Source organism: Arachis stenosperma, chromosome 2 (assembly GCF_014773155.1).
Source record: "Arachis stenosperma cultivar V10309 chromosome 2, arast.V10309.gnm1.PFL2, whole genome shotgun sequence".
In the NCBI taxonomy this organism is placed as follows: domain Eukaryota; kingdom Viridiplantae; phylum Streptophyta; class Magnoliopsida; order Fabales; family Fabaceae; genus Arachis; species Arachis stenosperma.
In genome coordinates this window covers 7,230,381-7,302,469 of record NC_080378.1, presented here as the reverse complement: position 1 = coordinate 7,302,469, position 72,089 = coordinate 7,230,381, and the positions used below count along the sequence as shown (strand labels likewise).

General features: G+C 29.8%; 1 protein-coding gene and 2 long non-coding RNA genes across 7 annotated transcripts in view; all 3 read right to left on the bottom strand.

Moving 5' to 3' along the window:
- Positions 1 to 1,562, bottom strand: part of LOC130961811 (uncharacterized) — a 2,628-nt gene extending 1,066 nt beyond the window's left edge. For 2 of the 3 annotated variants that reach the window (XR_009079622.1, XR_009079623.1), the window contains exons 1-3: positions 1,292 to 1,562; positions 885 to 1,158; positions 235 to 329 (exon numbers count right to left, since the gene is read on the bottom strand). This is a non-coding gene — a long non-coding RNA (uncharacterized LOC130961811). Of the gene's footprint in view, positions 1 to 234; positions 333 to 884; positions 1,159 to 1,291 lie in introns of all 3 variants that reach the window. The other variant, XR_009079624.1, reaches the window with a different exon arrangement.
- Positions 1,563 to 43,665: 42,103 nt separating this feature from the next.
- On the bottom strand, positions 43,666 to 52,766 carry LOC130961239 (uncharacterized). Its single transcript, XR_009079446.1, has 5 exons — positions 52,701 to 52,766; positions 52,373 to 52,445; positions 49,335 to 49,428; positions 48,853 to 48,904; positions 43,666 to 43,981 (listed from the first exon to the last, which is right to left on the bottom strand). It is a non-coding gene; the product is annotated as an uncharacterized LOC130961239 (long non-coding RNA).
- A 983-nt stretch (positions 52,767 to 53,749) lies between these two features.
- On the bottom strand, positions 53,750 to 56,570 carry LOC130961238 (B3 domain-containing transcription factor NGA3-like). Of its 3 annotated transcripts, none has more exons than XM_057886996.1 (4): positions 56,331 to 56,570; positions 56,093 to 56,176; positions 55,705 to 55,881; positions 53,750 to 55,561 (listed from the first exon to the last, which is right to left on the bottom strand). In XM_057886996.1, the coding sequence occupies exons 3-4, from the start codon at positions 55,802 to 55,804 to the stop codon at positions 54,201 to 54,203; spliced, it is 1,461 nt and encodes a 486-aa protein (XP_057742979.1). In that variant the 5' UTR covers positions 55,805 to 55,881; positions 56,093 to 56,176; positions 56,331 to 56,570; the 3' UTR covers positions 53,750 to 54,200. The 3 variants fall into 3 exon arrangements, with proteins under 3 accessions (XP_057742979.1, XP_057742980.1, XP_057742978.1); XM_057886997.1 differs by having other exon boundaries at positions 55,705 to 55,872; XM_057886995.1 differs by having other exon boundaries at positions 56,093 to 56,544.
- Between the last annotated feature and the right edge of the window lie 15,519 nt (positions 56,571 to 72,089).

Here is a 72,089-nt window from a genome sequence, read left to right as displayed (position 1 = left end):
TAGAGAACATTTTATTCAATATTTATCATGGCCAAAACTCTAAATATTCATGATACACGGGACTCCGAACCCCAGTCCATCACCAACACTCGAAAAAATAGATTCTTTAAAGAAAGACTGATAGGGTCATCACATTCCCAACAGACAATTGGTTACTCAAATTCTTCAAATGCGAAAAAAAATTCAATGGATGAATGATAACCTATATATATATATATATATATACACACACACCTGGAGATGGTGATTGATGCATTGAGAAATATCTTAACCATAAAGAAGAAAGTAAGAAGAAACATGAAGTTCCCAAAGACGACATCCATGAACACCTGCTAATGAAAACCATAAAACTTCCATAAAAAAATAGCATAAAAATTCAAAGCAACCAAGTTAAGTGAAAGGTTTGACATAATGAATATATATGTGTGAACCTTGCAACATGTTGATACTAATGAAGATGAGTTCCTTACTTCTACATACAAATGAATACATGCATCAAAAATAAAATAAATAATGGCCAATTCCCAGTGTAGCCCTTGCAAAAATTACCAAGTGACCAACTTCAGTACAATGATAGAAAATGTGAATCATAAAAGTAGTATGAAGCAACTTATTTATATACAAAATGCATTGTTATTAAACACAAATTAACACAGCCTTTAGATTATAAAAAGGCAGCTCAAACTTCAAAATGCTTAAGAATTCTTATTATCAAACATGATCTCCCAAGGGAAAATGAAAAATCATTATCCAAAGACCAATGCACATAATATTTGCTGCAAAAACAACCATAGGAAATTACTAAAGCAAGCATCAACAGAAGAAACCATAATAATAATAATAACTAGGGTTTATTATTATTACACAGCAACATAGTACAATACCTCAAACTTCAGTGTTTGTTGATTGAAGACATTGTACAGAAGATGTCTATAAGGCTTTTTGCTTGTGAAGCATCAAATCTATCATAGGAATCTGAAAAAAATAAATAAATAAATAGTGAAGGGGAAGAAAAACAGGACAATCCTTGCTCCTATCATATAAAAAACTAAAAAATAAGGAAAAAAGATTTAAACTTTGAAACCAGTAGTATAAAAGGATATCAGAAACCATGATTTCACACTCTAAACATTCATCTGCAATAGCCTTGCATTTCTCCTACATAGAAAAACCAAAAAAGGGGTAAATGAAAATTGACAAATTCAAATTCACTAATACTAAGTAATTGAAGTGAAAATGAAGAGAAAAAGGTAATTAACGTAAAAGGGTAATTGAAAAAGCAAAACTTTACGCATTTCATCAATCGAATGTTGTCGGGAGAATATTGAACATAGAATGATTTAATTGGGAAGCTACACCGAACGCATTGGTAACCCATTGGTGCTGCAAGAAAAGTTGCATCACTGATTCGATCAAAACTAAAGGTTGATTAAAAATGTTTTATTTTGTTTTATTTGGTTGAAATTTTCGGTGTTCTGACTTCTGAATCTGTGAAACCTGTGTGTTCTTTCTGCAGCTGAGCAGTGAAGTCGGAAACAGAGCCAAAAGGGTAACGGGTTTAGGGAAGACCCAAACGAATATATCCGATCCATTTGGAAAATAGGGTAACAATTTAAGATTTTGAAAACCGGACCCGTTATCGAATTGTTTTAGTTATTGGTTTAACTATGATTCGATTGAAAAAATTATTTTATAATAAAATAATAAATTAAAAATTAAAAAACATGATTCAATATGATTTTTGAAAAAAAAGTAAAAAATTGAAAAACTACAACAATGAAAAGAGCTCAAGTTAATCATTCAATATTTCAATATGATGTATGAAAAAAAAAAGATGAAGCACGACGAATGAGCAGTCATTACTTTCAAAGGATGAGAATGACAGACAATTCGACCCACGACGATGACAAGCACGATGAGGGATGATGAACAAAGCGCGACTAAGCAGTTAGAAGAACAAACGAGGAACAGAGGAATGAGGAAAGGGACTGGAGCACGACGAACAGATGAAGTTCTTAGGCATGACGGACGAGCGGCAGTGAGAAGAACGGACTGTGACGAAGGAGGCTAGAGTCTTTTTGGGGAAAGAAGAAGAGCTATGTTCTTTTTGAGGGGGAAGTGAAGAGAAAGTGAGAAACTGATAGCGATAATAGGACTTTTTTCTTTTTTTTTAACAAACGACGTCGTTTTTTAAAAACTGGATGGGTTCCGATTTGATTTGATAGGCCGTTTTTTGGCTGATTCAATGGTATTCAAGCAATTTCTAACTTTTTCGGTTTCGTTTGCTAAAGCAAACCGCAAAAGCTTTTAATTCCCAATTGAATCGATACGATCGTCAGATTCAGTCCGATTTGTAGAACCAACTAAAATTCTTTTTAAGAGTCTTTCTAAAGTCTAAACTTTATAAAAAAATCAAATTAAACTTCTAAATTTTGAATTTTTTATTCAATTAAAATAATTTTTTAAATCAACCAACTTGGTCGAATGGTTAATTCATTTATCTACTTATGCAATTATCTCATTTAAATTTCATCTTATGTAACAACTTATTGTCCACCAGTAAATCTTTAAGTAGAACTTAAATTTGTAGCAAATTAATTCTTAGTATTTTAGATTGAGGATATCGTTGGATTAGTAAATTAAATTAGACTTCTAAATTTTGGTTAACACAAATAATTAAAAATATGAAAAAGTCTTTACAAATGAGTGAAAATAATATAATATGGACAAAAAACAAATTTGATTAACCTCGAAAAAATTTAAAACTAATTTAGTTAGGTGAGAATTTAAGATTAACCAAGTTGATAAACAATTGAAATTTAAGGAACAATATATATTCATAATTTACAATTTATTATTTTTTATTATTAAAAGTTTAGATGAAATCAACCATGAACAGTTTATCAATATGTACTATTCAATTTTATCAAATTCACAATTTGTTGGAATATGTTTTGAGAAAAAAAATTCTAAAATAAAAAATTGGTAAGGTGGAAAGGTTAGGGTTTTAATCTTTTTAAAACTTTATCATGGATGAATCTATTCTCTATTTCACTATCTTAATAAAAAGATAACTAAGTAATTGCTTTCTTATTTTATTAATCTCCTTACTTCAGAAAACTTTTATTCGTGTTTTGAATATTTATGATCTTAGCAAATTCTCTTTTGGCCTATAAACTTTCACTTAATTATTTCTTAAAACTAAGAGTAAAATAATAAATAAATAAGATTTATATTTTAAACAGATTAATTTTTAATAAAATATATTAATAAAGTCTTTTATGATAACAATATGAACAAGTTAATTTAAATTAAGATATTTTATATCCTAATTATAACGATTAATTTTGAGGTAATATATCAATATCTACTTTTTTGAAGGACTTTATAAATATTTTTTTTTCATAAGCTACCAAATTGTAAATTTTTACTTTTTTAGAAATTTATTTGTTGCATTATTTTAAAAATAATTAAAAAAATATACTAGATTTTTTTTAAAATTTTTCAATAAATCAAATAATTGAAAAGAATTATATATTAATTCACAAAAGAGTGAGAACACTAGAAAATAGACATTTATTTTGTTGTTGTCTATATACATATATTGGAGTAAAAATCTTATATATCTTTTTGTCTCTGAAAAAAATAGAAACAATAAAAATAAAAATAAATAGTAATGTTAAAAAGACAAAAATATAGTCCAAATTTATTTTATTTAATATTTATTAATAATTAATAAATACTAAATAAAATAATTTTAACTGATTTTATTGTCTCCCAAATATTATTGAAAAATAAAATACTATTACCAAAAATTTGGTACCATCACAATATTAAAAATACTACTAACAAATAGAATTTTATTTCTGCTTCTATTAGTTATCTAGGAGTGTTCGTGGTGTTGTTTGGCTCGATTATTTAAAAAAAAGTCATCCAATTTAATGTTATATTAATACTTCGGTTTAGTTTAATTCGATTTTTTAGTCGAGACCAACAAAATCAAACCAAACTAATTGAAATTGGTTTGGTTTAATTTGGTTTGATTTTTTTATTTTTCAATTATTTTAAAAAAAATTATCCTACATACATCCGCTCCTGATAACTTGTCCTATGATATTTTCAAAAAAAAAATGCAACAAAATAACATGTTTAATTTTACAAAGACATAAAAATATCAGGTCCTATTGTTCTTTCTGTAAACTCCAAAAAATTAGTAAATAATTAATTAATAAATTAATTTTAATAAAGGAGATTAGAAATATAAATTTTATAATAGAATAAAATAGAACTAATTAAAATAAGAATTTTGACACCAATTTCAAAGAATATAGCTCAAAATTGGGCCGAACGGATTAAACTAGTCGAACTGGACCCAAATCGGGCCCGTAGGCCCAACTAATCCATTTTATTTAATGAGCTTTAGCTCACTCTTCTTCCCTTTGCATGCAAGCACGCTGAAACATTTCAGCAAAGGGGGAAGAGCACTTTTGCTTCACCAAAAACCCTTGGATTTGATTAAATCCATATAACTTTTTTGCTCCGAATTTCGATTGCCGCACCGTTTGCGGTCACGCAACTACTGCGTCGGGCTCTACAAATTTATTGAAACAATTTCATTGGTAAGCCACTCTATCTCTCTCAGCCTCTCCTTCTCCCATTTTTTCGAAATTATGTAAGTGGTGTTGAGTTTTTGCCTCATTGATGTATTAGGATCCGATTAGCTTGAGAAAAATATTCACTCTTACTTATACGACGCTTGAGTAAGGTGAGGATACTAGAACTCTAGCTAATCTCTTGAATTGGTGTGTTGGGTATTGAATTTGGGTATATATGTGTGATATATGTGAATTTAGGTGTATATATGTATATATTGGAGCTTGAATTGTGAGCTTTGGAACTTGACGGAGGTTGGGTACTTGTGCTTTGGTGATTTTGAACTTTTTAGGGCTGTGTTCGGTGCATTAGCGGGGGGCTGTGTTTGGTGCATTAGCGAGTTGTCTCAAGAAATACGTGGAAATCAGTTAAGGTATGGTTTAGGTTTCACGTATTTAATATATAATGTTTTGTGAAAACTTAGGTTAAATGACCATCAGATAAGAATGAATATATATGTATGTTGAATGGTTTAGTGCCTTGATGATAATTGTGAACTAGGTTGAGGGTTGACTATTATTGGATATTGGGTATGGAAAATGGAATGCTAAATGAAGCAATGATGATAATTGCCATGTTGATAATAATGAATTTTTATAGGCAATGATTTACTGATGTTCTTATTGATATAAGTGTGAAGTTCATGTACTAGAGTTGTTTAAATTGGAGTTTAATTGGGTGGAGGAAGGATGTGAAGTGACGTGCTGAATTTAGGCATGATAGGTTGATTTTTGAAGGATGACTTGATAAAAAAAATTTGAGGTTTTAGGTTTTTGTGAAAATTGGTTTTTAGACGAACTTCGACGAGTCATAACTTGGTTTTCGGACCCCCAAATGATTTCAAACTTATTTTATATGAAAATTGGGTCTGTGAAGTTTACGCAGTTTGAAGAACAAAAGAAAAATGATTTAAAACGAAAAAGCTATGTGCATCGGAAGTTTGGGTTTGAACTTTGAAGTTTGAAATTCTACAACTTTTTCAGACTTAGTGAAATTTTTGGAAAAACGTACGTCCATGCGTACGCGTGGCCCATGCGTACGCATGACCTGGGATTTGCATACGCGACCACCTTTTCATGACGCGTCCAACCCTTTTCGGGTTGGGATTCATGCCTACGTGATCAGGGAGCTTGCGTACACGAGTGAGGATTTTTCATGCCTACGCGTACGCGTGGCCCCTGTTTCAACAAACCTAGGTTTTTTATTTTTAAATCTAATTTCAAATTTCTAAATCTCTATTTCCGTGCGTTCAGTCGTAAATCATAGTAGTAAACATAGTAATTAGATGATGCTAGGAAATGGAGGTATCTTGGGGGCGAAGTAAGCTGAGAAAGTGATGAATTATATATGGAAACGTGTATACTTGAAGTGGATATGGTACCATGACTTTAATGATATGATTATGCGATGATTATGAATAAAGTAAAGAGGTTATAACGTTGAACTTGCGAATGAATGAGCATGACGATGATATTGTTTTGTGGGATGTGAGGAAGGTGGTAGGGCACTAATCCCCCGACCGGTATGACACGACCTCACTAGGAGAAGGTGGTAGGGCATTAATCCCCCGATCTTGTACCTCCTGGAGATGCGCAATCGAGAAACAGTATCCGGGTTAGCTACCGAGCGTGTCGGGTTCTGGCAGTTAACCGACGCATGAGCTCATGCCCAGTAGGAAATGCATACATCATGTGCATATTGTTTGTTTTGCTTGCTATGCATTAATTGGGAATGCCTAATTGATTACATTATGTTAATTGTTATATTTGCTACTTGCACTACTTGTCTCTTACCTGTGTTTACAATTGTCTGTTTGTCTGTCTTTGCAAACTCACCGATGATGGAGGAACAGAGAAAAGGTGGAAAGACTTAGTGCTAAGGTTAAGATTAAACTAGGCTTAGATATCCTTAGAAGACCACCTTTTATGATTTTTGTTTAGTAATTTAAGCTTTGTAACCTGAGTGTCGGCGTTCTATGATTGCCTCTGGCATTCCCAGGACCTTATATCTTATGTGTGTGGCACCTTTACCATGTTGAGAACCTCCGGTTCTCACCCCATAGTTTGTTGTTGTTTTTCATATGCAGGTCGAGCGGCACCTCGCTAGGCGCCTGGAGTTCTGCGGCAAAGTGGTTCATTTTGAGGCCCTACTTTTGTTATTTTGATATATATATATATATATATATATATATATATATATATATATATATATATGTATGTATGTATGTATTACACTCTCCTTATATGTATATGAACACTTTATCTTTGGTACCTCTTAGAGGTTTTATGGAGAACTAGGGCTTTTAAACGTGTTCTTTTGGGCTTTTATTATGTATCTACTGTATGTAAATATTCTCTGGCCAGCCTTAACTTCGCAGGCTGAGTTAGGAGCTTGGTGTATCATTTTTTTTGTCTCTATACTTCTACTTTCTATTTAGTTATGCTTTTAAACCTTAGATTTCTTCGCACACAAGTAATCCTGATTTCTAAGTGTTGCGCTTTTATTTTTTACGATTTTTGCTTTATCTGTTTTTCAAGGCTCCTTATATACTGTATCCTTTTCAATATTATTATATATATACTTTTATTTTAGAGGTCGTAATACCACACCACCTCTACTTTAAGACTCAAACGTAAAGATCTGTGTGGTAAGGTGTTACACTTTCTATGTTATCAATGTTCTCACTTAAACTAATATCAACTGCATAATTTGAAAATAAAATCATAAAAACAGAATCAAAAATCATAAACATAACATTTGCAACATAGAATCAACAAAATAGAATTAAAAAAATTTTAATCTTCATAAATAGAACAAAAAAAATACTAATAGCAGCCACTAGTAGTGAAGAACAACAACTAAAAATCACTACAATTAAAAAAATAGCTAAAGTAGAAACCAACAGTGAAAAAATAGAAGAAGAATAATCAACAACAATCAGAAATAGAACCAACTTGACACGGAGGCTCCATTTTTGGGGAGTTGATGATGCAGACAGGGGGTAGTTAATTATAGGGAGGTATTGTTGTGTGTGGAGGAGGACGACGTCTGGTGCGTTTAGTTGCTTTTCATGGAGGATGACGGCGGCTGTTCGTGTGTGGAGGACGATGGTGATGCTAGTGCGTAGCACTGTGGAGGAGGACGGAGATATAAGCACTATGAGAAAAGGAGAGGGAGACGAAGGGATGGCAGCGGCTATTGGTGCTGTTCGACGGCGTTGTTGATGGCAGAGAAGAGGAAGGAGTTTTGTCATTGTGAGATACTGAAAGAGTGAGAAGAAATTTGGCAGTGTAAGAAACTGAAGGAGGAAGATTTTCGACAATAAAATTGAGAGTAAAGTGAGTACTTAGTAGCGTTAGGTCATTAGGGCTGAGGGTGTTAATTTAAGATTTTTATTAAATATAAGTTCGGTTTGATTTGGTTAGGATTTATTTTTTAGCAAAATTTAAAATCGAATAGAATTGTAGAAAAAATTGCAAAAAGCTATTTTTTATTTTTGATTATTTTAGTTATCAATTTTTTTAGTTTAATTTGAATTGAATCGATTTTAAACACCTCTACTGGCCACTGCTATTTACTATAGTATCTTTGATTTGCAGTTATATTGGAGAGAGAAATTTTCAAATACTCCTCTCTTATCCATGTGGTTTTCTAAAGAAATATAAAAAATAAAAACTTGGTCCCCCTCACTATGTTTAATGAATTTTTTTTCTATATTTAATGAATTTTAAATTTAAATTATACAATACTATTTTTGGGTACAAAAGCCAAAATTTAACATTAACAACAATAGAATAAACAATGTGCATATGCAAAAGATTAAATACCCATATATAAAATTAGATAAAACTCTAACATTTTATTTGTAACTAACAGATTTAAAAAATTCTGAATTTTTTAGTGTCACAACTTTTGATTTTATAGTTATGACAGAACAAAACAAAATAATGCACTTAAGTCACAAGGCTGGTAGCTCAATGTAAAAAAAAAAAAGAATAAACAAAAAAGATAGAGACAATAATGCTATCAATACAAATTAAAGATAAAAAAATTTTAAAAACTACCACAGATTTCATACTGCAGAAATAGTTTCACATATGAAGGAAAAAAAAGAAAAATGACAACTTTTTCACATTAGAAATCATAGAACCCTAACCTATTTGTGTAAGGTTAGACTGAGAATGATTGCAGTACAATGTTAATAGTAACAGCAAGGTTGAAAAAGAAATACACTCTGATTTTGTGATGGAAATAGAACTTGAATGCTTTTATGCAGGGACGGACCCAGTAGCAAAGAAGAGGGGGCACTTGCCCCCACAGTGTTTTTAATTTTTTTTTTAAATATAGTTATATATAATATGCCCTTATTTCAAATTTTAAATGACCCCACTATAAATAAATTAAACTCAATTAGCTAAAGTTCCAAATTCACTTTTTTATTTCTCTATCATTTTGATTATTATTTAACCTAATCAAATTAAATTCTTGTGTCGTCACTTCTTTATTCCCTTAAACCCTCTTTTTATTTTTATATTTTCAACTTTTTTTTCTATTTCTTGTCTAGTGGTCATCTTCTCTTCATCAAAAAATAAATTTTAATTTTTTTATGTTTTGTATATAGTTCTCCATGACCCTATGTATCTTTCAATTTCATTGTTTCTCTTTTTGATATTTTCAATTGCAAATTTTAATTCAAATAATTGTAGTTTAGGTATTAATCTAATATTTTATTTTCTTCGTAACTTTATATATTTTATTTTATTTTTAATTTATTCATTTTTATTACTTATTTTTTATCTTTTATTCTATTATATGTACCTATGTTACATATAAAATTGTAAAATAAATTGATTAATTTACTAATTTAGAATATATTTTTTATTTTTAAAAATAGTAATAGAAAAATATTTTAATTACAATACATAATTAAACAGATGTATAAAATCTTTTATCTAACATTATATCAAAATTAAATTAAAAGATATATAACAAATTTAATTATTTTAAAAAGAAAGAAAGAAAAAATTGTGAATTATGTTTCTGTTATTTTATATAAACATACTTTTCGTATACAAATTTAATTTTTTTAGTAATTATATATAATTCTAGTTTCAAATTATAAATATTAGTGTATCATTAAGTGTTAATGTACCAATTAATTCAATCTTTTATTATTAAATGTGTATAAAAAATTAGTTAGGATAATAAGGTATTTATAATTTAATTAAAATATTTTAAGTTCAAGTTTTAGAAATAAAAAATATTTTTTATAAATTATATATAATGAATAGTATTTTAAGAATGAAAGTGTTCACTAACTCTTTAATTTTTATATCTCTATATAATTAATAATATTTAACAAAATTTATTTTAGTATATATATTTTTGCCCCCCACTCTTAAAATTTTTTGGGTCCGTCACTGTTTTTATGTGATACTCAATTTCGTCATTTTATGCAGAAGAATTTTTTTCTATTTTTTGTTCTTTTTTTTTTCTTTTATGAAAGAGCAAATGTGAAATAATGCTCTTAAATTTTGTTTTTCTCTCAATTTTTCATCCATAGTTGAGAAGAAAAATTTTAGGTGAAATGTAACACCCTAACTTTTAGCACCTCATGATCGTACTAAAAGTCTGAGTGCTACTTACCTCTAAACCTTTTTATTATATACTATCTTTATTTAATATTGAGCCTTCGTGAATACGAACCGGAACTTTAATTAAGAAAACGAAAAGAGACTTTATTTTACGCCACTAAATCACAAAAGTATATATATTCACATAGTATTAAATACATAAACTTATTTCAAGATTCCCAAAAACAAATCCTACCCCTCTAAAAACTCTAACTAACAGGGCGAGGGGAAAACAAATCCTAACAACTCAACTTATAAACATATTTCTCTGTGCTCCCGTAACTTGACAATGAGCCTTTGCACCTGTAGCTGAAAGGGGTGGAGATAGGGGGTAAGAACCGGAAAGTTCTTAGTAGGGTCGGGGTTAGAAGTTAAGTTCATTTTGCCATTATTAACCAACCGCAACTAACAACAAAACACTTATAAGCATGAATAATAAAAGAACTCAGAAGTCAATCAGTCACGCAGCACACACACACAATCACAGAGTTACACAGCACAGAGATATGCACAAACAAGCATGATGCATGTCTATTCCTATCGCAGGTCAGATAAGGCATTCCAGCGGCATAACCTCTGCAAGTTTCCACTTCTTGCAGGTGCTGATTCTCCAGCTGAAGTATGCCGAACATGACCTCTGCAAGTACTTGCAGGCGCTGATTCTCCAGCTGAAGCATGTGCCACTTTCTCCTGGAAGCCGTTCCATACACACGGGCGTCCCCGCACAGTCATTCAAAAAACAAAGCCCACGGCTTAACACTTTCACATCGGCACCATAACTATTTACTTTTCGTCACCCTCTCGTGACCTTTCAATCATTCTCATAAGTACACGTGCCGATTTATCTTCTCTTTTTCTTTTAAAACTAAAACCACATCTTTATGCCATTCTCCAAAATCTTTAAAATAATTAATAATCCAACCGACTCCAGCAGCAAAAATATTTCTTTAATAATTCAAAATCAGTTAATATATTTCTTAAAGTTTTTGAAAATTCCATTTCTTATTCCCAAAATAATCAAAGCATCCCAGCTAGTTGTTCATTAACTGAATCAAAATCTCAAGCAAACAACAATAATTCAACAATAATTTAACATAAACTCATTCAAATTCACGCAATAATCAGCTAAATCAACATTCACTTATCAAACTCACATTTAATTATTATAAAGTTACCAAACCCTACCTCCATACAAAATCAAACTAACGGGACCTCCGGAGAAGTTTTCTGACCGAACTGCTGAAGAAGAAAACGTTAAGAATCGTCTGTGCCTCCTAAAACTCCAATTGACTGAACTCAAGGGAAAGAGGAGTTATGTCACCGTCAACTTCCACCGATCAACAGTGACGCCAATACGTAGGGGAGGAGGATACGAACACTTTTATCGGATTAGATTTTTTATTGGAGTTACGAATCTCAAGAAATCGAAGTCGAAGGCTCAACAATGCCACGGTTTCTTCCTTCCCTCGCTCGCGGCTTTTACTCTCTTTCTCTGTGCTTTCTTTTCTTCTCTTCCAACTTCAGTTTGGTTATGAGATGAGCAAAGATATTAGGTGGTAATTTGTGTGGAGTTAAGCTTTGTTAGGTGTCATTGTTCTATATATACATATATGCATTCAAGGCCACATTTCCATTTATTTCTTTTTCTCCCTTAATGGTTTCGGCCAATTCTTTTCCCTTGTGCCCTTATGAAAACTGAGTAATTACTAATGCTAATCATAAAGTTCATTGGCAATTTAATTGTTAGGTATCAAGGATAATGAATAAATGAAAGCATGTGTCATTATTAATATATGCATATATGCACGTTCTCCTTAATGGTTTTGACTATAATAAATAAATAACAATTCTTTTATTTTATATTTTAAATATCTTATTACAATAATAAAAATAATTTAAAAATTTTAATAGATTTTAAACTCAAGATATCATAAAATTTAATTTAATTACTTTTAGAAAAATAATTTTTCTTTAAATACAATAATAAATTATGTATAACTAATTATATAATTTTTTAAAAATTCGGGGTGTTATATAAAACCACTCTCAATTTTAAACTATTTTAATTTTCTATTAAAAATTTTATTCCAAACAAACAAACAAAAATAAACTTTCCCTCTCACTTCTTTCCTTTTATTTTTTTTCCGTTAATTTTCAGTTCAAACAAACAAATACCTAAAGGCGAGGTACTTTAATTAAAACCGTGCATTGGCACCTTAATTTCACATTTGTTTGTCACATTTTTATTTTGGTGAGTATGTTGTAGCTTATTTCACACTATAATTATTACAATATATATATATATATAAAGATTAATCATTAAATTAGATATTTATATACATATAAAAATATATAATAATTAATTTTAATATACACATAATATTTTTATACTTATAGATATCATTTTAGACGCACATATTATTTATATTAACTATTGCGTTGTGACCAACCAATTCATGAAACGTGCTCCTTCTTTCCAGTCGCCACTACAATTTTCCATTTGTCGCTTTGTTATCCAACCCTAAGTTAGTGTGTGTTTGGATTAGAGTTGGTTAAACTGGAGTTTGAATAAAAGTGATTTTGTAAAATTGATTTTAGATAGAAGTGAGTTTGAACCAACATGATTTATGTTTGGCAATTCTATACTAAAATTGATTTTGATAATATTAAATTATTTAAATAATATTAGTTAAAATCATTTTTAGATAGATAATTAGCTGTTAGTTACTAAAAAACATAATATTAAATTATAATATTATTTTTTTGTACATAATCTTTTTTATATTTTTTTTAGTATATTTTTTTATATAGTATTTTTTATAAAACTCTATTTTAATTTGTTATAATTCTTTATTATTATAATAAAAATTAATATTTATTTATTAAATTAAAAATAATATATAAAATAACATATTTTAATATTCTTTATGAGTACTCACAATCATCTTATTTTGTTTACTGTTTTGGATTCTAATTTTTTACTGTGTTTTTATTATTATTTATAATTAATTTTTTATTTAATTTATCATTTTTAATAGGAACAATAATACATATTATAACAAATTAGAATAATAAACAGTGAACAAAAATTACAATAATAAATTTTACAATGTCAAACAAAAAATATTTTATAATTTTTTTTAGTAGTCTCAGTATTCTTTTATTTAGTATTATTTTGGACTGTAAAATTTTATTATTTATGATTCCATTATTATGTATGATCAATTTTTTATTTACTTTATCATTTTTAATAAGATCAATAATTTATATTATAATAGAATTACAATAACAAATTTAATAAAAAAAAATCAAAATATAAAAAGAAATACTAAAAATTGAAAAAAAATAAAATATTTGAAATGAGTTGAAACAAATTTAAAAATTCTTTTGCAAAAAATCAATAACGATTATCAAAGGCTAACGTAAACGCAGAAGCAACAATTTTTTGCTTCCAGTAAACGCGCTTTTAGATTGCAAAATCACTTCTGCGTTTAGAGGAAAAATATTGCCAAACATCAAAAAGCAGCGTTCAAAAAATTTCAATGCATTTTTACCCTCTTCAACATGGTTGCCAAACACACCCTTAAGTGGTTACCACAATTATTGAAGATGGAAAGTAAGGGCTTTGAAATTTTGCTTTTGTAGTCTTATCTGCCGTACTGTCTCATTCCAATAATTATTAGTATATATATATAATATTGACGTCACCACATCAACAATTAGAAAAACAAGAAAAATATATATTTATAACGGTTATAGGTATGGTTGTCAAAATTAATTATTTACATAAGAGTAAATAGTTATTTTATTATCCGAAAAATTTTGTTTTCGTTAAAATAGATCCTAACATTTATTTTGATAAAATAAATCTCAAAAAATATATACCGTTTGATAAAATAGTCTCAATGTTAATTCTTTACTTTGAACGTTAATAGAGATATCTAGATGGCACATTAAGTTTTTACCTAAAGAGTTAGAACGATACATGTGGAGTTGATTCATATATTAATCTAGAAAAAAATTTAAACCCCAAATTGAGTTATTAGTAGAGTAAAAATGAAAAAGAAATCTTCATTGACAGAGAATGGTACTTCTATCTGCGAGAACTATGAGGACTCCACCAAAAAAAGGAAAAAACCATTTGATGGAATCTACTTCTGCCGTTAGTAGGTGGTGGTGCTAAAATTGAATACTTAGACCAATCTTGATCATTGATTTTTTCGTTGTCCTTCTTGGCAAGTATGTTATTTTGAATGTAATCCATTAAAATAGAGTTTGTGATTTTTTTTATTTGTTGAATCTTTCCCTTTTTTCTTCCTATTTTGACAGAAATTGAGAATGAGATGTACGTATTTTGTTTGGGTTAATAAAGTGGAAGAAGAGATTAAGAAAATTAAATTGAAGGTTGAAAGCTAAGGAGCGAAGGGATGAAAAGATTGGACAATGAGAGAATTATAAGGCACGTAACTCTGAGATCATCTGTGATTAAAGAGCACACGAGGAAGATAGAAACTTTGTTGTTGGTGTTTGTAATTGGGATAGGTTTAGTTATATTTATGAACATGTTTTCATTATTTAGATAGTGGTAGTGTTGTTGTTGCTATATGATGATAAAAGTTAGTAGTAGAGAATGCTATTTTTAAGGGTGCTGAATGCTGAAATTGTATCCAAAATGAATATGTATTCTCTGAATATGTGCTGAAAGTAACAACGACGATCCCTTGTCAAATGAGGTTTTTACTTTGAGTCAATAGAGGTCAACTGGAATGTGAAGAGGTGAAATAGAAATTTTAAGTTTAATAATCTCGCATCTGAAAAAAGGCAATATTATAATTTCACATTTAACCCTTCAGATAAGTACTTAGTGTGCCACCTTGACATCTCCATTAACATTCAGGGTAAGAAGTTAATGTCGAAATCATTTTGTCAAACAGTGTCTAGTTTTTGAAATTTATTTTGTCAAAAACAAATATCTATTTTAATAAAAATAAAATTTTTTAAATGTTAAAATGACTATTTACTCTTTATATAATATTTACGTATTTAATAGTATGTATAATTGCATAACCATTTATTTAAAATCAAAATTTATATTTTTTCCTTTGTATTGATATTTTAGACATTCGAAATTAAAGTATTTATTATTGTAATAGTAATAATATATTTATGAAAATATATGTGAGTGTCTTGAGATCGTATAAGAGCCTTCTGCAATTGAGCCTTTTAGTTGTGCCTTATTACGAATATATTCTTCAAACGTCTTAGATACCTTTTATATAAATACAACATAACGCTCATTATATACACAATTAATTCAACTGATTGTATTAAAAGGGTTTATTAGCAAGCTAACCTTTTTATTGGATAGGAAAAACTACCAAAAGTACCCATGAAATTTACGAACGCTGACAAAAGTATCCATAAACTAAGGAAATTAATGATGTACCTATGAAAGATGGGGTTTGTATGACAAAAGTATCTAAACCCTAATTTTTTTGTTAATTTTTTAATAAAATTTCTAAACTACTCTCACTCTCAACCTCAACTCACTTTTTCAACCTTCCATAACCTAATTTGTACCTTTAAAACCTTTGTCATGAAGTCTAAAACTACTCCTATAATAGACCAGGCCAAAATCAATGGTGGTGGTGGTGGTAGAGGATTTCGACTGATTCCTAGCAGATAAATTTAGTAAGGTGAGCTCTTTTCTATTTTTTTCGCCAATCCCTTCACACAAAGAAAGCCCTCAAATTAAGAAAAAAAAGAAAAAACAAATGAAACGATTAAAAACTGTTCCTTTATGATTCTTTCTCTGATTCTTCATCAGTATTTGATTGATTCTTTTGCTAATCTCGGCGCTGCAATCCTCTGTTGCGTTATTATTCAAAATTTTCACCATAAAAGGTTCATTTCATCTGTTGTAGGAGTAGTTTTGGATTCCATAGCAAGTTTTAAAGGTGCATGTTGAGTTATGGAAGATTAAAAAAGTGAGTTGAAGTTGAGGGTGGGGATAGTTTAGGAATTTTATTAAAAAAATAAACAAAAAATTAGGATTTGGATACTTTTGTCGTACAGAACTCATCTTCCATGGGTACATCATTAATTTTCTTAGTTTATGGGTATTTTTGTCAGCGTTCATAAACTTCATGAGTACTTTTGGTAGTTTTTCCTTATTGGATATATCCACCAATAATGTACTGGTCCACCAAGAGTTACCTCATCAATGAGATGCACCGTGAGGTGAACCATGATGGTGAAGAAGGATGGAGGAAAAATCATTTTCATCTGATTCAGGGTTTGCACAACATGATTATGAAGGTCATCAAGCTGCATAGGGATTATGACTTTCCCAAAAAGTTTTCGAAAAAATGATGATAAATTTGCAATCACATTGGACACCAGACTCGGAAGTGCATTTCCCACCAAAATTGGAAGTAATTGTTCCATCAAAATATGACAGTCGTGACTTTTCAATCCAATCAACTTGTGCTGTCGCAAATCAACACAACGAGTAATATTGCTAGAGTAATCATCTGAAAAGACCACATTCTGCAGAGTCTTCAGGAATACATCCTCTGTGAATTTGACATCGTAAATATTGCAGAAAGATATTTACCACCTTCGCCCGGCCACAATCCAGGCCTTATGCCCATGCATTGTAAATTTTTGTGAGCTTTAAGATTGTCTTTTGATTTTTTGCTATCGTTTAAGATAGTGAAAACCACATTGTCACAGACATTTTTCTCTATATGCATCACATCAAGGTTATGACTCAACATCTGATCCTCCCAGTAATGGAGGTCAAAGAAAATACTCTTCTTTTTTCAATACGAGTCATGTTCATCCGTATCTTGACCATTGCGTCTTTTTTTGGCTGTCACAATTGAAATCTTTCCAAATGAAACGTGCACATTAGACTGTTGCCTCAACACATCTATTCCGGATAGCTTCTTCGGTGGATCTCTACCTTCGACTTGCCCGTCAAATCTATTTCAATCTAGTCTGTATTTGTGTCCCTGATTCAAAAAGTGGCGATGACCCATGAAACACCATTTTTTACTGTCTTTCAGCCGATGAGGCTTAGCGTCCAAGTTACATGTAGGACACGCTAACCCACTGTGCGCATTCCAACCAGATAGGTTTTTCAATCCTAGAAAGTTGCTAATGGTCCACATTAGTGCTGCACACATCTTGAAAGTGTTTTTCTCTTTGGCATCATACGTTTTAATGCCATCCCATAACTACTTCAACTCATCTACCAAAGGATGCAAGTACACATCTATTTCGTTGCCTGACATTTTTGGCCCATGAATAAGCATGGATAGAATGAAAGATATCTGTTTCACGTAAAGTCAGGACAAAAGATTATACGGAATAAGAATCACAGGCTAGATGGAATACTTTGTGCTCATATTCCCAAAAGGATTAAATCCATCGCTTGTCAAGGTTAGGCGAACATTGCGTGGATCCTTCGAAAAGCTAGTATACTTTGCATCAAACTTCTTCCATACTTCAGCGTCCCTTGGATGCCTCAACAAACTATCGTTATTACGCGCCTCACAATGACGCAGCCAAATAGTATATCCAGGATAAATGGCCGTATCAACAGATGGTCATATGCATCCTTTCTTATTTGCATAAGTTGAAATTTCACATTTAGGACATGGACACTTCATCATGCCATCGGAGGATGCATTCGTAAATGCAAAATCTAAAAAACTGTTCAATCCTTGCCTATATTCTACACTATTCTGTGACTTTGAAATCCAGCTTTTATCAATATCTATTATAGTAGCAAAATATATTGAACGAATTAATAGTGACATACGAATTACGAGAAAATAAACTTGTTAAAATTTTCATCCATTAAAATGATCCCAATTTAGTTTATTACTTGAATTAAGTTTAGCGAATTACCGTCAATATGAAATTTAGTGAGGTTTGCACAATATTTAAAATATCTTTTCTTCGTTTACTATCATTTTAATGAAAATAAATGTGACCAATAATATTTAAATAAAAACAATAACCAATAGTCATATATATTACAATCTTTTTATGTTTTTAACATTGTTATTATTTAAAATTGGGATAAGTATTGTTTTGGTTCCTGACGTTGAGGGTCAGAATCGAAATCGTCCCCATCGTAATTTTTAATTTAGAATAATCTTTAATATTTTTTTCATATTAAAATTGTCATTTTTAATAAAATTTTTAATTTTATTCCTAATCTACCCCTACTTTAATAAAAAATTATAAATTTTAAAAAAAATAAAATAAAACACGCATGGGAGGGGGAAGGGAAAGGACGCGGGGGTGAGGTGGGGGCGGGGGGAGGGGAGAGGGGGAGGGGACGGCGGCAGCGAAGCTTGGAGCCGCCGTCGCCGGCCTCACCACCTCGCGCGCCTCGCTGCCTCGCGCACCTCGCAGCCTCGCTCCCTCGCCGCCTCGCCGCCTCGCCCCCTCGCCACCTCGCCGTTTCATCTGCATCTCGCTTTCTGCTTCTGCATCTTGCTTCTGCTTTCTTGCTTTCCTGATTTGGTTTCTTGCTTCTGCTTCTTGCTTTTTGCTTTTGCTACTTCTACTTCTTGGTTTGGTGGTGGTGTTGGTGATGATGGTGTTGGTGTTGGTGTTGGTGTTGGTGGTGTTGGTGGTGGTGGTGTTGGTGTTGCTTTTTGCTTCTGCTTCTTGGTTTGCTTTTGCTGCTTCTTGCTTTTTGCTTCTGCTGATTTTGAGTTTTTGCATCTGTTTCTACTTCTTGGTTTGATGTTGGTGGTAGTGGTGGTGGTGGTGGTGGTGGTGTTCGTATTGGTGTTGGTGTTGGTATTGGTGGTGGTGTTGTTGTTGTTGTTGTTGTTGGTGGTGGTGTGGTGGTGTTAGTGTTAGTGTCGGTGTTGGTGTTGGTGTAAGTGCTGGTAAGAGTGAGGGTATTTTTGTCTAAAAAAAATTAAAAAGACGATTTTAATACGAAAAAAAAATGTTAAGGATGATTCTAAATCGAAAATTACGATGGGGATGGTTTCGATTCTGACCATCAACATTAGGGACCAAAACAATACTTATCCCTTTAAAATTTTGTCTATGCACTTTAAAGAGAAAAATGTGTAAACAATATTTTTAATAAATATTTTATTAATTCTACTTGTTTTACGTAAATTATTTATTATGTGTCATAAAACTTGGTCAAACGTGTTTTTATTTTAGGTTAACTATTATTGATTAATAATTAAATTAAACTCCAATAAATCTTAAATATCTCACTATTCATTCACCTAAATTAAAATATTTTATATCACCTTATAGGAAAATTAAAGGTAATTACTTCTGAATGAAATAATAAAATAAAGAACAATGAATGGTCATAATAAATTTTTTATTTTTAATTTACATGTTTCAATTATTTAAAAAATTGTATATAATACATATTTTATTTAAATATTATTTGTACTCGTACGTCTTGACTTGATTTTAACTTAATAAAATTATTAAGTATTTGTCAATTAAGATAATTTTATCAAGACTAATTTATAAAATTTGTATTAATATTTTAAGATGTACTTTCTTATTTCATCATATTTGTATTGCATCTTATTTTGAAAAAAATTATCTTTTAATGATAATTTAACTGAATTTAAATTGTATCTTTTTGTACAACACATTCATGATATCGAAATATTAAAATTGAAACTAAATACGTAATCGTTTTATGTGCTAAATATAAAATTTAATTAAAATTTGATCTTAAAAATGAATTCGTACTATTTATTTTGGGTTGTTTTTAAAAGAATTATTAAAACTTCATAAATTATCTAAATATATGAGAGGGCCCAACGCCATCAAAGAACACTCATTTTCACCCACTTGACAACAATGCAGGGAAATTTAATTTTTTAGTGATTTAATTAATTATTCGATTTTTTTTATACCATCTTCCAATATAGTTTAACCTACTTTCACCCACTAATATTTTACTATGTGCATGTTAAAATTATTTTTCATCCATTTAATTGTGGAATCTAATACAGCTTAAGCTTAAGAATATAGTTTTATAAGTTTCGCTATTATTTGTGTTAATTGTTAACACATCTAATCAGTAGAAAAATTAGTAAAATAATTAATAAAGAATTTTTTCAGTTTTTTTAGATGGAATTAATTATTGTTTATTTAGCATTTTATTGTAAAGTTTTGGATCTAAATTTCTAAATTGTTGTTATAAAAAAATATTAAGTAAATTTTTAATAAATAAAAAAACTAATATTAGTATTTTCAAAATAATAAATTTATCTTTTTTATACATAAATACATATATCTTTTAAAATTAACGTATTATTAAAATCATTCTATTCAAATTTCAAATTATAGTAATCAAATTCAAAACATAATGTTTCTATTTTTATTTTGAAAAAATTATAATTTCAAATCAATAAATATTATTTTACAAACAGTCACTATCTAATTTAAAATACAAGATTTAAAATGGTATCATTTGGATTTCTCAATTATTATTTTATTATCAGAAATTATATATTTTCTTATTATATACTATTTTTAAATATAATTTAACATATGATAAATGACATAAAAAATTATTATTCATTTTTATCATTATATGTAACGTGTATTTCAATTAATTTAATAGGTAAAGATTTAATTCTACTATATAACTAAATAAATATTACAGCTTAAACAAATGGCATTATAATAAAATTCTGGCCCACAAAACAAAAAGTATAGATACTAATAACAAAAAAAAAAAAAAAAATCCAAAACTCCAATGCATTCCTGCTTCCCCCAATACCCCCTCCTTTTGTGATTTTCATTTCAAATTTGGAGCGTAAACCATAAAATCTCTATTTTTCAGAGTTTAAAAACCAATCCCCCCTCCCCCCAAACCCATTTCTTCAACGGTGTCCCGGCTGTCGTCCGTGGTTGGCGCCACCGTGCCTTCCACCTTTTCCATATTCTGAAACCAAACCCTCTCTTCTAGCTTATGTTGTCCATCCTCCTATGGTGTCTCTGTCTAAGGTTTTGAGCTGCTCGGCATACTCTAGTCTTCGTCTCACCGCTCGTCATCGTCTCTTCGTCATCATGTTCTGCGTTGAAGGTTAGTGGCTTATAATTTAAGGGTTTTGTGTTGTTTGATGATTTTTTTTCATGAACTGTTTATTGAATTGAGTCTATTTTGAATGTGAACCCATTCAAAGGATTTATTTTGAAAAGCTGTTGGTGAAATCATTTATGAAGATGGAAATGTTACTCTATTGTTGCTATATTTTAATTTGGTGAATTATATGGTAAAATGTAAATTTACAGATCTTTCTTTTTATGGGATGAAAGAGAGATTGAAAAAGGTAGGACCCACACTTTGAATAGCAATAAAATAATAAAAAATAACTATAAAAGTAATTTATTTTCTCTCTCTATATCACTCAATCTGTATAGTAGAGTGTCCCTTTTAATTTCTGTGACTTCTTTTAAAATATTTATGAAAATTGATTTGACCATTTGTGAGTCTGCTGTTGTCAACAAACATGTTTTGATTTTAGAATTACGATGATTATATGATGCTATTTTTAGTAATACTTCTTCAAACTTTTTTCTTAACTAATTTGGTTTTTCTAATTTACAGTAAAGTCATATATGTGTGTTTTATACTCTCATTATTCATTCAGTTGGTAATGTTTTATACAAAATTTATTATAACGAGTTTTGAATTTTGGTCTTTTTACCTAATTGAAGTCTTACAGGTTGAAGATAAAAACTACTATAGTAGACTATAACAGGTTTTGATAATTAGCTTTTGGCGATAATTTAATTTAATATTATTTTAGGTTTTATTAAATTTTTAGCTAAATTTTTTAAATACAAAATTAAAATATTCAATAATTATTGGTGTTATACGATGTCAAAGTTTCAATCTTTTAACTTTCAAGCTAATTTCCAAACAATTAAAATTTTATGTATTATTTTTATAAAATTATATAATTTTGTTATCTATTTTTTTAATATTATTTTAAATTTTGTTATCTTTTTAGTTGTATCTTTGTATCAGTAAAAAATTCAAATGATCAATTAGTGTTTATTATAATTTTTAATATTTATTATTGTAATGACAATTTTTTTAAGTATTTAATATTTTATATATTCTAATATTTTTATAGATATGATGATGAAAATTAAAGAATTATATCTTTTTTAAGAGAAAAACTACTACTAAAGAAAGAAAAATATATAGTGTCTAAAACGGTTTATTTTCAATAGTGATGAAATAGTACTTTAAAATAAATTTAAAATTAGAACAAGTATAAAACAGAGTATCAAATAATACATATATGAGACGCAGATAAATGTTTACTTACTTGATTGAAAATCCATATAACTGTCTATTGGTGTGAAAATTAAGGCCTTCAAAAATCTAAAAAAAAGAAACAAAAAACCAAATTCATCATGTGAAATCAAAACAATTTCATAAGACAAAAAATAATTAAAGCACGAAGAAATAAACCAGTCACGGAGGTGAGGTGCATAGAAAATGCGTATAGTTGTTATGTAAAAACTATTTATAAAGCCCGAAAAAAATTGTAGAAAAAATAGTTCAAAGTTGAATATAAATAAATCTTTAAGAGAAGAATACAAAAGAAAGAGAACCAGATAGGTGTGTGATGCTTGAGAAATAATTTGTGATGAAAATGTATAAACTGATTTTATTGCTTATCAGTAAAGTTTATTAAATTGAAATAGCATGTTTATCTACCTTTCAGAAGCACAAAATTTTATAACTGATTAGTTCAACAAATATGCTAAATTAAACTAATATTCTCTATTTTTTTTAGCCTAACAGTTTTAGCCCATATAAAATATCCAAGCGGTTCAATATAATTTTTTAAAGAAGACATTATTAACCTTGTTAAGTTTATCCCATAAAAGCATAAGATATTTGGAGCGAGAATAAAGGAACAGAGATACAGCAATAATACAAATTTAAGGTGATATAAAAATAAAAATGAACTCTTTGAAATGGTTAACGTTAAATCCATAGGTCAAATCTTGTTTTGATCTCCTCCTAATTCTAAACATTAACCATTTTCACCATATGCCTCTGCATCTCCGTATCTCTCAAACGTTTTGATCTCCTCCTAATTTTAAGCATTTTCTATTTTTACCATATGCTCCCAACATCTTTATAACTCTCGAACCTCACCCAATGTGAACGTTATTTGTTCTGTTATTTGTTCATAGAAAAAGTATGAACAAAACGCTTTAAATCGAAGTAAGTAACTTTACACATATATTGAGAGTTCCAAGACATTGACAAAAAAAAAACAAAGTGATAATAAATAATTATTTACTTTGAGATTTTGCTTAATCTTTTTGAATATGGTGTTGTTATTTATGAACTACTTGTGTCGATATCAATGTTATAGGAAAAAGCACGAGGACGGCTCGTGGGTAGAGGAGAGTTGTTTATCATCACTCATAAGAAAAAATAGCTATATCCATGCTGATGCGTGTGTTGTTGCTGTAAGTAATATTTGAAAATTTTAAACTTCTCTCATTATATATATCGTGCTAAACTTCTCTTATTGTATCCACAACTTCCTCTTCTTTTTCCATTGCCTCGATTGAAGTTTAGAATAGTTGAATATGAACTCTGAGCTATATTTGTAACACCCTACCACACAAAACTTTACGCTTAAGCTGTAAAATAGAGGTGGTATGATATTACGACTTCTAAAATAAAATATATGTATCTGAAAAAGAGTAATATACGAGGAGCCTTGGAAGACAGATAAAACAAAATCGCAAAATAAAAAGTGCAACGCTCATAAAAAGAGATTACTTGTGTGCTAAGAAACCTAGAGATCATAGATGTAACTAAGTAAAAAGCAAGAATGGAGGGTCAAAAGTACAGAATAACAAGCTCCTAACTCAGCCTGCGAAGCTAAGACTGGCCGAAAAATATTTACATATATATACATATCCCGAAAACCCAAAATACATAACTGAAAACTTAACTCTCCTTAAGCCTCTAAGAGCGACAAAATAAACATGTTTCTTAGAGAGAAAGGTAAGTATATATTTATAAAGCTGTACATCAAAATAAACCCAGAGACTACTCCACTTCAGAAGTCTAGACGCCTAGCGAGGATCCTCTCGACCTGCATCTGAAAACACAACATAGTATAGGGTGAGAATCGGAGGTTTTCAGCATGGTAAAGGTGCCACGCGCATAATATATAAGGTCCTGGAAAGGCCAGAGGCAATCTTAGAATGCCAACCCTCAATTTTAAAACTTAAATTCTAGACAGAAGACATAAAAAGGGTAGGTGTTCTAAGGAATTCTAAACTTACTTAAACCTAACTTTATCACCAAACCGGTCCACCTTTCCTCCACTCCTCCTTCACCAATGATTTAGTAGAGACAGACAACCAAGCAATTTTAAGCACAAGTAGAAAATAGGTAGTGCATGTAGCAAATATAACAATTAGCATAATATATATTCAGTTAGACAATCCCAAGTAATACATAGCAGACAAAACAAACAGAATGCACATGATGTATGACTGTCCTACGGCTGATGAGGATCATCTGTCGGTTATCCAGCCAACCCGACAAGTCAGAAACCCTTAGACTGTCCCTCGTCGCGCATCCCCATGAGTCTATGCATAGTTTTTCTCATTTCATTCATAATTCATACATTCATTCATTCATATATAACTTACTTAATGGGGGATATCCATTTTCGGGAATTTATATGTGCCCGGTCACCCTTACGACGTAGGGTCAACAGAGTATCGAGTTTCAACCTGGAACACGTGATGGCAAGCCACGGTTCTATTACCCAAGAAAACTCGTATCTCAGATATCATTAAATTCATAAGCCGCATAATATTCATAACCATTCATATTCATTATATAATCATTCATTATAGTCATGGCATCATAACTTCTTTTTTAACCTTCGCATCATTCTCTTATAATTCGTCATGTTTATCCCTTTTCTTCATCTCCAAGTTACCTCAATTTCCTAGATTCAACTAACTGCTATGCTTGGAATTATATTTTATAACTAAAAGGATGAGAATAGCGGTTTAGAAGTCTGAAATTTGATTTAAAAACACAAAATCTAGTTTTGCAAAAAACAGGGGCCACGCATACGCGTGGGTATGTGTAAAACCCGGTTAATTAACGGCTAATTAGTCCATAAATGAGAATTTATTCTAGAAAGCCTAAAATGTAATTTTTATGGCTAAATGTGATAGAGGAGATTGAGACGAGAATTTCGGTACCAATTTTATAGAATTCGGACCAAGATTGGACCGAATGGGCCAAACCGGGCCAACCGGACCCAAAGTGGGCCCTTGGCCCAACATAACTAAACCAAAACCTTAGTTTTCAGCACTCTCTCTCCTCATTTGTTATACACACACGCTGAATTAGAGAGAAAGGGGGAGAAGAACACTCTCTCACCTTCTATCTCTCACTTGATCTTCAAATCACCATAACTTTTGATCTAGAGCTCCGATTGCCGCTCCGTTTGTGGCCACGCGTTCACCGCAAAGAGCTCTACAAAACCCATACAATTAATCTTGAGGTAAGCCACGTTTTGCTCTTCGAAATTCCAACCTTGTTTTCGAGTTTTATGAGCAAAATGTTGAGATTTTGGGCTCTTTAATGTTATAGGACCCAACTCTCTTGAAGGAGAAGGTTAATCTTGTCTTCCTGGACCTTGGGTGTGATAAGATTCTCAACTCTAGTGTAATTTGTTGATTCTATAATGTTTGGGTATTGAGATGTTGTGTATGGGTATGATGGTTGTGGCTTAGGTTGTGTATGTGTGGATATTGGAGCTTGATTGGTGATTTTGAAAAGCTTAAAAAGGGCTTGGTGGTGAAAAATCTGTTCTTGGAGGTTTTGAGGCCTTGAGAGCTTGTGGATAAGTGAATTGGAAGTGCTCTGGTTGAGCTTGGGAAAATCGGCTAAGGTATGGTTTCGGTTTCCCGTATCTAATATGTAATGTGGTAGGAAATACCTAGGCTAGAGGCCCTGAGATAGGCATTGAATGGTTGATGTTGTTGAATGATTGAGATATATGATGTGGTCATATATGTGATAATGATTAATGATGCCTTGATGGTATGATGTATGAGGAATATGCATGTTGTGATATATGCTTGATGATTGGTTATGGTTGAATTGTGGGTTGAACCATGTTGATGGTGAGTATGATGTTGATTGTGTACGATAATGATTTATTGGAATTGGTGTTGTTGAAATTGGCATGAGGAAGAGTATATGATATCTCAATATGTTTGAGTTTGAGCCACTTGGGTGAAGTGGGTTAAAATGATGAGATAGTGATTTTGTAAATTGTGGTAAATTGTCTATGTGTGAGTTGAGGAGGCTTGATGTTGAATTTGATATATTTTGATTGATTTCAAAGGAAGGGATGAAATTGGCATGTCTTAGTTGGTTTGAAAAGAGTTGAAAATGACTTGTTTTGAAAATGGCACTTTGTGGTTTTTATGAAAAATATGGTTTTTGGGCATACTTTAGCGGGACATAACTTGGGCTACAGATCTCTGTTTTGTGCCAAATCTATTTAGAAATGAAATTTGATTCGGGATGTCCATGCCATTCGAAGAACGAGTGAAAAACGATTTAAAATGAGGAAGTTATGTCCGTCGGAAGATTGGGGGTTGAAGCTGTGAATTCTGCAGTTTTAACTTAGAAATTTTTTTAGCAGAAATACCCCTCGCGCGTAGGCGCACATGGCGCGTACGCGCCGATCTTCCAGAAAGCACCATCCACGCGTGCGCGTGATGTGCGCGGGCGCGCCGATCGTGCTGCACCCAATGCCCAGCCATTTTCCAGAGAGTTATGCCAGAACTGTGCCGGTGTTGTGCCTGGGCACGAGAACACCCACGCGTACGCGTGGTTGACGCGTGCGCGTCAATTGGAAAATTTTTAATCCACGTGTTAGCGTGCATGACGCTTGCACGTCGATGAGTTTTTGAGGCCATCCACGCGTGCGCGTGGAGTGCGCGTGCGCGTGGCCCTGTTTTCATCCCAAAGTTGATTTTTGAGTTTTAAAAGCCAAATCTCATACTTCTAAGCCTCCGATCTCACCATTTATGTCTTAAATCATTATGACATGCCTAGTTATTAGAAAGGGACTAGTGAATGTGGTAACTTGCGAGTGAAGCAAGGGAAAAATGAATGATCAATGAGGATCAAGCATGATTATGTGAGATACGGAGGATGGTGGTGGAAGTGCTTGTTATGCCATGGGCCGAAAGGCTGTGATTGTTAATGAAGCGGCTGGTTATGGATTTAACCGTGAGCCGGATGGCTGGTTATGGATTTAACCATGAGCCGGAATGGCTGTGTATGATACGAATATTGGCTGGTTCTGGACTGAACCGTGAGCCGGATGGCTGATATGGATGTTGATCCATGGATGAGAATTCATGCATGTTTATGCTGAATTATTGATAATTGTGATTTGCACTTCCACTATCTGAGATGCGAGTTTCCCTGGGTAGTAGCAGTGGCTAGCCACCACGTGCTCCAGGTTGAGACTTGATACTCTGTTGACCCTATGTCATAAGTGTGGCCGGGCACTGTGAAAGACCCGGATGAGCTCGCCCCCGTAAATATTCACCAGTGAGGGTGATGGATATAGATCATGATTATGATCAAGTTTATAACGAGTATAACTCGAGTTGGGGATGCGTGACAGAGGGACAGTCCAATGGTTAGCGACCAGGACTTGTCGGGTTGGCTCTATAACCGACAAGATGATATCATCAGCCACTAGGGACAGGCATTCATCATATGCGTACTATATGAATTGTTTGAGATTGCCTATTTGACTGCATATTACTTGCTAATTGTCTAAATGCCTTACTTGTTCCTAATTGTATATTTCTTGCTTGATATAACTGTGTTTGCTACATTATACTTCTGCTGGTAGTTGGGAGGTCTGAAGGAATTGGAAAGGGAAGTATTAGTTAGACTGAAGAATCTTTAGTTAGATGCCCTTATATGGTTTAGCTTGTTTATAAGCTTTGATTTTATCTGGAGGAAGCTCTAGGATTGCCTTCGGCTTTCCTCTATTATTATGTATTATATATGTGGAAGCTGTTACCATGCTGGGGACCTCTGGTTCTCACCCATGCGGATTTTGTGGTTTTCAGATGCAGGACGTGAGGTTTTCCGCTGAGGCATGCTGGAGACTTCTATTTTTGCGAAGATCCTTTGTTCTCGGGACTATGTTTTGGTTTATATGTTTTGCTTAGATACTTTTATCTCCATTAAATAATACAAACTGTGATGACTCCTCTTATGGGAGAATTTTGGAGAATAGGTTTTATGTTTTTGTGTCCCTTTGGGTTTCCTTTGGGGTTTTTCTTATTTTATCATATGTATATTGTTATGCTCGGACCGGTTATCTTCGCAACCGGATTTTGAGTCTTGATATTCCTGTTTTTTGACACTCCTTTGTATATATATAATCTCGCGTTGGTTATCCTTGTTCGTTACGTTATCGATCCGAGTGTTGTGCTTTTGAGTTGCGATTTTTGTTTACCCCTTTTTTTTCTACAAAGGCTCCTAGTTATAATCAATCATTCATACTACTATACGTACTAAGTTTTTATTCTAGAGGTTGTAATGCCTTGCCATCTCTGAATTATGACTTAAACATAAGACTCTGTATGGTAGGGTGTTACATTATGGTATCAGAGCAGTTCGTTCCTGTAGAGCCTGAGGGATGGACTGACTATGCTTCTGTGCATTCTCTGTGTGTGTGTTATGTGCTATTAGTATATCTGCTTGATATAATTGGCATAAACGTTCATGAGCATGCATTTGGGACTTTGAAGCGCTAGACTTCCGATACTGAGACTGATCAACTTAATATCGATTGTTTGGTGTGTATAGGAACCAGATGGCGCCTCGTGGACGCGGTAGAGGTAGTGCGAGAGGTCGTACGAATGATCGTGCACCAGAGAATAACCCTAATGACCCGGTGAACTTTATGACTGCGTTGGAGCACATGGTTGCTGCTATGCAAGCCACTGCTGAGGCTCTTGGTCAACAGATGAACAACCATGGTAATGATGGAGGTGGAGTTCAGGGCCCGATGACGCTGGCAAACTTTTTGAAGGTTAATCCGCCTAAGTTCAAGGGAACTACTAGTCCGACTGAGGCTGATACATGGTTTTAGGCTATAGAGCGAGCACTGCAAGCACAGGTGGTACCTGAAGGGCAGCGTATCGAGTTTGCTACCTATATGCTCACAGGTGAAGCGTCGCATTGGTGGCAAGGTATCCGACGTCTTCTGCAGCAGGGTGATGACTATATCACTTGGAATGTCTTCCAAGAGGAGTTCTATAAGAAGTACTTTCCGACTTCTGCTAGGACGGCTAAGGAACTTGAATTGTTACAGCTGAAGCAGGGTACTATGTCCGTATCAGAGTATACTGACAAGTTTGAGGAGCTGTTCAGGTTCTCTCGTATGTGCCAAGGGACTCCGGTGGAATACGAGGAATGAAAGTGTGTTAAGTATGAAGGAGGACTCCGGAGTGATATCTTCAGTTCAGTGGGACCAATGGAGATTAGGACTTTCTCCGAATTAGTGAACAAGTGTAGGGTTGCTGAAGAGTGTGTGAAAAGGGCAACCGCTGAGAAAGGGAGTCACAAAGGTTCATTCCCACAGAACCGAGGGAAGAGCTTTGCACCTAGAGGTCCGTTTTTCAAGAGGGGAAGCTCTTTCAGGAGGCCCAACAACAACAACAATTTCCAAGGGAAGAAGTTTGGGAAGCAACCTCAGAATGATCAAGCTTGTACTAGGTGTGGAAGTCACTATCCGGGAGCACCATGCAAGGCCGGATGGGGTTTGTGCTACAATTGTGGAAAGGCGGGGCATAAAGCCGCAATCTGTCCGGAGAGGCAGAAACAAGGTGCTGGGAAGGCACAACAGACTGGTCGGGTGTTCACCACTTCAGCTATAGGTGCCGAGGGATCCGAGACACTTATTCGAGGTAACTGTGAAATGGCTGGTCAAACTTTAAATGCTTTATTTGATTCGGGAGCATCACATTCATTCATTGCATTTGAGAAAGCCCATGAGTTAGGATTGAAGGTTGTAACCTTAGGTTATGACCTAAAAGTATATAATGCTACCCATGAAGCCACGGTAACTAGGCTAGGATGCCCGGAAGTTTCCTTTAGGTTCAAGCAGCGTGATTTTGTTCATAATTTAATCTGCTTACCGATGATCGGTCTTGATCTTATCTTGGGATTGGACTGGTTATCTAAGAATCATGTTCTGCTAGATTGTTCTACAAATTCGATGTACTTTATGCCGGAAGATACAGAAGGACCGGTCGTGGTAAATAATTATTACTTGAATTCGATGATGGTGAACTGTTCTGGAATCGAATGTCAGGGTATCTTGTTGTTAACCGCGGGCGTTTCGGGTGATGATCAAAGGTTGGAACAGATTCCGGTTGTGTGTGAGTTTTCAGAAGTGTTTCCTGATGATATTGATGAGTTTCCACCTAACCGAAAGGTTGAGTTTGCTATTGAATTGGTGCCCGGGGCGGGACCAATCTCAAGTGCTCTTTATAGGATGTCACCGTTAGAGATGAACGAGCCGAAGTCTCAGTTAGAGGATTTGTTGGGAAAGAATTTTATACGACCAAGTGTCTCCCCGTGGGGTGCTCCAGTGTTACTAGTGAAGTAGAAGGATGGGAGTATGCGGCTCTGTGTGGATTACAGGCAGCTGAACAAGGTTACAATAAAGAATAAGTACCCGTTACCGAGAATTGATGATCTCATGGATCAGTTACAAGGGGCTGGAGTTTTCTCCAAGATCGATTTGCGATCTGGTTATCACCAGATAAGGGTGAGGGGTGAGGATATCCCTAAGACCGCTTTCAGGACTCGTTATGGTCATTACGAGTACACTGTGATGTCCTTTGGATTGACGAACGCTCCTGCGGTATTCATGGATTACATGAATAGAGTTTTCCATCCGTTTTTGGATAAATTCGTTGTTGTCTTAATTGATGACATACTGATTTACTCCAAGACTGAAGAAGAGCATGCGGAACACTTGAGGACCGTGTTGCAGATTCTAAAGGAGAAGAAACTCTATGCAAAACTGTCTAAGTGTGAGTTTTGGAAGAGTGAGGTGAAGTTTTTGGGTCATATGGTGAGTAAGAAGGGAATAGCCGTAAATCCAACTAAGGTGGAGGCTGTGATGGATTGGAAGCAACCAACCACAGTAACGAAGATAAGGAGTTTTCTGGGTTTAGCTGGCTATTACCGAAGGTTTATCAAAGGCTTTTCACAGATAGCTTTGCCAATGACAAAGTTAACCCGCAAAGACACTCCGTTTGTTTGGACTCCTGAGTGCGAGGAGAGCTTTCAGACATTGAAGAAAAAGTTGACCACTGCACCTGTGTTAGTGTTACCCGAGCCAAATGAGCCATTTGAGGTGTATTGTGATGCCTCATTGAAGGGTCTAGGGTGCGTGCTGATGCAGCATCATAATGTGGTGGCGTATGCCTCACGACAGTTGAGATCTCATGAAGTTAGTTACCCTACGCACGATTTGGAACTCGCTGTGGTTGTGTTTGCCTTGAAGGTGTGGAGGCATTACCTCTATGGGGTTAAGTTCCAAGTTTTCTCTGATCATAAGAGCTTGAAGTACCTCTTTGATCAGAAAGAGCTTAATATGAGGCAGAGAAGGTGGATGGAATTGTTGAAGGACTACGACTTTGAGTTGCACTACCATCCGGGAAAGGCGAACGTAGTGGCGGATGCGTTAAGTCGGAAGTTATTATATGCGGCTTGGATGATGCTTCAAGAGGAGAAGTTGCTCAAGGGATTCGAGAGTCTAAAAATTGGTGCTCGAGAAGTATCCGGAACCTTGTGTTTGAGCCGATTAGAGATCTCAAGTGATTTTAAGTTCGAACTCCTAAAGGCTCATCAAGATGATGAAGCGTTATGGAAGGTGTTACCGGCTATTGAGCAAGGAAAACAGTGGAGAGTGTCGGAAGAAAAAGATGGGTTATGGAGATTCAAGGGTAGGATCATTGTGCCAGATGTTGGCACTTTGAGGCAGAATATCTTAAAAGAGGCACACAAAAGCGGATTCTCCATTCACCCGGGAAGTACTAAGATGTACCATGATTTAAAGGCGATGTTTTGGTGGCCGGGAATGAAGAATGATGTGGCGGAATATGTTTCAAAGTGCTTAACTTGTCAAAAGGTAAAGATTGAACATCAAAGACCTTCTGGGATGTTGCAACCTTTAGAGATTCCACAATGGAAGTGGGAGAGTATTGCAATGGACTTTGTGTCGGGATTGCCAAGGACTAGGGCTAGTTTTGATGCTATTTGGGTGATTGTGGACCGACTGACGAAGTCAGCTCACTTTTTGCCCATTCGGATGACTTACACCCTTGAGGAGCTAGCACGGTTATACATAAAGGAGATTGTGAGACTTCATGGTGTACCTGCTACTATAATCTCTGATAGAGATCCTCATTTCACTTCAAGGTTTTGGGGTGCATTTCAGAAAGCTTTTGGAACCCGATTAAACTTGAGCATGGCTTACCATCCTCAAACAGATGGTCAATCCGAGAGGACGATCCAAACACTAGAGGATATGTTGAGAGCTTGTGTTTTGGACCAACCGGTGAGTTGGGATCGGTATATGCCATTAGTGGAGTTTGCATACAATAATAGTTATCATGCGAGCATTGGAATGGCTCCGTATGAGGCCTTGTATGGGAGGAAATGTCAATCTCCGCTATGTTGGTATGAAGCTGGAGAGAAAAGCTTGTTGGGGCCGGAAATGATAGCTGAGACTACTGAACAAGTCAAGAAAATCCGTGATAGGATACTTACGGCGCAGAGTCGTCAAAAGAGTTACGCCGACCAGAGGCGAAAGCCCTTAGAATTTGAGGAAGGAGACCATGTTTTCCTTAAGGTTACTCCGACCACGGGAGTAGGTAGGGCGATTAAGGCAAAGAAGTTGAATCCTCGATACATTGGTCCATTTCAGATCCTGGAGAGGATTGGACCGGTGGCGTACCAGATAGCTCTACCCCCTCATCTTTCGAATCTGCACGACGTGTTTCACGTGTCGCAGCTTAGGAAGTACACTCTTGATGCTAGCCATGTGTTGGAACCTGAGTCGGTTCAGTTAAGGGAAGATTTGACGCTTCCAGTGGCTCCAGTCATAATTGATGACACTAGTATCAAACGGTTGCATGGAAAAGAGGTTTCATTAGTCAAAGTGGCATGGAGCCGAGGCAGTGTTGAGGAACACACTTGGGAACTTGAGTCAGAGATGCGAACGGATTATCCGCATTTATTCTAAGGTAATTGCATTTGAATTTTGTGGGCAAAATTCCTAATTAGGTGGGTAGAATGTAAAACCCGGTTAATTAACGACTAATTAGTCCATAAATGAGAATTTATTCTAGAAAGCCTAAAATGTGATTTTTATGGCTAAATGTGATAGAGGAGATTGAGACGAGAATTTCGGTACCAATTTTATAGAATTCGGACCAAGATTGGACCGAATGGGCCAAACCGGGTCAACCGGACCCAAAGTGGGCCCTTGGCCCAACATAACTAAACCAAAACCCTAGTTTTCAGCACTCTCTCTCCTCATTTGTTACACACACACGCTGAATTAGAGAGAAAGGGGGAGAAGAACACTCTCTCACCTTCTATCTCTCACTTGATCTTCAAACCACCATAACTTTTGATCTAGAGCTCCGATTGCCGCTCCGTTTGTGGCCACGCGTTCACCGCGAAGAGCTCTACAAAACTCATACAATTAATCTTGAGGTAAGCCACGTTTTTCTCTTCGAAATTCCAACCTTGTTTTCGAGTTTTATGAGCAAAATATTGAGATTTTGGGCTCTTTGATGTTATAGGACCCAACTCTCTTGAAGGAGAAGGTTAATCTTGTCTCCTTGGACCTTGGGTGTGGTAAGATTCTCAACCCTAGTGTAATTTGTTGATTCTATGATGTTTGGGTATTGAGATGTTGTGTATGGGTATGATGGTTGTGGCTTAGGTTGTGTATGTGTGGATATTGGAGCTTGATTGGTGATTTTGAAAAGCTTAAAAAGGGCTTGGTGGTGAAAAATCTGTTCTTGGAGGTTTTGAGGCCTTGAGAGCTTGTGGATAAGTGAATTGGAAGTGCTCCGGTTGAGCTTGGGAAAATCGGCTAAGGTATGGTTTCGGTTTCCCGTATCTAATATGTAATGTGGTAGGAAATACCTAGGCTAGAGGCCCTAAATTAGGCATTGAATGGTTGATGTTGTTGAATGATTGAGATATATGATGTGGTCATATATGTGATAATGATTAATGATGCCTTGATGGTATGATGTATGAGGAATATGCATGTTGTGATATATGCTTGATGATTGGTTATGGTTGAATTGTGGGTTGAACCATGTTGATGGTGAGTATGATGTTGATTGTGTACGATAATGATTTATTGGAATTGGTGTTGTTGAAATTGGCATGAGGAAGAGTATATGATATGTCAATATGTTTGAGTTTGAGCCACTTTGGTGAAGTGGGTTAAAATGATGAGATAGTAATTTTGTAAATTGTGGTAAATTGTCTATGTGTGAGTTGAGGAGGCTTGATGTTGAATTTGATATATTTTGATTGATTTCAAAGAAAGGGATGAAATTGGCATGTCTTAGTTGGTTTTGAAAAGAGTTGAAAATGACTTGTTTTGAAAATGGCACTTTGTGATTTTTATGAAAAATATAGTTTTTGGGCATACTTTAGCGGGACATAACTTGGGCTATGGATCTCTATTTTGTGCCAAATCTGTTTAGAAATGAAATTTGATCCGGGATGTCTATGCCGCTCAAAGAACGGGTGAAAAACGATTTAAAATGAGGAAGTTATGTCCGTCGGAAGATTGGGGGTTGAAGCTGTGAATTCTGCAGTTTTAACTTAGAGAATTTTTTTAGCAGAAATACCCCTCGCGCGTAGGCGCACATGGCGCGTACGCGCCGATCTTCCAGAAAGCGCCATCCACGCGTGCGCGTGATGTGCGCGGGCGCGCCGATCGTGCTGCACCCAATGCCCAGCCATTTTCCAGAGAGTTATGCCAGAACTGTGCCGGTGTTGTGCCTGGGCACGAGAACACCCACGCGTACGCGTGGTTGACGCGTGCGCGTCAATTGGCAAATTTTTAATCCACGCGTTAGCGTGCATGACGCTTGCACGTCGATGAGTTTTTGAGGCCATCCACGCGTGCGCGTGGAGTGCGCGTACGCGTGGCCCTGTTTTCATCCCAAAGTTGATTTTTGAGTTTTAAAAGCCAAATCTCATACTTCTAAGCCTCCGATCTCACCATTTATGTCTTAAATCATTATGACATGCCTAGTTATTAGAAAGGGACTAGTGAATGTGGTAACTTGCGAGTGAAGCAAGGGAAAAATGAATGATCAATGAGGATCAAGCATGATTATGTGAGATACGGAGGATGGTGGTGGAAGTGCTTGTTATGCCATGGGCCGAAAGGCTGTGATTGTTAATGAAGCGGCTGGTTATGGATTTAACCGTGAGCCGGATGGCTGGTTATGGATTTAACCATGAGCCGGAATGGCTGTGTATGATACGAATATTGGCTGGTTCTGGACTGAACCGTGAGCTGGATGGCTGATATGGATGTTGATCCATGGATGAGAATTCATGCATGTTTATGCTGAATTATTGATAATTGTGATTTGCACTTCCACTATCTGAGATGCGAGTTTCCCTGGGTAGTAGCAGTGGCTAGCCACCACGTGCTCCAGGTTGAGACTTGATACTCTGTTGACCCTATGTCATAAGTGTGGCCGGGCACTGTGAAAGACCCGGATGAGCTCGCCCCCGTAAATATTCACCAGTGAGGGTGATGGATATAGATCATGATTATGATCAAGTTTATAACGAGTATAACTCGAGTTGGGGATGCGTGACAGAGGGACAGTCCAATGGTTAGCGACCAGGACTTGTCGGGTTGGCTCTATAACCGACAAGATGATATCATCAGCCACTAGGGACAGACATTCATCATATGCATACTATATGAATTGTTTGAGATTGCCTATTTGACTGCATATTACTTGCTAATTGTCTAAATGCCTTACTTGTTCCTAATTGTATATTTCTTGCTTGATATAACTGTGTTTGCTACATTATACTTCTGCTGGTAGTTGGGAGGTCTGAAGGAATTGGAAAGGGAAGTATTAGTTAGACTGAAGAATCTTTAGTTAGATGCCCTTATATGGTTTAGCTTGTTTATAAGCTTTGATTTTATCTGGAGGAAGCTCTAGGATTGCCTTCGCCTTTCCTCTATTATTATGTATTATATATGTGGAAGCTGTTACCATGCTGGGGACCTCTGGTTCTCACCCATGCGGATTTTGTAGTTTTCAGATGCAGGACGTGAGGTTTCCCGCTGAGGCATGCTGGAGACTTCTATTTTTGCGAAGATCCTTTGTTCTCGGGACTATGTTTTGGTTTATATGTTTTCCTTAAATACTTTTATCTCCATTAAATAATACAAACTGTGATGACTCCTCTTATGGGAGAATTTTGGAGAATAGGTTTTATGTTTTTGTGTCCCTTTGGGTTTCTTTTGGGGTTTTTCTTATTTTATCATATGTATATTGTTATGCTCGGACCGGTTATCTTCGCAGCCGGATTTTGAGTCTTGATATTCCTGTTTTTTGACACTCCTTTGTATATATATAATCTCGCGTTGGTTATCCTTGTTCGTTACATTATCGATCGGAGTGTTGCGCTTTTGAGTTGCGATTTTTGTTTACCCCTTTTTTTTTCTACAAAGGCTCCTAGTTATAATCAATCATTCATACTACTATACGTACTAAGTTTTTATTCTAGAGGTCCTAATGCCTTGCCATCTCTGAATTATAACTTAAACATAAGACTCTGTATGGTAGGGTGTTACAGTATGCGTTTAGGCCAAGACGCGTACGCAACCCTTGATTATGCGTACGCATTAGCGCCAGGCAGTAGCGCATGGTCGTGCATGAGGATCTTGCGTACGCATAAACCCCACGTCATACGCACGCGTCGGCATGCAAACTTAGCCCATTACGCGTACGCATAGGCTTGTTCGCACACGCATGTGCAAGAGGCAGTAGCTACCATACGCGAATGAGGGTTATGCGTACGCAGAAGTCCCATGTCATGCGTACACATGGGCCACGCGTACGCGTGAGCGTATGTTTTTCCAAAAATTTTACCAAGTCTAAAATCTGCAGAGATTTTCCATTTTAATTCCTAAACTTCCGACGCACATAATTTTTCCATTTTAAATCATTTTCCTCCGTTCTTCGAATGGCGTAAACTTCACGGACCCAATTTTTATACAAAATAAGTTTGAAAGCATTTGGAGCCCGGAAACCTAAGTTATGGGTCACTGAAGTTCGGCCAAAAATCAAATTTCACAAAAGCTTCAAAACCTCAATTTCTTTTTAAAACTCATTCCAACCCAGTTTATCATACCTATAATCATTAATATAACTTACCGTTAACAATATCACAACAATCTTTGCATTCCAACCACTTCTCAACTCAATAACATCTCACTTCAACCTAAACTTCACAAGTTTGACAACAAACACCAACATATATATATATATATATATATATATATATATATATATATATATATATATATATATATATGCCATGACCACAAGTTTCAAACCTCATCACATCATCATTCATCATTCCAATACCAACAAAAATCAAGTAAACACCACACATACTCAATTCATATTATTATCACTAAACATTCAATACACATAATCATTCCAACTCATCTTATGATTCTTTAGCCTAAGTTTTCACACGATATTATATATTATATATGCGAAACCTAAACCATACCTTGGCCGATTTTTGCGTCTAACTCGAGACATCCACCAAGGCACCCAAAGCAACCTTCAAGGTTCAAAATCTTCAAGGCAAGGCTTCCCAAACTCCACCAAGTCTCCAATGTGCTCAATCAACCTCAATATATACTTATACAAGCCTAATTCACATAGTTCACACCCAAATTCAATACCAAATCTACACATGCTAGAATTTGCAGAATTTTGAGAGTTCTCACCTTATATATGTCTTGATTAAACAAGAACCCACAAGCTCCTCAAGCTAGTTTGAGCCTAAACATCAAGACACCAAATTTCAATAACCATAACTCCAAAATTTTAAAATTTCAAGAGATTGAGAGGCTTAGATGAGAGGTAAGACTTACCTATGAAATTGATTCGATAGAACTGTAGAGCTCGACGTACTGGACGTGTAGCCGCAAACAATGCGGCGATCGGAGTTCGGATGAAGAAGTTATGGTGGTTTGATTATATGAGCGAGGGTTAGGTTTGTTCTTGTTCTTCCCCCTTCATTGAATGTTTCCCAGCGTGAATGAAGCTAGAAAGGAGAAAAGGAAGCTGTGTTAGCAAAGTATGGTTGGGTCTAATTGGGCCTTGGGTCCATTTCGAACCCGATTCGATCGGTTTGGTTCGTTCGGCCTAATTTTAGGCTAAATTCTTTGAAATTAATATCAAAATTTTCGTTTTAAAGAGCTTTACCATATTTTATTATAAGATTTTCATTTCTAATCTTCTTTATTAAAATTTAATTTATTTACTAATTTAACGGGATTTACAATATTGGTTTGAATAATCGTATTTTTTTACTTTTTAAATTTTTCAAGTAAATCATCATGTGTTGAAAGAAGAGTTTCAACCTCACACAATATATAAATTTTTGGTTTTGTGTTGAAAGTAGTGAGAAGCATCTGATATTCTTCATTTAACCTATCAAAAATAGCTTGAATTTGCTTTTCTACTTTACGAGGCTTTTCCAGTACAGCCAATGAATCAGCAACAATCTTGGTCTTTGGCAATATATTCTAAAACTGTAAATCCTTGTTTCTTCATCATCTTGAGTTATATTTTGAGTTGTTTGATTTTAAATTTTGTTGATTCTATAAAATATGACTCATTATCCTCTCATATTTGATAGCTATAAAAATAACCTATCATCTTTGGTGTGAAAGTTGAATCCATAGTGCTAACAACTAATAAATCAGATTCTGATAATCTTGGATCCGTTGTTTGTATTGAGAAAATTCAATATCAATATTTTGACAATCTTGATCAAATTGTTATGAAATTTTATCTTTGCTGAAATGTGCTTCTAATGCTTGACCTCTAGTGGCAATAAGTGCTTATTGCTACCAAATTGTGTAAAACTCTTTTATACTTGTTGGAGATCGATATATATAACAAGGAATATTATAAGACAGTAGAATTTAATATTTTTTTTATCATCAGTTAGCGAACAATATTTAAACTGTAAGTTAAAAATATATTGTTAGATTATTAGACTAAAGAAATTGAATTGATAGTTAAAAGTATTGACCAAAAATAATAAATTTTGCTAGTATTTGAACTTTTCTCGTATATAATCATTCATGTTTTTTTTAGGTTTAATTACTCTGTTGGTCCTTATAGTTTCGCAAAATTTTCAATTAGGTCCCTATACCTTTTTTTTAGTGCAGGACTCAATTAAAAGGAAAGAAAGTACAGGGACCTAATTGAAAATTTTGTAAAACTATAAAAATTAACAGAATAATTAAACCTTTTTTTTATTTTTAATTTTTTTTTTAAAAAAAATAATTTTATGATATGGTATCAAAATTTGTATCTCTTAAAAATCTAATACAATTTGATTCTCATTGCTTAAGTGGAAAGAAAAATTTATACAAATTAAGAAAAAATTTCTTATTTCATAATTAAGTGACATATTAAAGATATAATAAATTAATAATCATATATTTTCTTCTAAGTTTAAAATTTTTGTTTATGAAGTAGGTTGATGAAAATAGTATGAGCATGTATGAAAATAAAATTGATGGAAATAAAATAAGAGAAGATTTGGGACATATCTCTATCAAAGCATTAGTAGTTTTACCTAACTAGAATGGGTATTAATATGGATGAATATAAAATCCCACATGCATCTGATCCAATGGAGTATAAGTTGTCATATTCAGAGGCCAAAACCCAAACCCAGAATGAATGAATTAGGGCACTGCAACCAAGACCACATATCCCAAAGTAACATACAACATGGGGTGCCACTAAAGAAGCTTCGTACACATTACATTCTCTTGTTCCTTTCAAATTTGTTGCAATAAATTCAAAATCAGACAAAAGGATAACACTATGGCATGTGGAAGCTACATTAGCAGCTATATATATGTCATGCCATCACCCAAACACTTAGCTTTAATTTCATCATCATGTATCTTTCTTTCTCTGCTTATGCTTTTGTGTGTCTATATCTGTTCAAAATCATATCCTTTCATGTCAATATTATGCCTCCTATCATTTACATCGCCACATTGTGTGTTTCGGTTTACTTACAACTTTGACTAGGCCAATCATTATATTAAGTTTTTTTTTTTGGTTACATTTGAAGATATAATTGAAATAAATATATGTATTGTAGTTTGTTACCGATTTTTATTTTATTTTCCACGGCATCCCCCAACCCGACAAGTCAAATACTAATCCGTCGCGGATCTGAGCTTTATTTAACGGTCTGTCACTGACCAATGGATTACTGCATGCACAAAGCGGAATTCGAACTCTCGACACTTGTTTAAGCGGACAAGTAGGCTGACCACTCGATCAACCTAAGTTGGTTAGTTTGTTACTGAATTTGGTCCCAAGCATTCTAACCATCACCACAAGTTTATTTTAAGCACAAATATTAACACGTTCCAAAAAAAAAAACGAAATACAATGCTTTCTAAAAATTAACTTGTTATTAAATTCTAAAAATCTTAAATTTTAAATTCTAAATCATAATTAAATTCTAAATTTAAACTATATATTCGTATAAAATATAATTGTTAGTGACTATGTAAAATTAGGGTTAGTTAGAATTGTTTAATAATGCAAGTAAATTTAACTAGACCTAAACTTAAGTAGTCACTAACAATAATAAATAGAATTTTTTTTTAATTAACAAGTAGTGCAATACTCTATTATTTAAAAATAAATCGTTTTAAAATTTTTTTTTATTTTATTCTATTTTTAAATAAATAATACTAAAAATGAAATGAAACCCTAGTCAATAAACAGCTAGCTTTTGCGAAAAATAAAGAAATATTCTAATATATATATATATATATATATATATATATATATATAGTAGAATATTGTTATTTATACTTTATTTCATCAATTCCTGTTAAAAAAAGTACGCAGTAGAAGAGATAGAAATTAATCCAAATCTAACTAATACTTGTATACAGATCAGATGGCATGAGCTTCTTTCGTTTTCCTTGGTCACATCAGAGGCACTAGGTATCTGGTCCAACATATAAAAGAATATATATCACAAGGACATTAAGAAAATTTGAGCCAAGCATGCATATATATACACATGGTTAAAATTAATTTTTTCTTAAGGTTATATAATTTTGTGTTTTAATTTTGACTATAGATAAAAGAACTAACGGCTCAAATATTCCATTTTAACTAATTAATTACTTCTTGTAACCGATGACCAACTCTCCAATTTTTTATATAGTTAGAAATAAACATATTTTTTTTCATCAGTTTAATATTTTAAGAAAAGTGATATCTTAATATAATATTAAAGTTTTTATGATCGAAATGTCTAAAATTCTACTTTTGTATAGCTTTATTGAATTAAAAAAAAAAACATTTATGTATAAAGCAAACAAAAAAAATTTTATGTAAAATTCACCTAAAACTAAAAAAAAAATTATGTGAGAAAGTATGTTAAATATATAATTATTTATATCTCTTTTTATTAGATTAAATTTTAAAAAAAATAGTACTTTAACATACACTAAAAATATTAGTTCATAACATTATGGTATTATTACTTTAATAAAAACATCTTGATGTAAAGATAATATTATAAACCGTTAATTTTTTTTTAGATCGTTGTGTACAACATCAATCCTTAATTGAGATGAATCAAAAACATTCTAAAAAATTATATATTTTCTTTAATATCGTCATCAAGAATAACTTAATTTTTAAAAATATTCCCAACAAAATAACAAAATAAAGCAGAATACAAATACAATATTTTTACAAATGTAAACCGTTAGATAATTTAAAATATTTAATTAAATATATTTATCTAAATTATCTAACAATTCACAATATTATCTTTATATAAAGATGTTTTTGACAAAAAAAGCCATCTAACATTATATATATAACTTTAATTTTAGGGGGGCAACATGGTCCTGATTCTCATCCTCAACCGAAATGAATGTGCATGCATATCTGATCTGTTATATAAATAACTTTATTATCTTGTAAAGCATATATAGCAAAAACTTGAACACATACATATAGGATCTCATGATATGTCACTTTTATGGGGTAATAACTTCTATTCATTCATATCCATATTCATCTTACATGCATCTCTCTCTGGTCCTCCAATCTCTTGTTTCATATAAATCCTCTATGAAATTAGAACTCAATATAATAATAGTATTAAAGCTGCTATATAGTGGTAGCTTTGAAAATTCACTTTTGGAATTGGTACTTGTATCTTCCTCACTTTTAGGGCTTTAACAGCTATACATATATACAAACTACAACTCAACCTAAACCTAATTAATTAAACCCCCTTCAAAATTCAACACTCATATTAATTAATCTCAATATCAATTCATTCTCTTTCTCCTCCTCCTCTTTTTTTTTTTCAAAGTACAAATAATAATAAATATATAGATAAGAGAACCAATTTTAATTAATTAATGAGCAATGTTGTATTATTAGTAAAATTTATTATTTTTTATTAATATTTAGTTGTCTATATTTTAAATCCTAAATTCTAATAATATAAAGCTAAAGTATTAACCTAAAATTGACTAATATTAATAAAAAATATTTGTTTCTAATATTTTTTAAGTTGATATTAATTAATTTTTTTTATATAACTTTTTTGGTCTTTATTTTTAAACAAAATTAGGATCTATAATTTAAGATTTAAAATTTAAGAATTTAAAAAAGAATTTAGGGTAAAAGAAAATTTTCAAAAAATTAATTTATATTCACTGAAAATGGTTAATTTTCCGTTAAATTCAGTATAATATATAGCATCTAAAGCCCCAATGAACGTCTAATTAATCTAAATTTGAGTTTAATTAATTAACTAAAAAATAATAAAACTCCAAAGCAAATCATGATAAACATTAATTAGTATATATAGTGAAGGAAATAATAACCTCAGATAAATAATTTGCACATGAATATAATTACAACTAATTAAAAATTAAAATTGAGAGATGATGATATATGAGAATATAAATAAATAAATATATGTATGAATAGTATGTATGATGATGGGTGAAGTGGTCCAATATCGTTTAGTACGTACAATTACAATGATTTGGATTGATCACTGAAAGAGTACACTGCATGCGTCCAATGGATTTCTGATTTTCAGTTAATTAAAGGAAAGGCCACGCCATGCCAAGTCAAAAGCTGAAGAAAGATGAGAACTCAGAACACGAATTCATCAACAATTCCTTCAAATATTTTTAGACCTATTCATAATAATCAATACATTAGTTAAACATAGTATAATTAATTATGTTTCTTCCCATTTTCATTCTTCTCCTTTTATGGTTTAGCATCATCAATCAATCCAAACCAACAACAATAATCATGCATTATATCAAGCTCTTTTCTTATAAAATTGAATTTTATTTTCATCAGCTATATATATATGTCAAACATCTTTTAACTACTTTGGTTATCCATATTATATATAATAAAAATATACAAAAGGTTAGTTGATGATGTATACTTTTATTTTTTAAAATATTTTTTATTATAGTTTATAAAAGATATTTTTTGTTATCTTCAAAATTTGAATCAAAGACTTATCTGAATTGTAATTTATTTGTTATTTCAATTAATTTTATTTTTACCAATTTTACATGTGTTTAACAAAATAAAAGAATAAATAAATTAACTGATATGTTATTATCTATTAATAATGATAATAATATTTTTTTGTTGTATAGGATATATTCTAATTAATAGGTTAAAAAATTAATCTATCGTAGATAAGAATTTTATTTAAAAATTTATTACTAATCAATAAATTTTTATATGTATAAAATAAAATTTAAATTTAGACGACATTTATTAAAATATACCAACAAACTAATTAGTTGGCCAATTTAAGTTGGTTATATTTATAATAATATTAATAGTAGTAATAAAATCTAGTTATATGTAGTCTATATTTTATAGAAAAACTTTTAAGTATATTGATATACTAATATTTCAGTAAAAAATAAATTTTAATCGTTAATATTAATTATAAAAAATATATAATATATATATATAGTTAAGATTAATGATTAAAATTTACTGAAATATCCATATATACCGGTTTACTTGAAAATTTTTCTATTTTATATATATATATAAAAAATTTTCTATTATATATATATATATATATATATATACATTAATTAGCCCTAGATAGGAGGTAGGTGTGTATAGGGTGGGGGCACTGCCTCCTTCATTCAAATGTCTATATTTTCAGATCCAGAGCTGATCCCAAGACTGATCTTTACCCATGAAAAGTAGTCAATTTTGTTGCTTCCTCCTTCCTTCCTTCTTCCTTCATGCATCTCAGATACATCCCATACATACAGTACTATCCACCACCATCATCAATGAAAAGCAGAACATGTTTTATTATTTTCTTAATCGATGCTTTAATTAATAACTTTGTTAAAATCAAGGTTTCTAACTAAATCTGGTAACAATCTTTATTTTTATAAATAGATACTTTTTTTTTTGGTGTGTGTTTTTAAGATGTTTATTTTGACAGAACTTTTCTTTTAATATATATAACTATATGTTTAACATGTTATTTATTTGAAGGTTTAATTTATTCATAGCAACCATCTATCTATAAGTTATTATATTATATTATTATATTATTATATTACTCTCTATGATATCAAAATGACTGTTAAGTTGTATATAGTTTTAGACATAGATTAAGAAAATAATTCAACAATAATCCTTATTATTAAATATATATTCCTTTTTATATTTATTTTATTTTTTACTTATTCTCTCTCTCTCCCCTTTAGTTAATAAGATTACTACTAATGAAGAATTATTGTTGAACCTTTTTTTTAAAAAAAATAAACATAGATTTGTGATCAAATAAAATTTTAATTAACAATTGAGATTTATTTGGGATTTAATAGAGTATAACTCACATAATAATCTTTAAGAACTATTTAATATCATACATACACAACTAGCATTTTTAATTATTGATTTGATTATTAAGTGCTCTAAGAACATGTTAGTAGTTAAGGTTTTAAAAAAGATATGTTTAATTATCTTTGAATGGATAATTATATTCTTCATGGTGATAATCAGGACCCATAATTACGAGATAAATTAAACTAATACACCCTTTTATGCAAAAGCACTTTTTGTAGCATGGACGACAAAGCATAAATTTGTTCCTTTCTTTGGGGCTAATTTTTAACTTTTATTTTAAAGAATGATGGACAATATAAGAACCGAATTTATAGAATTTCATATATCATATTAAACATTTTTGTAGAAATTCATGTGAGTGATTGTTATATTTTACAGTCCAAAGTTTATTGTTGTGTAAACGAATTTGTTTTCAGTTGATTAACACTAGGTCTAGATGTAAAATTAATAGAAGGGTTAAACTCATCATTTCCACTATATTATTTTTACAAAATATTACAAATAATAAAAAGTAATTAACATACACTAAACTGACCCCTTAATTTTATGGAGAAAATAAATATAGAAGTAATACTCTAAATAGGTTTTAAAGAAATTGGTCGTCCAACGGATTCATTTCTAAAAAAATATTAAGTCTTCGTTTTTTAAGATTCTTAGAAATATGTTAGATATATGTTCCCACGCGTTAGGTTTAATTAACCGGTAAAGATTATATTTTTTTTTCTACGTAGAGGTTGACGCTTTGATGTGTCAGATAAAATGACACGTGTCACTCTTAAAATAATTTAATTTTTTGTATCTATAGTAAATATGATGTCATTTTATGATAATTCCAAAGGATAATTTTAGTTTTTGAATACTCATAAACAATGACATTAAAGAGACTTATCTAACTTATAATAAAATTTTTAAGGAACTTATCTGAATTATAATAAAAATCACAGTAATGTTGGAAAAAAAGGTGAAATTTTGCCTTTGTGAAATTTTTTGGGAAGAAAGGTGATAAGCTATGAAATGGCTAAGATGATATTTTGATTCAAGTGACATTATACATTTTATCCCAAATTATAAAATAAGTGGTATACTAAATAAAGATAGACTATAATATATGCAAATGCTAAAGATAGATTAAGCAAAAATAGACTATTAAGTAGCCATACAAGACCAAAAAAAAAGTTTACTTTCTTGAACAACACACAAATTTATCACATTCAAAAAAGAAAAGCTTCATTGATAACTACTCATTTCTTCTCTAAAGGTAGCATTATATTATGTTGTACAATAACAGGTCTTATTGCATCAGGTTGAATTATCACATATATAAAACAATTATATTATGATGATGGTGTTTTTGATGATTTATAATATAAATCAGATAAGTTTTTTAAAAATTTTATTATAAGTCAGATAGATTTTTTAAAATTAAGGATGAATTTATCCACTTAAAATAATGTTAAAAAAAAGAATATGATCTTTATCAGCTAAACTTAACGTAAAGACATATCTAATATATTTCTAAAAATTTTAAAAATTGAAGACTTAATTAATTTTTCTCAAATTCGATTTGTAAGACGACCAATTTTTTAAAGATTTATTTAAGATAATACTCTAAATATAATTTATATCTAAGGAGATATAACAGAAATTCTATTCAAATTAAATTAATGTTTTATTCTGTTTCCTATCCTTTAAATCGTGGTATTTATAATGAGTTCTCACATGAAGTGAAACAATATTATTTTATGTAAAAATATTATAATTTGACCATTGAAAAATGATATTTTAATTAATATTTAAATTAAATTTGACTGAAAAAACATAATATATACTATGCTACATGTCATTTTCTTCAATGATCATCTTATGTCATAAATATAAAAATAATACTTCATAATAGCAAGCTATTTTAAATCTCGGTAACGTACGGGATCAAATTATTTTATTAATTAAAATAATCTAATAATTTATTGATACAATAAAAATTAATTAAAAATAAAGAGAGATGCATAAAAAAATTAGTTAAATTTAATTACAAGAATAATTTAATTTAAATAATAACAAACTATTTTGAAAAAAACACACACACAAACAGATTTATCCATTGCCGACTAATTTAACATCCATCACTTAATTAAGAATTTTTCATTTAAATTTTATTTTTCATTTTCATCCCTCCTCACATGTCTATCCATATTGTTATGTACATACAGTGTCTTTAGATAAATGCATGTACAATTATTTCACACCCCAAAAAAGACAACTATTTTTTTAGACAAAGAAAATTACCACAACTTAAAACAATTGTATTGCTTTTCAACCAATATAAGGTAAATTATTCCAAAACAGGTTCAAACTTTTTTCATAAAGCAAACTACTATTGCATAACTTGCATAACTTCATTCACATATGAATTTCACGTTACTACTTTTACCATTTGTTAGTGGGCGTTTGTTTCAAAAAAAAAAAAAAAAGTGATTTTTTAAAATTGTCTAGAAAAAATATATTATTTTTATATTTGTTTTAATTTTTGAAATTTTGTTTCTAAAAACAAATTATTTTTCAGGAAAAAAATTATTACCAAAATTTGAAAACTTTATTTCCATATCAAAAAGTGGGTTTCTATTAACATGTAACATTATATTTTTCAATTATTATATTTTTTTCGAAACTTTTCCTTTTATTGACTAAAAATAATTTTCAATTTTTTTTTTTATAATAGTCCCATGTATGATATACCTGAGAATATAATTCCGTGAAATATATTTTTTTAACCTTGAAATATATAAACGCTCACACAACGTAGAAAAAATTGAATCTCATTTAAAACAAATAATAATAGTTATAAAAAAAGATGAAGAGAGAAAAATAGCTTAAGCATCATTATTAAGCCTTCTCAGTTACCTGAAATTTTGAGTTTGAAAAAGTAGTAATTAAATAATTAAACTGTATGGACTTGGAACTTTTTTAATTTCCCTCTAAGGGTAAATGCAATGTACCATAGTAAATGCAATGCAACTATATTCTAATAACAAAACTGGTTCACAGTTCACAACTGTTTCATTTCAAATCAAATTTATGATCATGCTTTGGATTATGTCTACAACATATTTATACTTTGATTTATATATGCAAATATAAATGTGGTAATAATAAATACCTTTCACTCGTTTATGATCTGACATTATGCCACCTATCATCAATAGTACGATCTTCACACAAATTAAAGAAATATGGTCATGATTAAATTAAAAGATAAATAAATACTTAATTTAGATATATCCATTTTTATTTGGATGGACATTTTGGAGAATAATATGTGAAAGGAATAGTCATTTTACAACATAATATACAAAAAGATATTACAATTTTCAACCATGTTATATGTATATATCCTAAAATTAATTATTAAAATCAATCACTAATATATAATTTATATTAAAATATAAAATATATATTAAAAATAGATTAAATAAAACATATATTTATACATAAATATTTTAGTATACAAAAAATGTTTCTATTCAATTATATATATAGTTTACTTAGTCCAAATATTTAGTGATTAAAATGCATATGCTACTGCCCCCTAGCTAAAAGGGGTTAAAATTTATTATATATTCAGAAAATTTAAAGATGTACCTTCATTCAAGATTGAGATCTCTCATTATTGAAAAATCTCTATCAAGGCTTCAAATCTTTAATCTTCTTTGGTATTCATCTTGCTGTTCCCTTTCTGCATAACATATATACATTTCATTCATAATTAACTAAAACATCATCAAAGAAATAAAGTGGCATACCTAAATAAACATTTTCAGTATAATATATATATATATATATATATATATATATATATATATATATATATATACATGTATATGGAGATTACTTTTGATCTACTATAAAAAAAAAAGTAGTTAATATATGCATCCAATTATTTTACAATATTCAAACACAAAACCTATATATATTATGGAATAACAATGAATCCCATGAAAATATATATATATATATATATATATATATATATATATATATATATATATATATATATAATGGGGTCTGAAAGTTCTATAAAAAATATGATTCATCATTATTCCATGAAAGATCCTTTGGCAATAGAGGTAATAATGCATATCTTCATTTACGCTTTTCATGCAAAGTGCGTAATATATATATGGATCATATATTCTAGTATTATTAATTATATTACCGTAATTAGAGTATTTTAAAAAATATTATTAAAATTAAAATAATATTTTTTATTGTTAAACAATATTTTTCGAAAAGTATTGTTTTAAAAAAATTATTAAAATGTAAAAAAAATATAATTTTAATTTTAACAATACTTATATAATCATCATAGCTATTATAACATAGTCATACTAAAATTTATACACATATATATTCATATATTTTCTCTTATCAACTTAAACTTTTAGAAAAAGTGATTTGATAATATAATGTCAAAACTTCTGTGACTAAAAGATTTAGAGTTCGATCCTTATTATTCAAGAAAAACATAAGGTAAAAAAATTCAAAAATACTATTTGTACACCAAAATCAGCTACCAATGTATTTGTATATAAATACATGTGTGATTTAATTTATTTTCAATGTGTATTTATATTTCAATATATATTTATACTGATGACTGACTTTAATGACTGATTTTGATGTACATATAGCATTACTCAAAAAAATTATACAAAAATTAAAACAAACCCAAATGAAGCTCTTACTCAAAAACACGTACTAAAAATATGACTATTTATGTATTTTTTCTATCAACTTAAATTAAAAAAAAAAATAATATCATCAAAGGAAGAACCATATTTGACCTAACTATATACTACAACATACTATACAGTAACATGTTTTCCAGCAGTGTTGGGTTCCAATGCATGCATTTGAAAACTTGGATGAAGAAACACATAAGAAAACAAAAAGGGATGCATTTGTAGTCTCTTTCATGGAAATTGACTTCACAAGAAGGATGTGAGATATTCCTATTATTTTTACACAAAAGCATCATCACCATTTAAGTCTGTGTAGTAATACAAAAAGAAAAGTTGTGCTTCCATATATGTATTTATTTGTGTGTCAATTACTGCTGATCTTACTGTCCCACATGATGTTGTTGCTTCTTATGCTTTCACATATTACAAACCTTGATGAGAACACACATAACATACATTCTGTATGCATCTTTCATGTCTCCCTTTTATGTTATTTCAACAGTCAATATATTGTTTGCATTAAATGTCTTCATTTTCCTTTTTCTTTTCTATATCAAAAATGCTTCCTACATAAAAAAATCAATCACTATATATTTGAATATAAATATATGTTAATTAATTTATTTTTAATATATATTTTATATTTTAATATGTATATTATTAACTGATTTGATAGTTAATTTTTTTTATATATGTAACATGGTTATATATATAGAGAAAAGTTTAATTTTAATATATTAACAATAAAAAATGTTATATAATTATAAAATTATTATTTTTAAAAATTTAAATTGTAAAAAAAAAATACATAAATAATTATATTTCTAACACATTTAAAAAAAAAGACACTCGTTTTTATTTTGCTTAAACTTTTTTGTATATATTTTTTTTTTTTATTTACCTTGTACTTATATTTTATTTTTGGTGTTCAACAAAAAAGTGAATTTAAAACTTTTTAATCATAGAAGTTTTCATAACATATCATAAAATAAACCACTTTTTTTAAGAATTTAAACTGATAAAAAAAATACATAAATAGTTATATTTATAATATATACAATCATCTAATTATATTTAAATAATAAATTTAAAAATTAATTATTTTTACTCATGTGACCAATTATCTGTTTACAACTATATATATTCAAAAGAAGATTGAGAGTGATCATTCGATTTCTCTCCAGCTATTACTATTAGTACACCAAATACATACATTCACATAGAAAACATATTTTAGGGCTTCTCTTGATTAATTAATGCTCCTAAGGTTTAATTGATATATATAGATAGATAGATAGATAGATAGATAATGCACATTATGTTGTTTTATAACTGCTGATTTGTAAAAATATTTGCATAATAAATGCATTGGAATTATAATAAACTTCTGATAGTTTCTAATAAGAATTTCTACCTTAATAATCTTGTTACTAAAAATGAAAATGTTTCTAAGGCCATTTGTTAGCAATTTTTTATTTTTATTTATTCACTCTGTGTAAACAAAGTAGCTTATATATATATACCAACAATGTAATGAATGTATAATTAAATCATTTTTTATATTAATAATTAAATTAAATTACTCTATTATTATCTTTGGCTATTATCATTTTACAGCACCTTTAAGTAAAGTAATGAAAATTCATGTAAACCTTAAAGCATAGTCCGTGTTTGATAGGGAACTCTCTTTACTCAGTAAAGTACAATAATATATATATTCTTAGTCTACTTTAGATTATATAGTGAAGAACATACACATACATGTTTTAAATTAATAAAAATGATAACTATTTTTAAAAGGAAAAATTAAAGTTTAACTTTCTATATAGTATCCAAATATATTTTGGTAAATTTCACCCAGCATATATATATTGCAAAAATTATATATAATAATATAAAAGCTGATATATAATTCATAATAATTATTAATCAACTCACGGATATTATGCTCTCTCCATGAATTCGATCGATGTATGTGTCCAAAAAGTCTTCTGCATAATTATTGCAATGACTGTGAAGAATCCAAATAATAATAAAAAATAAAAATTGTTAGCATGTTAATTAAGCAGTGAGAGTTTTCAACTTTCAACAGTAAAGAGTACTGTGTTGAAGAGTAATTAAACATCACGCGAGGAATAAAGTAAAATAATAATAAATTAAATAGCCAATTAAAGTTTAAATAAATTGCACCACTAATAAGACTACTATAATAATAAGAAGAAGAACACAAAAAATAGGGTACTAATTAACTTAATTATCTACTTACCCTTGTGTTTATATTATTAGAGATGTTTCTGAATTAACCTAAAACACGTTTTTGTGTATATATGTGTAGTACAATTCCAGACAAGAAAATGCGGCTGCTGAATATAAAAGACAAGAAAATGTATCATCACAAGAAAACAAAACAAAGTACCTAAATGTATTCAGATACAATAATAGAGTGTATAATTTTACTGTTTTATCTAATCATTTTTTATTGTTGCATATCTAATAACCTTGTTAGAGAAAATACATCAAAATTTGATGAGTTTTTATATGATTTCAAGATAGTTAATAAATACACAACAATAATAAAACCTTTAATTAAGAGAAGAATTAGAAAGAATTGAAAATTTTCACACAAAAATAAGATAATAAATTATTAAATAATTCAATCAAACATATTAAATTATCTAACCGTTCGTAATGTCATTTTCATAATCATAAAAATATTTACTTATTAAAACACTAAAAATATTAGTATTTTAATAATTAATTTTTGTTATAAAATATATATAATTAACATAAATAACTAAAATTACTAAAATACTAAAACATTTGGAAATTTTCTAATAAGATAATAACACATGTATGATGTATGTATGTAGAACAGAGAAAGTTGATAAAATTAAATTAAAGTAATTATCAAAAATAGAAAGAAAAGGAAGAAGAAGAATTAGAAGAAGGAGAAGGAGAAGAAGAAGAATGATAGAAGAAGAAGAAGAAAAAATTACCCTTTGACAGCTGTACAAAGTTTCTGAGGTATTTTATCTGCAAAGCTAAAATGCCTAACTAAGCAGCATAGCATCTATAGCAGCAGCAGCAGAAAAAGGAGCAGTGTTTTGATCCACATCAACCCAACAATGCTAACAGAAACACCCATTAGAGAGAGAGAAAAATAAATTATAAAAAAAAAAAGTAACAAACTTTTCTGCGTCACCATTAATGCAGTGAACGGAAAGAGAGACCCAACAGTGGATATATATATATACACACACATACATTAACATTATCATCTTATAATGTTATAATTAAGAAAAGGGACAAATTAAGTTAAATTAAATTATGCTATACTATATAGTTTTGTATTGTATTTATACACAATTGATGATTGATGACAAAGGTCTAAATAAACGTGTGATTGAATTAAGGTTTTTGAGGCCATTTTTTTTTCTATTTTCTTTTGATTTTTTTTCCTCTCTTCATTTTCCTTCTCATGACCCAAATCCCGATCTAATTTAATGCATTGACCAGTTCTAAACGTACTAAAAAGCCTTAAAAGCTGAATGAACACTAATTACGGATATGAGGAGAAATAATAAAAAGGAGAAATAATTAAAATAATATAATTAATTAAAATTAAGAAGAAAAAAAAATGCTGCAAAAGATCAGAGTGTATAGTTAACACTTTAGAACTGGTGAATGAATTGAATGTGTTTCAATTTTTCTTTTTCTTTTTTTCTCTCTTCAATTGATGAAGATGAAGATGATGATCAATTCTTCATCAGTGTTGGCGGAATTGCAAAGAAGGGTCCAAATCAAAAAAATTTGCAGCTTGCTCCCTTATTCTTCTTCTCTGATCTTCTCCACCAGATTCTTCTGCATCCCTTGAGTTAGTAGAAGAGAACAAGGTGAAGCATTTTGGATCTTCTTGTTCTTGTTCTTGATGATCTTCTTGTGTTGTTGTTGAAGAAGAAGAAGCACATTCCATGTTCACACCAAATAGCCTTAACCTTTTTCCTGCAGAATTATTATTGTTACTATTATTGTTACTATTACTATTACTACCATTATTACCATTACCACCACCACCACCATGATGATGAAAATGATGAGCAATTGGTACTGAATCTATGATCATTGGTGAACCCCTTTCTTGTTCTTGTTCTTGTTGTTGTCTTGCCAATAATCCTTGATGGTAATGATGATGATCAACCATTGACATTGAAGAAGAAGAAGGAGGAGGAGGAGGAGAAGGTAGTGTTGTTGATGTTGTTGATCTCAGATAAAACAACTCATTACTGTGAGGATGATTATAGCCGCCATATCCACCATGATGAATTGGATAATAATGATGATGTCTTGGTGACATCATCATTTGTGGTTGTGGCTGTGGCTGTGGTTGCGATTGCGGTGGCAGAGAGTAAAATCTGCCGCCGTATCGAATCGTAGAGTAATGTGAAGACGCTTGACTGGGAATGAAGAAGGGCGTGATGAAATTGGAAGACGAAGAGGGAAAATCAAGTCCTCCATGGAGGTTGTGATGGTGATGGTGATGATTATCAGGTCTTCTTCTCCAATCTATGTATAATCTATGTCTATAATTTTCTCCAACTCCGCGTTGGAAAGAAACAATGTCACCTGCATCAAGTTTCTTCTCCTTGACAAATCTGCTCCATCCTTTCGTCATCACATAGCTCTGGCTACTGTTCCAGTAAGAGTATCTGAACCGCCACAATTTCCCGTTCCGGTCTTCGAAATTCAGGAGAAGTCCCTTCTCGTTCGACGTCGAGTCGAGCGGGAAGTACTTCTCCGCGTGCTGTTTGGGAATTACCAGCCTGTTCAGCTTCCCGACGTCGCTCGGCGTCACTACTTTGTCGAACATGTGCTCTTTTTCCGCCGGAGCAGGCTGCGGAGGTTGTAGATTTGTATTATTTGTGGTGGTGGTGGCGGCGGCGGCGGAGGAGGAGGAGTATCCTTGGAAATTGTTGATGCCTTCATGGTGGTTGATGTTTGTCCCAAGTGACAAGTCCATAAAGTCTACTAACTGTTGCGGTTGCGGTTGCGGTTGATTTTGATTCACTCTTGTTGTGTGGTTGAAGTAATTTGATGTCGTTGCATCTTGATGTTGATGATGGTGTAACCCTAACCGATATCATGAATTTTTTTTAATGAGATTCAATTATGATTATGATGATGATGATGATGATCATGAATAATTTATATTATCCCCCAATTATATGATGATGATGGTGATGGTGGTTGTGGATGGAAGAAGAAGTGCTTACCGGCGGCGGTGGTGGTTTCTTCTCCCGGTGCTTCTTCCTCCTCCTCTTCTTCTTCCAAATCTTGAGAGTAGCCTTTGTTGGATTCTTGCATCAACTCCATGAAATGAAATTATAGTGTGTGTGACCCACACACACCCTTTTCAATTCCTCCTAATTATATTTATCACTCTGTTGGATCTTAACACAATTAAAGAATTGTATTAATTGTTAAGAAAAAAAAAAGAAAAATATTGATAATAATTTACAATTAAGCAAGAAAAGAGGGACAAACTAAGAATAAAATTAATTTTTAATTTTTTTTTTGTTAGGGGAAATTAAAAAAAAAAGAAAAGGGGTGTTAGGAAAAGAGATAAGAGTAGTAGCAGTCAAATATAGTAAAGAAACTCACCAAAGAACAATGAGAAATAATTATAGAGAGGGAATTAAATGGAATTGAATTGAATTGAATCAAAGGAAGCCCAGATTTGTGAGGCTGTAAAAGAGAGAGAGAAAGAAAAGTAAGAGAAGAGAAGAGAGCATATGTGTTTGATTGTTTTGTTGTTGTTGTAGTACAAATCACTAGACAACAATTGAAAGAGTCGGTGCCTTCATATTTGACCAAGAAAGAGAGAAAGAGAGAGAGGGACCTGAGGCTCAAACCCTAGAGAAAGACAACAAGGCCATGGTAGATGGAGAAGAATTGAAGAAGAAGAAGGAGAAGAAGAAGAATAAGAATAAGAATAATGGAAGGTAAGATTCAGAAATGAAAAAGCAAAGAAAGGGAGGGTGATTTAGTTATTAGTACTGTATATGTGTTTATTGTTGACCTACTACTATGCACATCATACATACCCCAACATGAAAGAGCACCTTATTATTATGCTACCTATGGAGAGAGAAAAGAAAAGAAAAGAAAAAAAAAAGAAGCTAAGGAGAAGGTGGTGATGTGAGTTTAGCTAACTAGTATAGTTACCTCACAGGAAGCTTCTTTACAACTAGGATAGTAATTTACTATATATAATATTTCATTAATTAATTATACGCACCTTAATTAGGACACTTAAAAGATTTTATAACTAAACTAATTTAGGTGGGATGAGTGATCAGTTCACTCGTCTGTTTAAGTAAGTATCGGAGTTTGAATTTTATCATATGCATATAGTAATTCATTAGCCAACGGACCCTTAAATGAAGCTCAAATCTACGACGAATTAGTCCTTAATCTTTCAGATCGAAAAATACCGTAGACAAAAAAAATTTACAACTATAATATATATATGTTAAAACCGATCATTAAAATTAGTTACTAGTATAAAAAATATGTTAAAATATAAAATATATATTAAAAATAAATTAAATAATATATATTTATACACAAATATATAATAATTAATTTTAGTGTATATACAGTATTTTTAAATATTTTACTAGATAGAAATCACAAATGATTAGGATTTAATTTAGCTTGATTTTTTATGTATCGAGTGTAAAATTTTTTATATAAATATTTAATTATGTATTATTGTATAAATAAATTTAATTATATTTATATTTATAATTTAAAATTTATTTTATCATAAGAAAGAAATAATAACAACACAAAGAGATGTTTAATTAGGGTTTATGGGTGGTTCCATGTTTTGATAATTTTTCTATTTAAGTGATGTAAAATGATGAGGTGAAAATCTTTGTTTTGAATTAAGGAGAGGTAAATACTAACTACAGCAGGATTAGGCATATTATGTGGGGGACCCATGAATAATAACGTGGGTATTTGGGGCCATGTGAGCAACTAGTCGTTTTCATAATATTTGGGATAATATTATCACGAGTTTTATACTAATTTGATTTCTGTGATATTTGTAAGTATAAAATGTTTAACTTTATGAGTTTTATATCTGTTAAGTCCACTCAATTTTAATAGTTTCCAAAGAGAGAGAAATGTCAAAATTTTCCAGTTATGTTTCAGAAGCCAGTATATGTTGAGTTTGAGTTGAACTGAACTAGATATAGCTGGCTACCTTATGTATGTTACTTAAATTCTATAATTAATTATTTATTTATTGTTGTATTTATTGTCAACCAATTATTATTATTAAGTTAAAAATGATACTAGTTTATTTGTTAATGTCAAAAAGTATTTTTTTTAAAAGAAAATTGTATAAAATAATATTATGACTAAATTTTTAGGTACTGACCGTGTGCAATTATAATTTTCTTAGATGATTATTCATGCGGTCAATATAAAAAATAGTTATTTTTGTTAATATGACATTATGTGATTATATGCACGTATAAAATGATTTTATATTGACAATACATCAAATCAATTAAATTTTTAAAATAGAGACTAATTTATTTGTTTATTATTAAATTAAATTATAATATAAAAAAGGAAAGGGGAACAATATGGTTATGGCTAGCTGTTGTTTTTAAGAGTTTGAAGAGAACAAAATAAAGTAGAAGAAGGGTTAGAATTACAATGCCAACGGTGTAGAAAGATAATGAACAGTGTTAGGTGTGTGTGTATATAAATAGTATATATTTGCTTATTTATTTTCTTGACTTTTGGTGCCATTGATTGTGTGCTGTTTGTGTAATGGTCCCAGTAGTAAGGAAACCTCTCTCTGCACCACCCTATACCTTTCCTCCCATACTTTTCTCTATACTATATATTGAAATAAAAAAATATTATATATACACATATAAAAAAAGTAATTATTAAATTAATTATTATATATTTATATAAATATATATTATTTAATTTATTTTTAATATATATTTTATATTTTAATATATATTATACGAATAATTGATTTTATAACTGATTTATAATATATACGTAATATAGTTATATTAAAATTTATAATGGCACTTAAAAATATTATTAAAATTAATGTATTTTTGGCTTTTATTTTAAAATAAAAAATATTTTGAAAAATTTAAAAATGTCACTTTAATATTAGTAACAATTTTGACGGCTGTCTAAAATATATAATCACCGTAGTTATCATAATGATAATCAAGAGATAGCATATCTTGATACTTTAATTAATTAAATATTTCAAGGTCGATTTTTGAAAATGAAAAATAAATTCACTTAAAAGATACCTGATTTTTTTTTAAAAATAAATTTCTGTTTGTTTAAATAATTTAATATGAATTTCAGATAACAACATCGATCGGTTATCAATATTTCATTTTATCTACTGGTGTCTTCTAATTAATGAGTCAAGATTTTCAGATATATTATGCTTCAATCATGATATTTATTAGACACAAAAAAAATTATGATATTTTTTTTTTTAACGGTAGTGTTAAGAAGATAAAAAAATAATAAATTTAAATAATTTAAATTTATTTTATTAAATGTTTATTTATTATAAAATATATTAAATAAAATTAAAAATAATAAATTTTGATATTTTTATTAAATTATTTTGTTTTTAAATTTTTTATTTTTTTTAATTAAAAGAAGAGAGAGAGAGAGAGATATTCAAAGCCAAACCAATAACTTGTTCAAGATTTCAAAATCTTCTTCCTTCCCCCAACCCAAAGTTCGATTCATATTTAATAAACCAGATCCCCAGGGTAAAAGTGACAACTATCATGACCTTTTTTGTTCTAGCTTTTAATAATAACATTAGTCTATACCATATATTATCTTCATATACATTTAATATTTTGCTGTTTTGTTAGATCTTGGAATTTCTTTACAATATAAAGAAAAAGTGCTCTATGTAGTATTCACATAAGTTGATTTCTTATAATCGTTTCTTTAGGTATAAATTAAAATATATTTTTCTTCTCTTTTTGTCTAATTCTTAAGAAATTTGTTTTTACAATTTGATTTTTATATATATTTAGAAAAAAATATTAGAAACTCATTTATTGAAAAACTACTTTGTTTATGATTTTTTTTTTAATGTTGAGAACTTATTCTCTTTAAACCCTTGATTATTTTATAACACAAAAAGTGATTTTCAACAAAAGATTCTTTCTTTTTTTGGGGGGGGGGGGTTTGAAAAACAACAGAAAACCCTTGATTATTTTATAACACACAAAGCGATTTTCAATGAAATGCAAAATAATTAATTTAATTGCAATAATTTTACAATTCTTTAGTTTAGATACACAATCAAATAATTGGACAAAAGAAAACAAAAAAGGAAACATATGTTTGTACATATTTTCTTTTGTGGTAGAGGAAATTTAATTATTAGAAATTCCATCTTATTAGGGAGGATTTGAATTTCTCTCTTTTAACTATAAAAAGACATTGTTAGATTCTTCAAAAAAATATTAAAAATAACGTCTATAAATATAATTAAATGGGTAAAGTATTAAATTAGTCTCCTACGTTTAGGCGTAATTCTACTTTGGTCCTTAAGGTTTAAAGTGTCTTATTTAAATCTAAAAAAGTTTCATTTAGCTTCAATTTAGTCCCACCGTGAGGTCAAAGATAAATAATTAACGAAATGTACTATATGACAGCAGTATAAGAACAAGGTCGACAATTTGGAGAATAAATATGAAATTAAGAGGCACAAAATCAACCATGAATGTATCAATATATGTATTTAACATTTTTTTAATTTTATAGAAAATATTTCATTTTAATTATAAGAAAAATGATAAATAAATGTATTGATACATACACGGTTGATTTTATACCTCTGGAGCTTGTACTTATTCTCTAGATTATCGACCTTGTTCTTATACTGCTTTAATGTAGAATATTTCGTTAATTATTTATCTTTGATCTCCAGTGGAACTAAATTGAAGTTAAATGAAAACTTTTTTGGATTCAAATAGGATATTTTAAATCTTAAAGACTAAAACAGAATTACGCCTAACTATACAGGACCAATTTAATACTTTACCCTGTATAAATAAATAGCTTTGACAAAAAGAATTTTAAAGACCTTCAAAAGATTAAATTCACTTTTAATACATAATATTTAAACAATAATCCAAACAACTACTAATTGTACTTAGATTTCATAATCATTTATAAGAACTTGTTGAACATATATAGACAAACTATGTTACTTGGAGGAATAAACCGGAAGTTGAAATTAAACAAAAGTTGAATTATCTATCATATGCATTATTAATTATAAATAAAGAAACCACTCTCTGCACGTGGTTGACCTATAATTAGGTACGTATAGTCATCAATCTATAACTCTATATTTTGTGCTCTATCTTCAAGATATTGTGTATATATTAATACAGATAGTAATTTAGTAAGTTGAAGTGATAGATTTTCATTTTTCTTTAATTAATGCATGGTATTGAATATAAATTATGAGTATAAGAAATTCAATATTAAAAAAGTCATTTCCTTATCAGATCTCAAATACTTAGATAAAATTGCCATTTAATAAAAAATATCTATAATTTCATTAAAAAAATAAGATGTTAAACTTAGATATATAAAAATTTAGCAACTAATTTAAATTAGTTGATTGATCAATTTATTTATCTATTTAAATTATATATTATGTACATACAATAATTTATCAGCAAATTATATAAATATTTTAATAAATTTTGATTTATGATAAATTAATCTTTTTGAACTGCTAAATTGAAAAATATTAAAAAAAAAGGTTAAAATACATACTTGCATATGTTGATAAGTTATTTATTTTGAGGTAAGAAGATTAGACACGCCTTGAATTAGGGTCCCTAGAAGTCAAATTCATTAAAAATTGGTAACATGTAGGGTAATCTAATATGTATTTTTAATTTCGATTATGAGCACATACAGCAATTATTTAACAAGATCTTACCATGCATGTTGTAATTATTTATTTTTTAGGTTTCGTTAATAAATACTCTAAATAGTAATTGAATACACTTATTAGTAGGGACACTAGGACAGATTACAAAATAAACACAACATTACAAATGTGTGCGTGTGTATATATGTGTGTGTGGGCTATGTTTAATAGTATTTATGAATTATGACAAAAAAATTATTATTCTCTATAAAGGTACAAACTTATTAAAACAAAAACAAAATAAATAAAAAATCACCAAACCATATAATAATCTAGTTATTCGCTAATTTTCTTTGGCTTTATATTGAAAAAATAGGTACGAAGTTTAGTACAGATTCTATTACTGATAAGTTTAAATTTTAAAAGAATATCATATATTATTTTATGTGGAATAGTACGTTTTATAAAATCACTTCTTTTAAAAAAGTTTAAAAATAGTTTCATAATATAATATTAAAATTTGTTTAATTTAAAAGTTTAAAATCTCACTATTATTAACTAAAAAAAAAATTCAGCATGACACAAAAAAAATTTATGTAAAAATTTGCGCAAATTCCAAAAAAAAAATCTTAAAAAATTATATTAGAAATATAACAATTTATATGTTTTTTTTTTACTTTTAAAAAAATTAATTTAATGACAATACGACATTATTTTTTGTATTCTTCAATATTTTCTTACATTAACACATAATTTAGTTATATAATTTTATTAGTTTATATAAATTTATTAATTATTAATTTCTGGTCATTGCTATATATATATATATATATATATATATATATATATATATAATTTTTTTTTGGTGTCTCTGAGTTGGTGTGGTAGCTTCAAATGTCATCAAGAAATATATCTTAGTCCACATTGAGCACAAAATTAGACAGGTACTAAAATAATATATATATATATATAGATGATGCCTTGTTGTTGAAGGACTTATTTTTGAAATGATCAACTAGCATATCAAGTTTATAATTTTATACTGAAGAACAGACTACATAAGTCTGGGTGGAAAAAATAGGACACGTGTATTTAGACACGTACGCACATTAATTATTTATTAGCCCACTAATTAAAAACAAAATATCATTTGAACTAATTACTTAGCTTTTAGTAGAAATTAGGGCAAGTTATTAGATTATTTTGTTTGTACAAATATACATTAATTTACCATCAAATATTTGTGGTATATTTTTTGGTATTATTTAGTGATGTATATATATATTTTGTGATATGTAACGTTGAATAATACTCTAAGACTATATATATGATATATAGAAAAAAAATTGAGAAGTTTATTATATATTTTTTTTGTCTTCTAAATAAGTTTATATTTGTCTATACCTCTATAAGTAAGCATGCATGTATGCCAAATTGAGAAGTAGTACTGTAGTAGTTTGCATAATTTTTTATTAAAAAATGAATGCTAGTTAGAGTAATAATTTATTCTATAAAACTATATGAAGAATATTTACTATTTATAGAACAGTATATTTGCTTGTTTTTATGTTACAGTGAACAGCTTTAGCTAGTGAAAGAAAAGAAAAAGTAGTGAACCAACAAAAGATTAAAAGAAAAAATGATGTTTGTATTAATTTCTACATATATTTTTATATTTTTTATGAAATAAAAAATAAATATTTTAAGTTATTTTATTTTTATTAATTATTTTAATATTAAAATAAAAGATATATACAACAGTTTACACACAAAAAAACGTATATATTATTAGAGTTAAAAGTTTTAAATATTTTATAAAATCATACAATTATATTTATTTTATTTTTTATAATTATTTATACCGTTAATATAAAAAATAATTATTTTTATTAATGTAACATTATATAATTAAATATACATATAAAATTATTATCAAAATTAAATTGATATTGTTATTCAAAAAATTATAGTATGCATTTTAGGTATCTATTTGCTTTCTTAAAAGCTGAAAACCAAACAAGGGCTGGTCTCTTTAATATGATGGATTAGTATATATAGTTGGCACATGAATTTTAATTTGATATTTATATACATATATATACTGTTAAAAATTAATTGAAAGTACTGCAATACATACATATATAGGTATAGGTGTCTATAAATAATAGATGTCTAAGTGTGTTAATGAAAAGTAAGCATCATGTGTGGTCCAGTGTGATCTATGTGCCTATTTCTCAATGGGTTGGACAGACTCTCCAATCACCATAAATTGCAAATTTGCATCTATGATATAGACAAGCAAAAAGATTAACATTGTCATACTCAAAGTTGTATGTGGAGGTAGAAACATAGGGAATAATAAATTAAAGTGTGGATCAAATAATATATATGAATATATATATATATATAATAAAGTTTAATTTTCATGTATTAGTGACGGTGTAGAATGTTTTATATCGTAATTTTATTACAATAATTTTTTTAGTAATTATTTATATAGTTAATATTAAATATAATTATTTTTTTAAAATGTGATATTATATAATTGAAATATGTATAAAATATTTTTATACTAACAGTGTATTAAAATTAAATTTATATAAATAAATATAATAAATGTAAATGTAAATATATGAGATGATTATGAATTTGCCTTAGCAAGAGGAATGGCGTCTGGTCACATTTCAATTATTGTAGAGTTTTATATATGCACGACATCTCTCATGTTATACAAGAATATTTATAATGTGCTTGACACCCTTTTGTATATTTTGTTTTTTCCTTGGGGCACCCTCATCATGGTCGGTGAAAATAAAATGTTGAAATTGATATATAGATTTTTTAGTGTAGTATTATTATTAATTTAATTTAATTTTGATATGTTATTAGTTTAAAATATTTTGTTAGATGATCACTCAGTTATTTATAATTTGGGTTATTAAAACTACTTGACTATCATCGTAACTACATTAATAGTAAAAAAATTTAATTATTTTGTTAGTTTCTATAATTTTATTAAATTTATAATTATATTTTTATATTTTTTGAATTAAATCTCTATACTAATTTTAATTAAGTTTTTGTCAAATAAAAAATATTAAAATTTATAAAATATTTTTTATAAATTAAAAATATTTATAATTAATAACCTAATTGAATTTTTTATCACATATTTTTTTAAAAAATATTCTATTAATTTTAATACTTTTTATACAAAAAAAATTAATTACAAAATTAAAAATAATATAAGAACCAATTGAAATATATATATATATATATATATATATTAATTACAAATTTATTAAAATAAGAAGAATTAACAAAGTAATTAAACCTACTTTAAAATAAATTAGAATCTTATCTATACATTTTATAATATAAATACATTTTTATAACTATCTAGTTTTAGTGTTTTTAGTTTTTCTTTCAATTAAGACCCTTTTTAGGTTTAATATCAAATTATAGATTTTATTATAAAACATAATTAAAATAGTATTTTTAATTAATAAAATATATTTTAAATCCTTTATCAAACATTTTATCCTTAAGGATATAATTAATAAAACCAATCCATAATATATATTTGAATATTTATTTTGTCAAAGAAAAAAATGTAAACCCTAAGATTTATGAAAATTTGTCTTTTAAGCAAATAAGGAAGGCTTTTTATATTTCTCAAAAAACAAAAACCACAAAATTACATACTATATATCTCTTCTTTCATTTCCACAAATGATTGATTTTTGCACATTGAGAGTAGAGAATGCAACAATGCTATGAAAGGAGCAACACATAAATACTGATATCCTTTCTTTAACTTTCTCAAGTTGATGGAGAAACTATATATGCATACAATAGAAAGCGATTGAAATTCCAAAAGAATTTACTTATTACTAATCTGAATTCATTCAATGTTAGAATATGATAGGGAAATGTACTCTACTATATATACCCAAAATAATACTTAAATAGTGACAATAGCCCTTTTCTATATATACATATTAACAAATAAATATAGCAATGACCACAACATTTAATTTAATATTAAATTTTTTACCCCCCTTATTATTATTATTATTATTATTATTATTATTATTATTATTAGAGAAAATATAAGGAGTCAATGGAGTTATCTGTACAATGTGTACAATAAAATTTAAAAATATTTGATTTAATAGGATATCGAATGTTTATTATCCATGGTACCCGAATAGTTATTCTTAGTATAAATGTATTGTATTTAAAAAATTAATAATATTTTACTTTAAATATTTATTTTTTAACTCATACTAATATATATTTTCGTATACTATACAGAATAATTAATAAAAATATATAAAAAATTTTATTAAAATAAATTAAACAAAAAATATATAATAATTATTATTATAAATATTTTATAAAATTATAATTAAAATTAAAATTTAATTATTTTTAATATTAAAAATATTAAAAATAGTTAGTATTCGTCTTGAACCGTGACAATAGCCGTTTTCTATATACACATATTAACTAATAAATATAGCAATGACCACAACCCCCCTCCCCTTATTATTATTATTATTATTATTATTATTATTATTATTATTATTATTATTATTATGTTAGCTTCTGGCATTAATCTGCAAACAGTTGGTAAGTAACACTTACCGAGAGAGAATTTCCGAGGAAATGTCACATACACACACATGGTGAGGTCTTGACTCTTGAGAGAGAGAGAGAGAGCACGGGCATATATATCTTTTGTATTTTTTGTATAAAATATATTTTTTTATGTTTCTTTATTTTTTATTAAACACTTTTAATATTTAAAAAATATAATAATGATACATATAATAATTAGGTAATTTATTAAAACTAGTTGAAGATTAATACTACCAAATTTTTCTAAAAATATTGTCCTTCCATTTTTAATACTACAAATTTTAAAGTTAAACGTAAAATCTGGTCAACACGACGACTTAATGACTTATGTAGTAAGCTAAGTAACAAGCATAAATGGTGGCCCATATGCATGTATTAAAGGAGTTAGAAAAGTGACCCTATATCCATGTGTAACTCAAAACCATGGACGAATTAGAAATTATCATAGCCACATCGAGCATAAGTCACTGGGTTTAAAACACCTAGTCAGTTTGATCTACTGCATCGCATAACAGAACGCGACGATCAATGATACTGATTAAATGGTATTATTCATGTGGCAGAGAACATAAATAAAGAGGTTAGTAATTTTAATTTTTTTTTTACTGCTTTGAGTATACTAAATATACTGATATTATGAATTGCTGATGTGAATTGCGACGTAGAACAATGTTAGATTATAACACATTTATAACTGGAGAGTTGATATAGTTAGCGCATGTTAGATAAAAATATGTGCATTTGGTTGGATTTTGTTTTTTTAGTTGAGTTGTTGTGTTGCTAATGTGAGTAGGCAGCAGAAGATGTCATTATACGAGTACATCATCTCTTATTTTTAGGGTGCTAGATTGTATTATTTTGCTAGGCTTCATGAATACTTGTTCAAATTTGATGAGGTTTTTGTTAGTGTATTTATAAAATGATGGTTTTTGGAGACACACATTTTTTATATGCTGTTTGGAGAGTGCATAATCACATTGCAGAATGTTGCGCACTAATTTGAATTTCTAATAGATGGTAAGATTATAAATGGGTGTCTGTTAGATTTTGAGTAGTTTATGTTCAAAGAAGAATTATTTGGTGAGCTTTTTTTTTACTAGTATATTCACAAGTACACTGTCTATCACACTTAGGTCTAATCATAGTTATCAAATCCAATTCGTTCCGGTCAGTTCAACCGAAAATTCAATCACCCGATTACTTAACCAAGCCGAATCACTTGTCTAATCGTTTAAATATTGGATCCGATAAAAATCAGTTCAATCCGGACAAATTTTAAGAAAACTGGGGCCATGTTTAACTTTTTTTTTATTTGAAAAACGGGAGAGTTGCCTTTCACTTTGCAATACCCCTCCCTCAAGTGCCCTAACTCCTAATATCCACCTCTCTCTTTTCTCTGAGTCTCTTCTCTCTTTTTTTGCCATTATCTCCTTCAAGTTTACTGAGTTTCACCTCTCTCACGGCTGATGTTGTCGTCGCCCTCTCTGTCTCCGGTGTCTTGATTCTCTCGCAACCGTTGCTGTCTCGCCACACTCTGTCTCCAACGCAAGCTCTATCGCGCTCTGTAACCGTCGCAATCTCGTCTTCTTGCTTCAACCATCAACGCTCCTTGCAGGTGAGCTTCAGCTTCCTTTGGTTCTGTTATTTCTTTTTCAATTTTATTGCTCTAAATCATTAGTATATAGTTGAATTTGTTGTTGAAAGTTGAGTTTGTTGCTGAAATAATGATTTAGTTAATTTTGTTTTGCTGTAAATCATATTTGGAGAATTAGAATTTCAGTTTTTATTGTTGAAAGTTATCATAGTTAAATTTGTTGTTGAAAATTATCAATGAGCTGAATTTGTTGTTAGAAATAGAATTTGTTGTTGGCTGTAAATTGAATTTGATGCGGAATATATTACTGAATAAAATTTTTGTTGTTGAAAGTAAAATTTGTTGTTGTCTGTAAGTTGAATTTGATACTGAACATATCATTAAGTAAAATTTTTTATTGCTCAAAGTAGAATTTATTGCGGCCTGTAAGTTGAATTTGATGTTGAACATATCATTGAGTAAATTTTTTTATGGTTGGAAGTAGAATTTAATTTATTGTTGTTTGTAAGTTGAATTTGATGCTGCATATATCACTATATATCACTGGGTAAAATTTTATATTGTTGGAAGTAGAATTTATTGCGGTAAGTCTTTTATTTTTTCTTTTGTTAGAATCTCAAAAATGCCTTTATCACAAATGCCATCTAAAATGCCACAATCTCAAGAACAAGTATCGTCAACTCCTGAGATTACAACTAAAAGAGTTTATAAGAATAGAGGGGAAGTCTAATTCTACTTAGGAGCATTATTGTAAACAAATTGTTGAAAAATCAGAAAAAATTACTGCATATATTGTGGCACACCTGTCGGAGAAGGTGGAATGAATCATATAAGTATCATTTGGATTGATTTATCGATTATGTTATCTTTTGTTTGTTTTTGTTCATTTAAATTGAAAAAATATGTTATACTAATGACTAATTTATTGTCTCCTTTTATATTATTAGTTATATCTAAAAATTAATACTTGATTATTAATATGTTTATAAAGATATGTATTTTAATTTTTTATTTTAATTTATTTTTATAATATTATATTTTTATTTAATTATAACCGAATTAATTAGATAAATCAATGATCTACTGGTTAAATTAGTGATCCAATAATTTGGTAATATGATCGAATTAATTACCAATTTAATTTTAATTATTATGATTCTAATAAAAGTTAGGATTTTTCAAATGCAATAAAAAAACTGTAAAAATTTATGCTCGAGCATATATTATGATACTTTTATCACACAACAGTTATTTAGAGATAAATGTGTTGCTCGAGCACACATTCACTCCATTAGTACACAAGTCTGCATGCGATTTTGGCTTTAAATCGTGGTACTATTATGTGGTTTACTTTTGTATATTAAAAGTATAAAACTAATTTTTTTTTTTCACGATTTACGCATGGCATTTTACATTTAATTTTAAAACTGATAGAAAAGTCACCATTTATATTAAAATTAGGAGAACAAAATTATAGTACATTTAATTTTACGACAATATAATAATATTAATTTTTGACTAATTTAAATAAGTAAATTATATATCTTAATAATTAAGATCCTATATTCTTAGAGCAATTAGCAATTGGGAGGAGGTGGTGCCGCCACCCTCACACAAGTCCCTTTTAGCTACTAACACACAATTTTTTAAAATTAATTTAATTAAAGGCTATATGCTGAGTAGTGATGAAAACCTACTATACATAAGTAAGGTATAATAATATTCTATATATATGAATTGGGGACCCCCTCTCTATATATCTTGGGTATTCCAAGTAATAATAGGGCATGCTTTTTTCACCTATTGTGTATATATATTGAATACAATGTTGAATATATAATAAAAGAAAGGTTTAATTATTATATTGGTTCTTATAGTTTTGCTAAATTTTTAATTAGATTTTTATATTTTTTTTAATTGAATTTTTGCACTAATTTTTTTTTCAATTAGGTCCCTATTAACAGTAATTGGTTTAATTATATAAGGACCCAATTAAAAAAAATTGATGCAGAGATTCAAATAAAAGAAAAAAAAAGTATAAAGACTCGATTAAAAATAAAATTTGGTACAAAAACTCAATTAAAAAAATATATATAAAAACTTAACTAAAAATTTTACGAAATTATAGGAATTAACAGAATAATTAAACTTAAAAGAAAATAACAATAAATGTGCTCTAGTTATGTTAGACATAGGATGGCATCAATGTTAAAGTCAATCTTGTATTGGAATCTCATATTCTTTGAGATAAAATCTCAACGAATTTTATAAACTTTCTTGGGTTAACTTTCTAAAGTTGAACTCAATTTTCTCAATGCTAATAATTACTAATGAGACTAACCAAACTGAATAAATTGTTATAATTAAGATTCAATAGCATTTAAATGTTGTGATTTATTTAACAAAAAAGTAATTAAATATTGAATGAAGTAGTAATTAATAAATTCTTTAATTTTTGAAGGAGATGAGAGTGGTGTTAACACAGGCATGGATAATAATAATTAAGGGTACGGAGGAAGTGTTGTCTTCTCAAATATAGCTATAGTTTTGAGGTATTTGTATTTGTATCATTTGAAGGAGTTTTTGGACCACTTTCTTCTATGCCTACCTACACCACCCAACTTGCCATTGCTTATATAGAGTCTCATAAAAAATCAATACCTTCATTCATCTCTCTTTCTCTTTCTCTCTCTAGCTAGCAGCTTTATGAGGTGGCCTCTCTTCTCTTTCGGCCTTAGAGTGATCAATGGTGTAGGGTGGGCTTAGAATTAGTGTATGCTAACTCTACTTTATTATAGATATTACTATTTATTTATCGTATTTTTTCAACTTAAAGTTAAAAAAAAAAAGATTTTATAATATGATATTAGATATTCTATAAAGTTTAATTTTTGTTGAATTTCAAAAGATAAAAAAAATCAGCATAAGGTAAAAATAAGAAGAACAGAAAGAAAGTCTATACAAAAAATTTACATAAATTTAAAAGAATTTCTGTATAAAATAATATTAAAAATATAATTATTTATGTGTTACTTATTATTAGTTTAAACTTTGAAAAAGAATTATTTATAATGCACTTATTAATTTTTGATGCATAAAAAGTTTAATAATACTTTAATTAAAATTATATGATCTTATTAATGTTTTGTTTGGTAATTATCTCGAAATAAAAATATAAAAATAGTTGGGGACACAAACTTATTTGAAAACAGAAATAGAGAAAAATAAAATTGTATTAAATATTGCTGCTCTAATATCATAAAATTTATTCGGTTTTTTTATATAAAACCTCTTTGTTTTGTCTATATACATATTTTTTAATTTGACATATTTATCAAAACACAACCTAGCTATAAATGTCTTAAAGACAATTATTTAAGACAAAGGAGAAAAAAGAGTATTATTGATGAGAAACTTTTAGGGCACGTTTAGTTTTTGTTTTTATTTCCTTTTTTAGTTTACAAAATTTGTTTTTTTTGAAGAAAATTGTTCAACCACATGTTAGTTTAACAAATGGTCCTTACCATCAAAACCCTAATTAAAAGAATTGAGATTATTAATTACTGGAAAATAGTTGTCAGCCATAATAATGACAATTTATGTAGCATTTTCTTCTTAATTATATTGGTTCTTTCTGTAGTTTCTTTTTTGGTTAGACTTTGTTTACTTTTTTTTTTCCTTTTCTTTTTAGGTAGGTTGGTGTTCATTTGGTGCTTAACTAATGGAATTGCTATACATACTTTCTAGGTCTATGTTTTTTTTGGATCTCTGTCTTTTTCTAATTGGTTCCCCAGCACTTTTCTATTCAGGTTTATGCCACTATGTATGACAGCAATGTGCTCCATATATATATATATATATATATATATATATATATATATATATATATATATATATATATATATATATATATATAGAGTTAATTTTTTATATAACAACAGTATAAAAAAATTTTCGTAGTTATTTAATTAAATTTATATATTTAAATAATTTTTTTAAGTAATAAATTTTAAAATTAATCACTTTTATTAATGCAACAATATGCAATTGATTACCTGTTTTGTAAAAGAATTTTATACACACAATATATAAAAGTTAAATTTTATGTATTACACTATATAGCAATTAATCACCATGTGGCTCAACATAGATTAATCATTCGGAATCACACTGTTGATACTTAATTAGAAAATACTAGTAGCAGTGGTTCTTAACAACTAAGTTAGTAGTTCATTAAATAATGACATTTAAAGAAATATGAAGTTATATATATTATGCACGCACATAGTACAAGAAAATGAAGCAGTTCAGTTTTCTAATAAGCCCCATATTTCTCTTCTTCTCTCTTTTTTATGATATCTCAAGTTCATGAATTAGGTATGGTATTATGGATCTAAATATTAGGAATTTCATCATTGGACCACTTTTTTGAATAAAAA

Bases quoted from the DNA above. Each gene is read 5' to 3' on its own strand.
- LOC130961238 (XM_057886996.1), bottom strand. From the start codon at position 55,804: ATGGAGTTGATGCAAGAATCCAACAAAGGCTACTCTCAAGATTTGGAA. The intron at 55,562-55,704 runs GTAAGCACTTCT...GATATCGGTTAG, and splicing joins AGAAACCACCACCGCCGCCG to GGTTACACCATCATCAACAT.